Here is a 55,773-nt window from a genome sequence, read left to right as displayed (position 1 = left end):
GGAGAAGGAGGAAGAAGAGGAAGAAGAGGAAGAGGAGGAAGAGGAGGAAGAGGAGGAGGAAGAGGAGAAGATGAAGGAGAAGGAGAAGGATTGATCAGAGGCCCACTCACCATGGCTGTATTCCGGGTGCCTGATGATCGAGTCCAGGATCTGTCCAGCCTGGGGCCGAACTGATACCCGCAGAAGTGCTTTCTCATCGCTCTTCAACCTGCCGGATGCCGCCTCAACCCGGCCGGGCATTTCATCTTCAGGGCTGGCAGCCTGCAACCCCAGAAACACGCCCAGAGAGAATTAGGCACCGCCGTTCCCCTTCCCTTCCGAATCTGCGTCTTTCCGCTCCTGGAAAAGGTCCAGGGGGAAGAAGGAAGAAGATACTTACCCGGTTCCTCCTTCCAGACGCCGAGATTTCCAGGGAGACGGAAGGCTGCCCACATAAGCCAGCTTTCCAAGCTGATCCCTGGTTTGTAAGCGTGGCGGGGAACGGAGAGGTTCTCTTTATACCCCCGTGGTGCATTCAAAAGCATGGGTCCAGTGATGCTTGGCGGTTCCCACACTCTCGCCCAATCCGCGCCCTTCCCCGGACAATGGCAACTCATCTATTATGGGATGGTAAATTAACTGTGAATCGCCTTGAGAGAATAGCCCGATCCCCGAGGAGCAGGTGGTCTGGTCCGAACAACAGGCAGGCCTCCGACGATCGACCGAGGAACGTGGGAAACGGCCCGGGCTATTATTATGGGATTGTGGGAGCCTGGCGTTGGAGATGTCCGGGGGTCAACGCGCTGCCTTTTCCCCCCACCCCAAAACGAAGCATCAGAAGCCAGGGCGCTTCTCTAGTGCGGGGCCTCGAAGACGGAGAATTGGGGCTTTTCGTTCAAGGGGGGTCTCTTCCCTTTTTCAAAAGGAAAACATATGCTCTGGGCATGGGGAGGACGGGGGGCGGGATATGGGGAGAAGATTCGGCCGTAAAACTTGCGAGTTTGAGAGAGGATCGCGAATTGCCCCATGTGGGCTTTTGGGGGGAGGAAATCAACGGCAAAAGTGGGTTTTGGAAGCGTTGGGGGTCCCCTAAATTCAAGTGCTTTTTGCATTTAGGTAGCGCTGAAGAATAGGTTTGGAGAAAGAGCATTGGATGAAGGAGAAGAAAGTGAAGAGGGCAGGAGATCTTCCAGCCTGTCCGGAAATGCAACAGCGCAAGTCGTGTATTTTTGGAGCACCTCATTTTATATGCACCTAGGAGTAGATTTGAATGCCAGGAGGATTTTGCAGCAGGTGGGGAGGCAAACCTTAGTCTTCCGCATCTGTACAATGAGGACAATTGCAATTTGCTGGAGGACCTGCTGGCAAGGCTATTTTGAAAGGTGGCCTGCGGAGGCAAATGCGTTTGAAGAGACCACGGTTTGGCCCAGGTTGCAGAAAGTTAGGTGGTCAAACATATGAGCCGTTCCTCCTTGAGCGGGTGCCAACCGCTGGGGCAAATCTGTTAAGTGCCATCCCGGAAGATGGGTACGCGTTTAAGCCTTTGATCTTGCCAAGCCAGATGTGTTAATTTAATGTACGTGGTGCTGACTCTAAAGAGAACAGAGTTGCTATTTGGTCAGAAGTAAGTGGGCCTTTTAAAACTTGGGTCAAGTTTGCTCTGGCGTTCTGTGTAACTCAGAAGCTAGTCAGTTCCCTGGATGGAAATCATGCAGGGCTGTCTCCAGTCGGGCTGACAAAGCTAAGCAAAATCGAGTAAAAGGGCCCGGCAGGAAAATAAGTGTCACTGCTCCAGGGAGCGGCGTGTTCAGCCGCCAGGTCTCCTGACCAAGAGTTCTGTGTGGCTCCAAAGCTTGCTCCAAAATGGGGACTGCAGAAAGGCACACTGCGGTCACATCGCTGCTCCCGCCCTGACATCTGAGTCACCAGCGAATTTCCTGGGGGCTCTTCCCTCGCTTTTCAAATGGAAGAAAAATCTCTCCCGCCGCCCCCTCTTAAATCCGATCCCGGCAGGGCGCAGGCCAGATGCTCCGGCCTCGGGCCTTTTGTCGAGCCGCTTAATCCCATGAATGGGACGCGGTGTGGGAAATGGAGCTTCATCGGCTCACACCGTAGGCAGAGCGTCATGTCGCGGCGCCCCCCAAGTCACCCCTTTGAGATGGAGATACTGGTGCGTTCGCAACTCTTGGGAAAAAAGTGCCCCATTTTTTTCTTTTTCTTTTTTTTTCTGGAGTAGGAGGTTAAGGGGAAGCAAAAAAGGAGGAGGGAGGAGGAAGAAGAAGAGGAAGAGGAAGGAGGAGGAGGAGGGAGGAGGAAGAGGGGGAGGAGGAGGAGGAAGAAGAAGAGGAAGAGGAAGGAGGAAGAAGAAGAGGAAGAGGGAGGAGGAGAAGGGAGGAGGAGGAGGAAGAGGAAGAAGGAGGAGGAGGAGGAAGGAGGAAGAAGAAGAGGAAGAGGAAGGAGGGGAGGGGAGGAGGAAGAAGGAGGAGGAGGAGGAGGAGGATGAAGAAGAAGAGGAAGAAGGAGGAGGAGGGAGGAGGAAGAAGGAGGAAGAAGAAGAAGGAAGAGGAGGAAGGAGAAGGAGGAAGAAGAGGAAGGAGGAGGAGGAGGGGAGGAGGAGGGGAGGAGGGAGGAGGAAGAAGAAGAGGAAGGAGGAGAAGGGAGGAGGAGGAGGAAGAGGAAGGAGGAGGAGGGAGGAGGAAGAAGGAAGAAGGAGGAGGAGGAGGAAGAAGAGGAAGGAGGAGGGGGAGGAAGAGGAAGGAGGAGGAGGGAGGAGGAAGAAGGAGGAAGAAGGAGGAGGAGGAGGGAGGAGGAGGAAGAAGAAGAGGAAGGAGGAGGGGGAGGAAGAGGAAGGCAGGATCATGGAGAAGAGACTGAAGTGTCAGGATGTCAGATTTTGGATAAAGAGTGCAAAAAAAAAAAATCTAAGTGTAAGAGAACCAAAGTGCCAAAGAGGTTATGTCTTCCTCTTTACAGAAGGGCTCGAGCAGAGGCTGGATGGCCGTTGATCTGAGATGCTTCTCTGTGGATTCCTGCCTTGGCTGGGGGTTGGACTAGTTGCCCTCCAAGGCCCCTTCTTACTCTATCACAACATCAAGGTTTGTTGGGTTTAGACTGGGGGGAGGATTGGAACACAGCAGGTAAACTAAACCCATTTAGTTCATTTTATGGTTTCCTGTTCGAAACGGTTGAGAGAATGGCTGCGCTTTTCAGAAGGCAGCCTGAGCTTGCTTTACTTGTCCTCCCTCCTCCTCCCTTTTTCCTCGTGTGTCATGTGCTTTAGTTAATTGACAAGGTTAACTATCTAAGCATTGCTGGACCTCTGAGAATTTGCCCGAACTGTCTTTAAAGCCACAGAAGCTGATGACCACCATCATAATTTGAGGCAACACCACATTTTGGAGTTATGGTCAAAGTTAATCATAAGAAAGGGGGAAAAAATATATCAGCATCATTCAGAATAATCTGCTTTTGTGTTGGTCATTCCTTATTTTCCTCCACTCATAGACTTTAATTTATTTAGTTCATTTTAGGTGGTCTTCATCAGACTGAGGGGAGTTTTATCCCTCTTCCTTGCTTTCAGATTCCAACACTCAGATTTGAACTAATCTGAGCGTTGCAAGCAAAGAAAAGTGGGATACAATTATTTTAAATATTTTCCCATCACATAAAATCATCATCTTGCTGCCCCAAGTGGCTTGTGGAAAAAACTCTCTTGCATTTCCACTCTCATTCGCCTTGGTGAAAGAGCACTTCCTTTTGAAATATTTTTCAAGGCCGTGAAAAGCCATATTTTTGCACCTCCTTAGCAAAGAGCGCTCTTTTATTAATCGTGCAGTCCTCCAAAGAAAGACGCAAGGGGCAAGCCCATTTTTCCCAGTTGGGCCACTTGAGCAGGATGGAAAAACGGAACCCGGAAAGCGGAGACAACCGTGTCAGAAAGAGAAATCCGAAAGAAATTCTCAAGCCGCCTGGCCATGAGGTAGAAAAACAGAAGCCGCTTTTGTCGCAGAGAGACACTTTGAAGTCAGCGCTCGGCACGTTACGCTGGCCTGATCTGAGAGGGGCGAAACGGAGCCGGCAGGCTCGCTGGATTTCCGAGAGAGGCATGTTCCCAGATTTTTGAAAAGGGCCTTCGGAGAAAACAGATTGATTTTTGCAGGGTTTAATGGCCGCTTCTCACAATGGGAGACGGTGCAGCGGTGCGGCACGCTTCTTTTGTTCGGCCTGGGAGCGGTTTCAATGGATCAAAAGTGTGGGAAAGGCCAGAAGAACAACCAGGGGGTTAATAGGGGCTATTGTCCCCAGCGGCCTCCGAGGGCGGGGGGTCAACGTCATAAAGACCGCGTCCCTCGGGGGAGCCCCGGAAAGAGGGTGCGGGAAAAGGTGGCGGGGGGAAGCGGGTGAGGTCAAAGGGGCTTTCTCCAAAGGCTTAAAGCAAGCTAGCACCGCCTCCAGATGACTTGGACTACTGCTCCCATCAGCCTGGGTTGGCCGGGACAGGATGATGGGGTTTGCATTGCAAAAGCAAGCAAACCAACCCCCAAACCCTCTTTGTACCTATTTTTAAGGAATTCTCTATCTTATATATCTTATCATCCTATCCTATCCTATCCTATCCATTTTGTTATTTATTGTTTGATTTGATTTAATTTAATTTAATTTAATTTAATCTAATCTAATCTAATCTAATCTAATCTAATCTAATCTAATCTAATCTAATCTAATCTAATCTAATTTAACCTTCCCTTCCCTTCCCTCCCTTTCTCCTTCCCTTCCTTCCTTCCTTCCTTCCTTCCTTCCTTCCTTCCTTCCTTCCTTCCTTCCTTCCTTCCTTCCTTCCTCTCTCCCTCCCTCCCTCCCTCCCTCCCTCCCTTTTCTCCCTTCCTTCTCCCTCCTTCCCTTCCCTTCCCTTCCCTTTCTCCTTCCTTCCTCCCTCCCTCTCTCCCTCCCTTCTTTTCTCCCTTCCTTCTCCCTCCTTTCCTTTCCTTTCCTTTCCTTTCCTTTCCTTTCCTTTCCTTTCCTTTCCTTTCCTTTCCTTTCCTTTCCTTTCCTTTTGCTCCTCCACTTCAGCAGGACTATAACTGCATTATATATCAATTTTTAAGACTGCTTTATTGGTTTTAAGGGTGTCTGATTCATTTCGGCTACAGTTCTGCCACTTCATTGGCCAGCACCTAGCTGATCTTGGCAAGCTGAGGGAGCTGAGTTTGGTTAGACTTTGGATGGGAGACCACCAGGAAATCAACGGGGAGGTGGGCTAGGTTGGGAAGTTTTAAAAAAGGTAAAGTAATGATGCACGACTTCTGTATTACTGCCAAGAAAAGGGCGTGGATGTGTTTGTGAAGTTTCAAGCTCAGCTGAAAAGATATTTCAGAGAGTCACCCTTTGGGGGGGGGGTTTGTGGCATATAAATTTAATAATAAATAAATAATAAATAATAAATAAAATTTTCTGTACATTTTTTTTAACATTACATTGATGCTCCCTCTTTCCTCCAGCACAAGGCTGCCCCCATCAGGGGAGATCTCCCTTCATTTTAGATTCACAACCACCCTGTGAGGTAGGAGAGGCTGAGAAACCAATCCAAAGCCATCTGTTGAGTTCCAAGAGGTGGAATTTCGCACGTGGGGCTCCTGATTTCTTCTGTTGTGGTTTCGTTTTGATTTCACGGTTCCATCTTTAGGGTACGCTATGTTTCTCTTTCGACGGCCCTTTTCTTTTTCACCGGAAGATAAATAATATTAAATAAATAATAAATAATATTAAATAAATTTAATAAATGGACAGCTGTGGGATGTGGGATATGCCCTCCCCTGGCAACCCCCCCCCCAGTCCTAAAGGACTTGCAAATTTGGGGGGCTGGGAAGACACTGTAGGGGGGGTCCAAGGCCCTGAAAGGCTGCTGTTAAACTGGAAGAGTTTCAGCAGAGGCGGGTGGTCATCTGTCAGGGTTGCCCTAGTGGAGAATGCAGCGGGTTGGTCTAGATGACCTCAAAGATCCCTTCCGATCCCTCCATTCAGTGATTCCTTCCTTGAATTTGGATTCTGGCTCTGGGCAGGGGGCTGGGCTAGATGACTTCTGAAAACCCCTCCTCTTTTAGGATTTTATGATGGGGCAGTGGGATAGACCACGTCATTGAAGTCCAAAAATTATATAAAAGAGAGCAGTTCTCCGAAGCAGACAATTGTGCAAAAAAATCATGTTGAGATAACACTTAATTGAGGGGGGAGGAGGCATTTTAAGCACTAATGTACCCCAGTGCAAAACTGCATGTCCTTTGCACGCTTAACAATCAAGCAGTGTGTTCCCTTACATATTAAACTTGGAAAGGATTAATTGTTGTGTGTTAATGTGTATTTTAGCTGGAGGTGAACAGCAGGCTGTTTGATAAGTTGACGGATCACCATGTTGGTCAACTCAGAAAAAATGGGTTAATTCAGTAACCAGGTTTATTGACCTCTGTGCAGATCCTGGTTTGGAAAGGAATCATAGTCATGCCACAATCACCCAGCCAGGAAAGTTAGTTATTATTCCCAGACTGCAGCCAGAGGAATGCCCAGTGGGTTGGTCTAGATGACCTCCAAGGGATCCTCCCAACCTTTTCATTTTACGGGTCTACGGTTTTATGGTTTAACTCAGGAATTTATTACCCCAAGATCCAACGGGTCGAACTGATTCATGGCGTTTGATTGAATCAGCGACTCTTTATTCCTTCATTAGCTGGACCCCTTATCTGCCCTATAACCCAAACTTTGGGGGCAGGTGACAAGGAAGAAGACTCTTTTGACACCTCCCCAGAAGGAATAAGAAATAATTTAAAGTAAAACCAGCCTTAAACAGAGATCATAGCCTGAGAAATGTGTGTCTCCTTGGAATAGTGTTCAACAAGCAGCTGCCCTGAACAAAACTGGATTTCGATAGCTCGAAGTCCATTTGACAGGTCGAATTGCCCCCCCACCAAAAAAAAGAAAAGATTTTAAAGTTAAGGGTCTGGGAGAAGTCAGTCTGCAAAATCTGATGTGAATGGACTCTCTCTTGTAAGTCAACAGCTTAGAGATATCTGCCTGGACATTGCAAGAAACTGAAACTGAATTTGCTCCAGCCTTCTGGCAGGCAATAGCCAGCAACAGAACTTCCACATACAGGAGCAGTCTACCCCCAAACCGCAAACACTCTCATGATCCCATTCCAAAGACAGCGCATCTTCCACGCTCGTTTTTTTGGTTTTGTTTTTAAGATAGCGGTTTGATGAGCTGTTCTGGAATCTGAAAGGAAGGATTCACTCGCAGACATGTACACACATATATATGCATTTAATTGGCATCAGAGGTGTTCAAATCATAGCAGGCTTCTGAAAGCATCGTCCGATGATACAAAGCTCTCTTGCCGTTCGCTTCTGGCCAGCACATGCCGGACCCACGTTTCTTTTTCCTTATTAAAGATACATATACTAGCAGAGCCTTCACAAAAGGCGCCCAGATTTCTGACAAAAACGAAAGAAACATTGCAAAGTTCACCTCCCAAGAGATACAGGATTCTCTGCAAAGGGGCTCCTGACTTTTCCTAAAACGGTCCCTGCAAAATCAAAAGGGGTAAGGGAAGTTTTCTAGACCTTTCCTTGCTACGATCACGCCAAAGACCCTGGAAGGAGGGGGGGAAACCCTTGGACGTTTTCCCAGAGGTTTTTCTCAGGGGGGCTTGGTGCTGCCCTTGGAAAAGACATAATGCATGATCCCAGCAAATGGGGAAGGAAGGAAGGAAGGAAGGAAGGAAGGAAGGAAGGAAGGAAGGAAGGAAGGAAGGAAGGAAGGAAGGAAGGAAGGAAGGGAGGGAGGGAGGGAGGGAGAAAGGAAGGGAGGAAGGGAGGAAGGAAGGAAGGAAGGAAGGAAGGAAGGAAGGAAGGAAGGAAGGAAGGAAGGAAGGAAGGAAGGAAGGAAAAGGCAGAGAAGGAAGGAGGCAAACTTTTTGATACAAACTACACCTTTAAAACACAAAACCACCCTTCTTTCTGAAGGACAACGCATTCCCAGAGACTCCCACGGCCTTTCAGCAGCTCCTCTTTGCAAAGCAGCCTCTGATCTTCCAAGAAGCCCCCTTGCTCCCAAACCCACTGGGTTTGGTTTCGCTTGGGGCTCTGCAAAGAAAAAATAAAAATAAAAAGGCCATTTTTCCTCTCTGTTCCTGCAGAGCACATCCCTTCATTATGAAGGAGAACGCTGGGAAGAGAAGGGGCCTGTTTTCCCCCAGTGGAAAAAAACAACCGGCTTCTTCCCTCGGTGGAAATCAAACGTTTCCTACTTGGACGAGAGGGATTTTGAAATTAAAAATCCCTCTAGGCTTGTCTTCAAGTTGGCCATCGGTTGGGAAGATGCAGGAAATCTACCAAGGTCTCCAGATGAACGCCGAGGCAGACGGTGAGGGTCTTTTCTCCGCCGGCTGCTTCTTAGGTGCAGGAGACGTCGAGAGGAGCGAGAAGGTGGTGTCGGAAATCATGTGCACTTTGCAGAAATGTTTAATCAGCCGCGTTTGGGTCTCCCTCTTGGGCTGGCAGAAGGAGAGGAAGTAAAACGCTTCTCTTAAGCAACGCAGGTAGCCCGTGTTGAAATCAAGTTCTGGATTTTTCAGGCTGAAGGCTATTAAAACAACAACAGAAGACCGCTGTCAATGCCATTCTGGGATGCAAGGGGTATGCAAATATTCTCATTGGAGTATATTAGTCGGTTTGCTAAAAAAAAAAGAACCAGGGTATCCTTACAACAACCTTGGAAGGTAGGCAGGGAGAGGAAGCTTGCTTTTTAATAAGCCAAGTGGAAACCTGGCATCTGTGTCCATAAAACGTCTGAATTTTGGTTAGGATTAAGCCTTCATTTCGATCCGGGTCATGGTTTGGATGTGGTTAGTTCAGGGAGCAGGCTAAATGTGCCTTTTTCTGCAAAGGCTGCAAGCCATTAAATAAGATGGTTGCACCCCAGTTGAAATCCAACAGTTCCCATCTTAACTTATCGTGTTTCATGCCAGGCAAATGATGCCGTTCAGCCAGTCCTGCGCCCCTAAAAACGCGTCTCTCTTATTTTTGCAAACACGCTGCTTTTTTCACTGCAACTTTAAAACAAGGACCTCAAAATAAAAATAAAAAAGCCCAGCATCGCCAAGAGCTTGATCTGCAGCAAGGCAAAACACCCCCATTTCCTTGCCAGAAATTCTTACAATCCTGTAGTGTTCTCTAACCCTCGCTGCAAAAGAACAGGAATAAACTGGGGGTTTATATTCCCCTCAGCCGCATATTACTTTAAGATGCGTAAAATCACAAATCTGTTTCTCTTTTTCTCCCCCCTCTCATTCATATGCTTGGCCTCCAACTAGCAACTCTGGGCAGTTAAATACAAATCTCAGTTTTGCATTTACCTGATCCTGGGATCTGACGCTGCTTTTTCAAATAACTGACGGCCGTTTCTAAAATATCTGCTTTTTCCAGTTTGGAATTGGGTTGATGCTGTTGGAATTCCCTCTCCAGCAAAACTTTTAGCTGTTCGATGCTGTTATTAATTCGGTCACGGCGCATTTTCTCCACCACTGGTTTTCTGAGCTGCAAGGAAGGAAGGAAGGAAGGGAGGGAGGGAGGGAGGGAGGGAGGGAGGGAGGGAGGAAGGAAGGAAGGAAGGAAGGAAGGAAGGAAGGAAGGAAGGAAGGAAGGAAGGAAGGAAAAAAATGAGGGAGGGAGGGAGGGAGGGAGGGAGGGAGGGAGGGAGGGAAGGAAGGAAGGAAGGAAGGAAGGAAGGAAGGAAGGAAGGAAGGAAGGAAGGAAGGAAGGAAGGAAGGAAGGAAGGAAGGAAGGAAGGAAGGAGAAATGAGGGCGGGAGGGAAGGAAGGGAGGGAGGGAGGGAGGGAGGAAGGGAGGAAGGAAGGAAGGAGAAAGAGAGAGAGGAAGGGAGGGAGGGAGGGAGGGAGGGAGGGAGAGAGAAAGAAAGAAAGAAAGAAAGAAAGAAAGAAAGAAAGAAAGAAAGAAAGAAAGAAAGAAAGAAAGAAAGAAAGAAAGAAAGAAAGATTAAAACTTCAAGCCAAACATAAAATTTAGGAAGCACTGGTTGTGAGGCTTTGGGGGAGCCTGGAAAGAACCTTTCCACCCTTTAGAAAAACTGTCTTCCCGCAAGGGGATTGGCTTGGATGACCTTTCCAATGATCTGGGTCAAGTTCAGACCCGTCTTTTTTGGTGGAGGCCTTCCACAGAGGGCAGCTAGCCAGCAGTCTGAAATGTCATCTGAGCAGGGGTTGGACTGGATGACCTCTGAGGCGCCTCCCATTTCTATGGCTCTACTTGGCAAACCTCGCACTCAAGACAGCCCCAACTGGACCCAGCCCTCTGCGACATCCGCTCGCGGAAGCCTCGTTTCCTTCCTCCCTGGCATTTTCTGTCCTACCCTCTTCCTCCAATTCTCCCACATCCCCGGGTTCAAAAACTGCACGTGTGAATCAGGGCTCTTCCCCCCCTCCCCGCTGAGAGCCCACCAAGAGGCTTGCAAGGGAGCCAGATTTTTACCACCGCTTGGAGACCCCAAAATTGAGGACTGGCGCGTTGAGTTACCTTATTCTTTTCCTTCACCAGCAGTTTCTCATCCTCCACACGGAAGAAGCAACTGTTGCCTGGAGTCGGAGCCATTCGTTCGCCTGCAGCAGAAGAGCGGTTAGCCAGAACGGCGTGGATCAGCTCTCCTTGGCCTTACCCCAAGTCCCCTTCCAGCCCATTGCGGCTCTCTATTTATACCCGTCCTTGGCTCTGCGGTGATGTGAGTTTTCGACAAGTTGGTGTTTCCCACACTCGCTCGACCAATCCAGGCCCGTGGCCGGAACAGAGAGGAGGCACCGTTTAGCGCACGCTAGACTGGTTTTCAATGCCTCGGAGAGAATCGCCTTCTGCCTGCGCCAACTGGCCCGGGACGCTAAAGCCGCACATGGCCGAGGTGCAAGAATTGCTGGGAAAAATGCCCCCCTTGCCCCGACATCGATTGGGGTCGGGGGCATTCCAGAACTACAATGGACACCCATCCAGAGGTGTTAGTGGGAAGGGTGGAGGGAAAGAATTGGAGAAGGGATCAAAAAGCGCGGGAAAAACGGCCAGCAGGACTGACCGCTCGGCGCCACTGGTGATAATGCGGCCACGGAAAGTGGCAGATTTGGGGCGACGTTGGGGTCTCAGCGGCAGAAGGAAAGACCCTTCCCTTACAAGCTGAGGAGCAAAAATATTCCCAGTGGGAATGGTTCAGCAGCAAATGCTTCCCAAAGGGCGGAGAAAAGCTGGAGAGAAAACGAAAAATTCAGGTCCCAAATCGCTTCGTCCTTGCTTTCTCGCAGCAGGGGACATCGCTGTGCGATTTCTCTACAAGGGGTGTAAGATCAGATCCTGTTTTTTGAAAACGGAGGTCCTGCTTGGCCTTTGATGTGAAATGCGTGGCAACTTGTCAGCTGGGTTGGCTGGGCCTTATGGGAGTTGTAGTTGACCAAAGCCTACAGGGGAGCATCTCAGTGGGGAATCCTTCTTTGGTCCAGCCTGAGTTTGAATCTCTCTGCCTTGTGCCCCTTACATGCGCAGGGCTGCTGTGAAAAGTTGAAATTTGCAAGTTTCCTAAATTAAGAAGTGGTTTTCTGGACAATTTCAGAGCTGGGTTCAGCCTCCCGGCTCCCGACGGCATGGGGTATAATACCGTAATATTTCACATTGCCCTTGACAACAAGCTGTGAGGCTCTGGGGCATTCTGGGAAAATAACGGGGCCGCTCTGAAGGCACAGTGTGGAACGACAATTAAATCCTCATCCAAGTGGGGCCTCCTGAAAATTAGCAATTTAGGGCGAATGCAAAGATTTGAATTTCCTTAGAGTGGTGTTTGAATGATTGCTTTACTCAGTGGAAATACAAAAGGGGGTTGATCTTGTCCTCTTCCAAGGTGTTTTTCGACTTTGCAGTCTTGCCTTCAGCCCTGGCATTTCCTGGTGGTTCCCCGTCCAAGTCCTAACTGGGCTTGGTTTGCTTAGCTTTTGGAGATCAAGCCAAGCTGGCTCAGGGTTATCCCCGACAGAGATTCCAAATCCGGGGATGGGAAATGTTTGATGGCAAAATGTTTGAAACCATCCTTAGGGGCCTGGCAGCTGGACGGGAGATGCCTCAAAGGTCATCCAAACCAATCCCCTTGCGGGAAGACAGCCCTCGCTGCCTTAGCACCCCTAACAGGTAGGCACGCAAGCCATTTGCTTAAAAACCTTGTCAAGTTAAATCTACCACTTTCCGAAGCGTTGAACATTCGTTCCGGAGAAATATCCAACTTTCTGATTCGGACCCTTTTATCCCCCACCCCGATTTTACACGGCGTGTCTGAAACGCAGCCGAAATGATCTCCTCCACCAAAAATTTCCGGGGGCGTTGGCCACCCTCCTCCCCCTGCCCCTGAGAAGCCTTCATTGATGTGCGTTTGACCCATTCACCTCCCAAGCCTCTCGGAAAGCAGCGCTCCCAACCTTCCTGCGAGGTAGGCTGGGTTCCAAAAATGGGGGCTTGGATAAGGACAAGGGGCTAGGGACTGAGAAGGAATTGGATCAGACCCTATGCTTGGGGAGGGTCCAGCAGCAGCAACTAGACAAGTGACAGGTTATCCATCAGTGGGACGAGTTAAAGCAGCTGGCTGGGGAATTCTGGGAGTTGAAGTCCACGCATCTTAAAGTCGATAAGGTTGAGAAACCCTGCATTAAAGGGGCTCAGTGCCTTTAAGATGTGTGGACTTCAACTCCCAGAATTCCCCAGCCTACCTGGCTGGCTGGGGAATTCTGGGAGTTGAAGTCCACGCATCTTAAAGTCGATAAGGTTGAGAAACTCTGCATTAAAGGGGCTGCAGGCAGATCAAAGCAGCAGTCCCCGGCTTCAATTGGCCATGTGGGTTTGTAACTACTAACCAGATGGTCTTTTGGGAACGCAGCTCCCCCCACCCACCATTGAGGTTCAAGCACTGTCACTAATGCCTCTGATTGTGGCAAGGCACACTTCTATTGTTCCGACGCGGAGGGGGGAGTGTGGGAAACACGGACGAGTAGAAACCCACCCGCCCTTGATGGAGCATCAATGCCCGGCTGCCAACGCACGTGGTGCCTGCAAAAAATTGCGTGGACGCCAAGGAGGAACCCGGCCCTCCCCGAGTAACAATCATTTGGGGAGGGGGTGGCAGGAAGAATCGGAAGACCACCCAATTTACAGGATGCATTGAAGCGGAGCGGGGTCTTTTTCACGCTCACTTGGGGCCCAAAGTTGATGCAAAGTGCCAGAGAAGTAACTTAGGAGGAGAATGAGAGAAGATCTGGAAAGGAAGGGTTCGTGGAGGTCATCTAGTCTGACCCAGTTGCGGGGGGAGGGACAACCCCACAAGGGCCAACTTTAGTCTTGATGTCCAGGGTGGGGGAACTGGAGGTGCGGTCCCGATGAAGTTCTCAGGCTCCCTCCCTGTCTGTGCCTGCTGGGACTTGTAGTGACAAAGTCTGCAAGGCCACTGATCCACTCCGGGTGAGGCACGTCACCCGGTTTCTGCTGATGGGCGGGCACGCCCAGCCTGGTTGGGCAGCCTCAGCAGCCCTGTTGTGGGGAATCGCATTGCTTTGCTAATCCAATTGCACGGTGCCAGCTACACAATGCCAACCGCACAATTCCACCTGCACAGTGCCAGCTGCACAATGCCAACTGCACAGTGCCAGCTGCACAATGTCAAATGCACAGTGCCAACTACACAATGCCAATTGCACAATTCTGACTGCACAATGCCAACTGCACAATTCTAACTGCACAATTCCAACTGCACAGTGCCAACTACACAATGCCAACTGCACAATTCCAACTGCACAGTGCCAACTACACAATGCCAACTGCACAATTCCGACTGCACAATGCCAATTGCATAATGTCAACTGCACAATTCCAGTTGCAAAGGCCAGCTGCACAATGCCAATTGCACAACTCCAACCACACCATGGTGCCAACTGCACCATGCCAACTGCACAGTGCCAATTGCCCAATTCCAGCTGCACAATTCCAACAGCACATGGCCAACGGCACACTGCCAACCTGTTGCTGGTGCCACGGAGAAGGCCTTGCCAAGGCTCTGAGGCGGCTTTGGATGCTCCCCCCTCGTTTCCGCCGTCACCTTCACCCCCTCCCTGTGCGACCCAGCCGAAAAGGCCCCGTACAGATAAGTCTCTTGACCCAGTTCATCGCCCCCCCCACGCACACCCTGCCTTTTTTCTGCCTCGTGCAAATTCCCACAAGCCCCCTCCGCGGAGGGCCTAAGAGGGATTTATTATTTCCTGGTTTATTAACTCTGAAAAGCCGGGGGAATTTCAGCTCTTTTGCACGTAAATCGCCGGGAGTGGGTTAAACAAAGGCCAGGCTGTGGGGCAGGGTCTCTGGATGTGGGAAAGAGCTGACCTCTTTTCAGCGGTGCAGCCTGCCGCACAGACTGGTGCCCGGTGGGAAGAATCAATTAGAACAGGTTGCTTTGAGGATCCCTTTTCCTCTGGGAAGGCCCGAAGGGAAAAGGAAAGCCTTGGCGAGCCGCGCGCTTTTCGGTGCCAGTTGCTTTCCGAGCCCGCCCAGCCTAAGATCCTCCTCCTCCTCCTCATTGTTATTATTCATTTTTATATCCCTCTCCTCTTCTTCAAACTGGTCGTACTGCACGCGTGTGCCACACTGGCGGAGGGGAGCATCGGAATCCAGGACCCTGACTGCCCGATCAGAAGCCCAGCACTTCATTAAGGCAGCCCTCTTCTCCGATTTATTTATTCATGGATCACTAAGCCTGTGGAACTCCAGGCAGCATCGACAATGCTCCCTCCGCCTCTTTTTCCCACAACAACCCTGTAAGGTGGGCTGGGGGGGAGAGAGGGACTGGCCCCAAATCACAAAGCTGGCTTCCTGGTTCTTTATTTGCTAGAGCTCTCTCCCACCTTTCCTTCAGGAGCTCAAGGCAACGAGCACAGAGCCCTCTCCCGCCCTTCCCGTTTCCCTTCACAACAACAACCCTGTGAGGTAGGCTGAGCCGAGAGACAGTGCCTGGCTCGGCCTCACCCAGCAAGCTTCCATGGATGTGGATGGACTTGACCTGGGGTCTTGAACCCAATACCTTAACAATAATGGGCAACCCCCATTAACTTCAACCCCCACAGCATGGCCCTTAGCAGTTAAAAGTTGGGCTGTGAAGGGAGAGGAAAGCGAGAGTAAATTAAGTAAACATGATCATAAATGTGCTTATGGTAAAGTTAACATAAATGTGTTAACCTTTTGCAGGGAGGGAGGGAGGGAGGGAAGGAAGGAAGGAAGGAAAGGAGAGAAAGGAGAGAGAAAGAGAAGAAAGGGAGGAAAGAAAAGTGAGAGAAGGAAGGAAGGAAGGAAGGAAGGAAGGAAGGAAGGAAGGAAGGAAGGAAAGGAAGGAAGGAAGGAAGGAAGGAAGGAAGCACGGGGATGGATAGTAAGTAAAGATATGTAAACATTATCATAAATGTGCTTATGATAAAGTTAACATAAATGTGTCAACTTCTTATTGATGTGGGCCGTGTCCACATTCCCCTCTAAATGGTTCTCTAACAGTCATAATCCATCCGAGAGGCCGCAAAGGATGCTGGGGCTGCCTTGAGCGTTTGGCTCCGCATTGCGCTCCTGCCTCCCCTGCCTTCACCATTACCGTCCTATTTGGCCGGCCCAACCCTTTGGTGAAGTGGAGCAGGCCATGAATTTGGAGAGTCGGCCATCAAGTTCTGCAGAGCAGATGATGGGGGGTGGGATATCTTGTCACCCCCCAATCAGCATTCTGACTTCCAAGGATGTCTTCCCAACCAGGGGGGTCCACAGGGGAAGGTCAAAAAAGAGGGCAGCAGGGACAATCGAAGCCACCACCATGACCCCCAAAACCCAAGAAAAGGTTGAACACAAACTGAACTGGTAGCCCAGTGGGCTTCTGTAACTGGAATGGGACGGGGTGCCATTTTGTTCCATACCTTTGGCAAAAAAGAGGCTTGGTGTACACCAGTCCGAGAGAATTTAGGTGGGACAATTGAATGGGGAGATGTTCCTCCCTTTTTTCATAAAACAAGGAGAACTAGTGATGTTCAGACCTTCCAACACCATCCAGATGTTCTCCCCAAGCTTCAGCCAGTTGGATCAAGAGTTGGGCTGGGCGCACGTTCCCTTAGGTCCCCCCAAATCTTTCAAGCTCTCCATGGGTCACTCTCCCTTCTCCTTAGTTATCCATCCTCCTTTCCTTGGCCCCCAACCCAGGCCAGATGTTCAACCTTGGCGCGAGGAAGGAGAAAAGATTTCCCCAACCATTTTGAGCAACCTTGATCAATGGCTTCTGGCAACCCCAACTGCTCAATGCAATGCAGATGGTCCTTCCAAAGGACGCCCCTCCCTGTTTCTCACCCCGACACAAAAGAAAGTCAAACAGCATCGCTAATTCGGCTTGTAACTTGGCACACTTCCGTTCTCCAGGGCCTTCGGTGGCTTGAATGGGGCTGCGGTGTGGGAACCTCGGCCCAAGCTTTGCTCACAGCCCCAGACTCACAGCCCCACATCTGCCTGCCGGCGGGCAGACATAGGAGGGGGGAGAAGAAGATGAAATGGGTCGAGGGCAGAAGGAGGAGGAGAACAGAGAAGAACTCAAACGGGACTCATCGAAGTTCCTTCTGGTTGATGGGTGGCTCTATGATTAATTAATTAAATTAATTGATTAATATAAAAAGGAACAGCCCATCCAACAGGAATGAACACAAATCATAATAGCTGTGGTATTATTCTCATTCTCCTCCTCCTCCTCCTCCTCCTCCTCCTCCTCCTCCTCCTCCTCCTCCTCCTCCTCCTCCTCCTCCTCCTCCTCCTCCTCCTCCTCCTCCTCCTCTTCTTCTTCTTCTTCTTCTTCTTCTTCTTCTTCTTCTTCTTCTTCTTCTTCTTCTTCTTCTTCTTCTTCTTCTTCTTCTTCTTCTTCTTCTTCTTCTTCTTCTTCTTCTTCTTCTTCTTCCCCCCCTCCTCCTCTGCTTCTTCTTCCCATTCCCATTCCTATTCTTACTGATTTTCCCCTACAAAAAATCAAGACACTTTTCAACCACAACTTCTGCTCTTCCGCTTTTCCATTCTGCACATCCCCGCGTTCAAGCTGGAAGGAACAGAAAATGTTCTGGAGCATCGAAGTCAGGTCTCCTTCAAGCCATGCTTAAACCATAGTGACTTGGGAGTTGTGTCTCTGGGCGACAGTAGAGAAGGGGGGTTCAGCTAAGTTTGGCTAGGGGCTCTCCCCTGGTGCAGGTGAACCCTAAGATAGGCATTATTTTTAAAAGAAAATCACTCTAAAATTTGGGGTGGGGGGATGGAAAGCCCCCTTTCTGCTCAACAGCAACCCAGCCCTGTCTACTTCATTCCTTGTTTCCCCCCACTAAAATTTGGTGACTTCTCCACCCATCCCCAGTCAAAAAAAAAAAAAAATAGATGCCACTTTTAATGCAAGTTTGGTGGGGCCACCCCCAAATCCAGGAAGAACCGTTCCTGTCCTTCGCATCCACGGCAGAAGCGACGCTCTAAAGGGGTAGCTGGTAATCCCCCCCCCCCGCCCATCCCGCTTCCTTGCCACATGGTTAAGGCGCTCAGGCCTGGGGATGTTTGAAATCCTCAGTGTTTCCCACACATTTTTCTGAATGGCACCCACCCTCAACACAACGGCGTGTGCCGTTCACAAAAAACCACATTAGTTACAGTCCTTGACTTGGCTTTGTATTCAGTGGGAAAGAAGGAGGCCCATCTGGGGGAGGCAGAAAACTTTTTTTCTTTTGAATTCTTGCATGTGCCTTTTTTTAAAAAAAAAAAATCAACATCTGGCAATCATGCAGGAGGAATGTCTTTCAAAGCCACGCTGGGCACTAAAAATCACACGCTCGGGCAAAATTCGGAAGAGCCTGTGACTCGGATGAGCTCTGAAACGAGCAAATTGCACCAGAGTGTTTATGTTTTTATTGCCCTTATATTCCCCCTTTCTTCTAAAGCCGGGGGGGGGGGAGGAAAACCTCCCCATTTTTCCCCATCATAAAAGCCTCCAACCCTCTCCTGAAAAAAAAAGAAAAAATATCCCGTTTCAGTACAATCAGCCTTTTCTAGGCTACATCGGTCTGCAAAACTTCAAATGTCGTTGCTTTAATTTCTCCATTCGAAAGTGTGCAAGGCTTTTGAATGCGAAATACTTAGCGTCACAACAACTTTGCAAGGTAGGCTAGGCTGAAAGGGGCCCAGGTTTTGCTCTCTGCAAGGACAAGCTCTTTTCCTATACTGTATGAATTCATGAGATGCTCCTACGTGATAAACATATCTCAGTTGGAGGCTGGGTGGGCGGTTTCTCCTGAATTTGTAGACTCTATTAAGATCTAGCACAAACTTGGGGAAGTTTGAGTGATCTCTGAAACAACACTATGCCAGCAGTGCATATTGTTAAAAAAAAGTCTATATTAAAAAGAAATGGCCCCAAAGAGAAATTTTGCATGTTATAGCAAGAAATTTGCCTGTACTTACCTCCCCATTGAAAGTTGGAACGTTCAGGGTCTAAAAACCTTGACAGATGTGGGGAAAGGGAAGGCAAAGGAGAAAAGGAGATCTTATTTGTGAAGGGGGGGGATATTTTATTTGATCCAGAGGGAGAAAGAAAAAAGAGGGGATTGAGCTTAGCAAAACAATAAAAGCCAGTTGGAGAGGTTTACCAAAATTGAGGCAGTGCAGTGCAGTGGATGGAAGCTTAGCCTGAGTTCAAACCCTCCGACTCACATAGCAAAGTGCACTAGATGAGTTGGGACCAGTTTCTCCCCCTTGTCCTACCTTGCAAGGTTATCGTGAAGCCGGCAGGAGGGAAACCTCCCCATCTTCTTCCTGTCTAGTTCAGGACGTCTGGATGGGGTGCAATCGTTTCCTTTTGAAAGACAGAGACAAATATGAGATTTTCTTTGGCCGACCAAGAATGGAGAAATGATCGAAAGACAATTTCAGCATCTGGAAATTTTCTCTTCCAATGACTTGGAGTTCCCTCGTATGCCACCCAGAGCTGCTGAGAGTTGGGTGGCAAACAAGTTTAATCTATTATGGCTGGTCGCACCGTCAGCCAGATGTTGAGACTGGATTTGGCATTTTTCTCCACCTATCGAGTCCTTCCCAAGGACCTGGGATAGGCAGATGTTGTTTGATGGCGTTAAAGGCATTCATTATAAATATTATTATTATTCCTCCCTTCCTGGCCAACTCAGGTGGAGGAATTGAGAGAATGTTGCCGTCCCCTCCTTGAACGGCCTCTTCCCAACATGGAGGGAACAGCTACTGTATGAAATAAAAATCAGGTCTCTTTTCTGAGCAGCTAGCTTTCTCCCTGCAGTGATTTTTGCTTAGTCAACCCAGTTTTGTCTGCTGGAGCCAAAGGGGAAAAAAGAAAGAATACATTGGCAACGGGCTCGCTTAGCGGGAACTACGGCCCTGTTTCCAAATACGGGCATTTATCTTGGGACTTCATCAAAGAAAGCCTCTTTCGGGTCATCTGTATCGCTTCTTTATGGCGGCGAAGTGTGCCCGATGATGACTTGGAACGTGAACCCTCTCTTGTGGGGCCTTGGGGAGTGGGACCCGGGCAGTTCCCAGCTCCCCGACTGCGCTGGGGGGACATAATCCCCAATTTTGGGCGTATCTCGGATTCTCCACCTGCTCTTTCTTTTTTTAAAAGAGAGTCATTATACTTTATTGAGCATGGTGGAGCATGGAAAACAAGCCGGCTGTTTTTTTTTTCCCCCTTCCTTTCTTCCTTTCTTTCTTTTTTTTTTTAGCGTGTCCGCTTGCTCCTGATTGGCCCGGGAGTGTGGGAAACTCTGGGAATGAACAGACTCACCGCATCTCAGGCAGCATGGCGGGTATAAATATGAGACCGGAGAGACCCCGGGCTGCAGACGGGAGCTTTCCTCCGAGCTGAAAGCCGGCTGGGCCAGAATGACGCCTTCCAGCATCATGTTGGTGGACCAGAACAGGCTGCTCACCCCTAAGGAGAAAAATAAAGTAAGTACCTGCAAACCAAAGCGGGGATCTGTGGAAAGAAAACCGGGGTTGACCCCAGCCGAACGTGTCCGGGGTTAGAAGAATAGAAAACTTGGGCTGGAAGAGATTGCTTTGAGGCATAACTGGGTTGCAGCCCTCCTCGTGACCCCCTTCTCTTTCCCCCCTCCTTCTTCGGCAGCTGAGAAAGCCGATGATCGAGAAGATGCGCCGCGACCGCATGAACAGCAGCATCGAGCAGCTGAAGCAGCTGTTGGAAACGGGGCCCTGGGGACACCCGCCCAATTCCAGGCTGGAGAAAGCCGACGTCCTGGAAATGGCTGTGAGCTACCTGAAGCATCAGAACCGGCTGCAGGTCACAGGTGAGTAGATCACGGATGCTAAAGGCCTTGGGACGCGCAGGGGTGATTTCTCACCTGGCCTGTTGGAACCGGGAGGGCTGGGTTCCAGCGTGCCGGCCATGCCCTGGCTGGGGGGTGCCGTTCCCGAGACTCCTTCCCGCTGGCTGCGTTTTTCCATTTTGATCAAGGCTCTGCTGAGCCCACGTGGCCTTCCCTGGGGTGTTTTGGTGGGCAAGGGGGCTGGGTTGCCTTTACGGGGCTCAGACTCTAGCGCTGAGGCCGAGGGCTGAAAAAGGGGGACACGCTTTTTCCCCTTCAGATCAGCTGCGCCAAACGTGGCTCACAAGGGGCTTCAAAGGGACCACAAGCTTGGCACGGAGGCTCGCGGCCACACGCTTCCCACACTTGGGGGAGAAAAAGTGACTGTTGAATTTTGGCTTCCCCAGCAGGATTTGCTCCCCAGGAGCGGGAGGTGGATTTCCAAGAAGGATACGCCCGATGCCTCCAAGAAGTGTCTCAGTTCCTGCTCCTTCACAAAGTCCACCCCCAGACCCAGAAGAAGCTGATGGGCCATTTTCAGCACATCCCCTTGAACGCCTCGGATGGTTTCGGCTCGCCGGCTCACCGGAAGCAATCCACGTCCAAGGGCATCCGTTCTCTTTGGAGACCGTGGACGGACTCAGCCCGGTGATGAAGGACTGATGAAGAGCTGGTCTTCTTCAACGTGTTGGCCTCCTCTGCTTTCTTCCTTTGGGGGGGCAGTTTTGAAAGGGAATTCTCTTCCCCCTTTGGAAAAAAATAGTATTTATTCTCAGGAGGGGACTGAACGGGATGGGGCGCGGGTGGAAGGCGCGGGTGGAAATGCACCACGCGAGTTGGCTCATGCGGGGATGAACCAGAGCGATGGTCCCATTTCGGGGCGCGTAAGAATCTTAGTTTCCCTCCTGCTCCTGCTAACTCAGTTTAGCCGGGGGAAAGGTTGCTTTGCAACTGACGAATCCGCGTGGGCTTCCTTGGAACAGGGCGTGCAGGTTCAAAAGCGGTGAGTCTTCACCGGTTTCCCCTTCGGAAGGAAACCCCACGGCCTTGCTTTATATTAAAGAAGAAGGATGCTTAATGGTTTGATGTCATACATTTGGAAAGTAAGAACGAACGGCGTTTGCGGGGGGAGGTGGGTGTTGCATTGCAGAGGAGCGACGTTTTGCCTTGGGTGGGGAGGAGAAAGGGGGGGTGCAGCTGGCATACTGTGTATGCGGTTTGTTTGAGAAAATAAAGACGGGAGTCAAAAAATGCCGCGTCGTTTTCCGGGCTCGCCTTGCTGGGGGCTGCGGGAGGGGGGAGAAGTTATGAATAAACCCTTCCTGGTTCTTCGAACCTCAGCAAAACCGTGGTCAAAAAACCGGGTCGAACCCAGCATGCTTCATTCTTCCATTTTTTTTCACGCTTTCCCGCAACCGATACTCGGATTTTTGTAGCTATGGGGCACACGCAGGCTTTCACATTTCTCCCTTTGGTGCTTTTTCAGGAGGGAATAATTGTCCACTAGGGCAGCCCCCATGCCCAGCCTTGAAAAAGCTCCTCAGGGCAGTTAGGGCTGGGAAAGGAGACCACAAGGAAATCCCACTGGGGAAGAAGGCTACGGGAATCCTCATGGCTTTGTCTTCAGGAGACCAGGCGATGGGCTACTTTTTGGTAGCCAAGGGGGCCCCTGAGCATTTCTGAAAGGCTGGAGGTTGTGAGGAGGGGTGTCTATGAGTAAGCACCCATTTATTATTACACGATACTGTATTTAGTATTATTATTCTATTAATAATAATGGGATAATGTTATTGTTTTAGTTCTAGTCCTCTGTTAGCCACAGAAGCCGGCTGGGTGACTCTGGGCCAGCCCCTCTCGCTCAGCCCAACCCACCTCGCAAGGTTGGTGTTGCAGGGAAAACAGGAGGAGGGAGCATTCTCCTGCTGCCTTGAGTTCTACAGAATACATACACATATATATATACACCCACACACACACACACAGAGATACACACACACAAACACATACATATATACAGAATATACATATATATATATACACACACACACAAACACACACACACAGATACACACACACAAACACACACATATATACAGAATATATATATATATATATAAACACACACACAGATACACACACAAACACACATATATACACACACACAAAGAGATACACACACATATATACAGAATATACATATATATATATATACACACACAAACACACACACACAGAGATACAAACACACACATATATACAGAATATATATATATATATATATAAACACACACACAGATACACACACAAACACACATATATACAGAATATATATATATATATATACACACACAAACACACACACAAAGAGATACACACACATATATACAGAATATACATATATATATATATACACACACAAACACACACACACAGAGATACAAACACACACATATATACAGAATATATATATATATATATATAAACACACACACAGATACACACACAAACACACATATATACAGAATATATATATATATATATACACACACACACACACACGCAGAGATACAAACACACACATATATACAGAATATATATATATATATATATAAACACACACACAGATACACACACAAACACACATATATACACACACACAAAGAGATACACACACATATATACAGAATATACATATATATATATATACACACACAAACACACACACACAGAGATACAAACACACACATATATACAGAATATATATATATATATATAAACACACACACAGATACACACACAAACACACATATATACAGAATATATATATATATATATACACACACAAACACACACACAAAGAGATACACACACATATATACAGAATATACATATATATATATATACACACACAAACACACACACACAGAGATACAAACACACACATATATACAGAATATATATATATATATATATAAACACACACACAGATACACACACAAACACACATATATACAGAATATATATATATATATATACACACACACACACACACGCAGAGATACAAACACACACATATATACAGAATATATATATATATATACACACACACACAGAGATACACACACATGCACACATATATTTACACACATACATATACACAGTATATATATATATATATACACACAAACACACACACAGATACAGAATATATATATGTATATACACACACACATACTCTGTAAAATAATCTGTATAAATCTGATGAAAGAAGCAAATAATAAAAGGGTAGAAAGTCCAGCCCACTCAATCAGGGCTCCCACCAATGCTACGTGGGGCGGCTCTATCAATGGAATAAATCATGTTCTGCTATGACCCAGTCACGGCGATGACGACGATGTTGGCGTCGACTCTTAGGTCGATTTCCTCCGGAAATGGCCCTCCCCTAATAACAGCAGCAATAACAGTAGCTACCTGATTGCAGAGGAAGCGGTGCCAAAGGCTCCGGACACGCGTTGCAGACAATTATCCATCAGCCTCAGCCAGGGAAGACCTTAAGGCAGGGTTTCTCAACCTCAGCCACTTGCAGATGCGTGGACTGCAGCTCCCAGAATTCCCCAGCCAGCATGGCTGGCTGGGGAATTCTGGGAGCTGCAGTCCACGCATCTGCAAGTGGCTGAGGTTGAGAAACCCTACCATAAGGACCCATTTCCAACAAGAACCCGTAATCCTGGTGCAAGAGAGCTGGCGGTTCAACCCTGAGGTCGAAAGAAGGGGCCCGTCTCTTGGGGAGGGGCTGAAAATCTCTCCTGATCCGTCATTCCTCGAATACACGAAAAGTTTATACGCTGGAATAAAGTATATCTTGAATGTTTCTTTCTAGCGATTCCAAAAGACTGAAATCACAGCGTTTCACTGCTGCCCTCTGGCGACCTGAAGAACGGAAGCCCTGAAAATAGGGATTTGCTGTCTTTCTACACAACCCCTCCAAGGCTCAGCGCGGCACGTTCTTTTCCACCTTTTGCAATAACCCCGCGAGGTGGGCCATGTTGGGAGAAAACGCTCTGAATATTTGGATGGCTATGAATTCAAAACTCCCCCAAGCAGGAAGCTTGAAAGTTTGGGCAACTGGTAAAAACAAACTCCAAAGAGGAAAGGAAAGGAAAGGAAAGGAAAGGAAAGGAAAGGAAGGAAGGAAGGAAGGAAGGAAGGAAGGAAGGAAGGAAGGAAGGAAGGAAGGAAGGAAGGAAGGAAGGAAGGAAGGAGAGAAAAAAGAAAAAAGGGAGGGAGGGAGGGAGGGAAAAAGGAAGGAGAAGGGGAGAGAAAAAAGGAAGGAAGGAAGGAAGGGAAGGGAAGGGAAGGGAAGGAATAAAATAAAATAAAATAAAATAAAATAAAATAAAATAAAATAAAATGCAAAGAAGAAAAACAGCTGCTAAAACCTCAGAGAATTGCTGCCTGTTTTTCTTCTTCTTCACACACCTGCAGAGAATAATCTGAAGCAAGATCTTTGGCATCCAAAATTGAGGGGAAAAATGGAGAACACCTTGTTGGTGGAAGGGAAAGGAGACCAACAGTCGCTTTTTCGTAGCTGGGTGTTAAATCGCCTTTGGGTGTGAAAAGTTGAGAGGAGCAACTGCAGGGGAAACCCAAGTCTATCTGTTTTCCATTGAAGAAGCTGAGGTCTCCATTTTTTGCATTCAAAAAAAAAAAAATACTCCGGGCTGTGTCAGCAACATTTTTTCACCCGCCAAGCCAAAACGCTGAGAAAGGAAATGTTATCTCAGCCAGCCGTAGATATCAGCAAGATTTTAGACAAAGGCCTAGGCAGGCAGTAACTGCATTCCCCGTCTCCAGTTAATTTAAACAGTTGAATTTTAATTTAAAATTGGAATCAAGCTGCAGATGTGAGAGAGGCGGCGATACCAGATGAACAGATAAATGAAGAAAATAAATTGGATTTAGCTTCCGTCCCGGTGCTGGGGTTGGCTCAGTGCAGTCCCGGGGCCAAATGTAATCTACAGCTTGAAAAAAGGTAGCAGGTTTCATGATTATTCAAATGGCAATGAAAAAAATTATGATGGTTAAAGAAAGGGAAAAGTGCTGAAATTTTTTCCCTGTAGAGCCGAATCTGGTTGCGAAGTGTCTGAAAAAAATAATAGAAGCTCCGCTGAAATTAAAAATCACAGCAACAAGCAGGTATGTTGGAAGGCTTCAGAAACAGATTGGCAAGCAGAAACAACAATTTGGCTATTTTTATACCCATTCTTTCCTCCAAGGGATGAATCCATGCTGGGAAAGAATACAAAATTCGACACATTGCACACACCGCTTCCTTCTCGCCAGCACTTCAGGGTTGAATGCCTGTCTGTGCTTGCTTTCAAGGGAAAACAAGGAAAGAAAAGAAGTTTTCTTTCTTATCGGCTGCCCAATGGTGCTGGGTGCGAGGAGACGGTTGTCCTGCCTGTGGAGCGGGCTGCCCCAAGAAGAGACCAGCTTTCCTTCTTCGGAAGTGGAGGGGGTCCTCTGTCGGAGCTGCTCCAGTGCAGAGTTTTCCAACCTTGGCAAGGTCGAGATGGGTGGACTTCAACTCCCAGAATTCCCCAGCTGGCACTGGGGGGGGGGGAACTTCAGCTTAACCCGCATCTGCTTCCTCCAGTACAGATTTGAGAAGGAAGCTGAAAGATCAAAGTGTAGCATAAAGAGGCCGGTACAGTAAGACATCGGCAAGGGCAATGCTTGCATTTCATGGAGTTGAGTGGGAAGGGACTCCAGAGGTCATCTAGCTCACCCGCTGCTCAGCGCAGTGTATCTGAGTACCAGTTATCACCTCCAGGGGAGGAGATCCTGTTGCACCCTAAACAACTAACCCGAAAGCAGTCCATTCAAGGATTCAGCTGTGTTATAATTCCCCATCTCACCCCATCTTGGGTGCAAACGTTCTGTCCAGTTAAGCGGTCACCTGTTCCTCCAGCAGAAAAGCACTCTTGACATGCTCAGCTTCCTCTTATCTACCTTGTCTTACGCTGTTATGTAATATATCAGAGCTAGAAGACTCCTTTCCCCAGGGGCAAAGGGCAGAGCATTTGTCCACGCCCAGAAGCACTCCGGCTGTTGTGTTTGCAAAGAAAAACCACCTTGTGTTTGCAGAGAAAACCGCCTTGAAAAGGGACGGGGAAAGAGAAACGGGGCTTGCGACTACGGACGCAATTTTCTTACCTACAGGTAAGATCTGGCTTGTGGAAATTTGCCTTCTCTCCAGGAAAATCATCTGCTCCTTTTAGGATCAGAGCTCAGAGGAAGACGAGAGAGTTGAAAACATTTTTTCAAACTCGTCTCACGATAGCTGATAGCCGAGAGGAGGCCCTCCTATGGGGTTTATTTTCTTCCCCACATCGAGAAGTGTGGGGGGGGACCTCTGATGGGACAGAATCTTCCCCAGTTTGGGGGATTTTCACTCCGGAAGAAAATACTCCTGCTGAAAGCTGAGCTCGGAGGAAGGAAAAAACCAGTGAAAAAAGAGATGAGATATTCGGAGTTGGCTGCAACCTGTCTTTGGGGTTTACAGACGCTGAGCTTTGGCTTCCCTGTTGCTGAATCAACAATATTCAGCTTTTTGTTCCCCTCCTCTTAAAAGGAGGGGACTGGCAAGAGGAAGCCAGTCTAAGTCAGCCAAGGGAATGGGACAGAAGGCGATACTTTCATTTTTGATTGACTCTCCGCGCTCTCGAGATCTCCGGCTGGAACGGTGAACTTTGCAGGCTGGCAACAGCCTTCTCCGGGGGAGAAGCCAGAAGGGCCGTTTCAGAGGAATTCAGACGTGAAGATCCGAGGACCGCGGGGATGCAGCGCACGGCACCCGAGCGTTGGAAAGAGACGCGCCCCGGAACCAAAGGCACTTAAGGGAGACAGAAGCCTTGGCCGGGGAGATCCCTTGGCTCTGGAATCGCCCTAGCTGGGAAAATGATCCTGGTAAGCCCTGTTTGGGATATAAGCGGATCCCTAGGAAAGCTTTCCGAGGCCCTTCAGGCCGGGGCCAGAGCTGGCACTGCAAGGAAGCAGACTCGGGTCAGGGAGGAAGGAGGGTCAGCTCTTCCCACGACGTGGGGAGACCTGCAAAGGGGTGGCTCTTTCTCGGAGGTGGCTTCGCCCATCCGGGGGGAACGCGACGATTCTCGCAATTCTGCGCACGGCAGCCCTCGCCAGGGACTGGCCGCTTGCCCCCTGTCGTTAGGAGGGGAACCCAGAGGGCATCCGTACAGGTAGCTGGAGCCTCTGAAGGTGTCAGCGTCAGGGGAGGGATCCTGCTTTGCCTGTCTGAACGGCTCGGCGACAGCCTGCCGCGGATGTCTGCCGTGCTTCCTTTCTTCCTCCTTCCAGTAACTCGCAAGCAAAAGCGAAAATGCTTTGAATAGAAGCTGGAGGCTGCAAAGCGCGCAATGCCTGAAAGCGACGCCCTTGGAGAGCTGACAATAAAAATAGAGAGGATCAGTTGGCTTCCCAAACAGGGTTTACAGAGGTGACCTTCGCGGAGGCAGGCAAAGGATTGACACCCCCCCACGAAAAAAGCACCATCGTAGATCTCGGTCCGAGGGGCTTAAAGGTGTCGTGGGAACGCAGCTCCAAGACGCAGGGCGCTGGAGGGAGAACGTGCGCGATGTGCGTCTGGCTGTTTTTATAGGTCATTTTTTCCCCAGTTAGGGGTCAGTCTCTCGGATCGGTGATGTGTGCGTGGGGACTCAGCCCAAGAATGGTTGGGGGTGCCAAAGCCAGTGGTGGGTGGGGCCAAACAAGGTGGGCCGGGCTACGTGTTATCCCTTCGTCCTGTTTAAAGATCCCTCTTTAAAACACCTTTCGAAAGAGAAGCTCCCTCTTTTTTACGGCTCTGCACGGTAAAGGAATCGCTATCTTCCTCCGCTCAGCCGGCCTGGATGCCACCGCGAGAACCATTTTCACAACGTCCCTGCGGAGTAGGCTTGTGGCTCGCCAGAAAGCTGTTGGATTAATTGGAGGCACCAAGTGGACCCGTTTTTTTTCTTTTCCCAGAACAGCTGACCACTGTGTATATCCCCCCCCCCTTCTGCTTTCCGTTAGTTAAGGAGAAGAGAAAGAAGAAACAAAGAAATTAAAATCCCAAGATGTCATTTTAACTTCCTTGTGGGTAACAGCAGAACTAAAAGAGAAAGAAATCTGGCTGATGAGAAGAAAAGGCAGCAAGAACAGGAAATGTTCCTTGTTAGGATGGGGGATTTTTTCTTCTTTCTTAGGAAATATTGCCAGCCTTCACCGGAAAAAGAAATTTTTGGCCCCAAATGCTGAGTAAAAGCAGAGTGAGTAAGAACTGGAAACACCGCGGAACTGCTTTTTATTTTTTTCACGCCCCATTTTTTCTTGTATGTGGGTGTGCGTGTGGCCGTGCACTCCCTTCGTGCAAAAGGCAGGAGGAGAAGTGAGGGAGGTAGAAAAATACCGGTGGTGTCACGAATACAGAACAGCTTTAATCTTTCTCCTACGCCAGTGGAGAAGAAAAGAACTTTTTTTTCTTTCCCGCATGAATTATCATGGGGCATCCTAGGATGGAATTATTTCAACTGTTGAGCCTTGCTGAAGGATGGGGGATGATGGGACTTATGGTCCGGCCAGAGCTGGAATGGAATTCTTTTTTCCTGCTGGGAAATACTATATTTATGTTTAAAAAAAATCAGAAAGGTCAAAAGATTTCCCCTTTCACCAGCCTGGATGCTCCTTGTTATATTCAGGTTTAAAGGGGAAGAGAGGAATATTTTTTTCAGGCAAAGTTGATGCCTAAGATTACAATTTCCCCATCTTCAAACACGTACCTCCAGATGTTCTGCAGCTGGCTTTCAAGTAAAGACAGCAACGATCTCCATTAGATTTTTGCAGAATTAGACTTTTGCCGGAAGATTGGAGCGTTGGCATTTACTTTCTAAATTAATAGTCTCCCCGTTTCCTTGAAAGGGAACCTAAGTCAGCGAAAGGATCAAAGCAGTGTTTTAAAAAAAGAAACCACACGTTTGCTAATTGAAGTTTTTTTTTTTTTCTGGGGATTTCAACCTGACTCAAGACAGATGTGGCCTGAAGATGAGTTGTGAAGCCATTTGTTAAAATCCACCCAGCTAATTCTGGTTTTGTATCCAGGATGTCCTGTGCAGCAGAAATGGGGAAAAAATTAATATCCTGGGCAAATGTTTTTGCCAGAATAAATATGTTAAGTGTTAAGTAAATATGTTCCTTTTCTTCTTCTTCTTTTTTTTTCACAGTGGTGGCTTGATCCTGATTTGGTTTTATTTACTGTACTTTCCATGTTAAGGCTGAGCATATACCTTTTTCCTTGCTCTTTTTCAATACACATGCTCCTATTTAACTATCAGTTAAAATGAGACTTGCCTGTATCTGAAAAAAGTGGAATTGGAGGCCACACAGGATCATGTAATCCTGTTAGTTAATATTTATGCAACTGTTACAAGGCAGTGATTGTACAACAGCTGATTGCACTTACCAGGAATTGCCCAGTTCCTTTTTTCTTTTAAAAATAGAGAAGAGACAACGTTCCCTCTCGTGAAAACATGGAAAATGAAGGTTCTTGCCAACTCTCACATCCAAATCTTCTTGCAAAATTTAGAAGTCTCTTCCAGCTAGTTAGTGCTGTGCATGGGTAATTAGAAGTAAAGCCTATCTTACTTTCAACTGTTGGTCAACGGGATGACCAACAGATTGGGGCACGTTTTTATCCGAGGCAAGAGAGGCCTCCCCAAACACAAACAGCCCGTCAGGCCGACACTACAACAGAGCAACATTCAAACCATTGGTGCCTTTTGTCAAAGTTCCCAACTTTTCTGCACAGAAATGGACGTTTCTTATGAGAAAGTTGGTATCGGGCTTGCACGTCAGGTTTTTGGATATCTCTTTTCTCCAACGTGGTCCTTTTGGATATGCAGTGTTCTCCCATCTGTGCATTTTTGGATGTTGCTGGGGAAAAATATTTCAAGATTTCTAAATATTTGCTCCCGGAAGCCACCAGTTACGGACTTTGGCAGAAAGGCCCTTGAAAAGAAAGCTGTGGCAAATATTGCCAGAAACCTGATCCTAGATTTTTTTTTGTAGGGAAAATAAACAAGGTTCTCTAAGTCCAAGTTCCAGATGGCCTGTCTCCTAAAGCTGTAGGCTGCCTTGCTTTTTCACAACCAAATTTGGAACAGGAACAACAGGAAGCTGGAAGAGATGATTATTTTAACACCTTACAGGTCAAATATTGCAACCCGGAGAAGCAAACCTCCTTCTCAAATTTGAGATGGGCTGTTTGGAATTTTATCCGTGCGTTTCCATTGCTCTGACCTCCTTCTGAACTGAGGGTTGTACGGGCCTCTGTCGCCTTGGAGAGATGTGGAAAAGAGGCTTTGGGTCATTTCCAAGATGAGAAACCCAGTGGGTTGTTTTGCAAGCTCTGTAGATCAGCCAGCTGGAGCAGAAGATTAAATAAATGTAAATAAAAGTTCTCATTGCTGGGAAAAGTCGGAGATCAGGAGCCAGGTTAGGAGTTGCCTCCGCCAGCCACCCAATCTCATCATATCCAGGAAGATGATTGCATGTCAGTCAGGAACAGAATTCCAAACAGGAACATTTCATCCATTGTGGCTAATGGCCATTTCCTTCCACAATGTTGGCTCGCGCCATGTCCTGAACACGTCTTTATCCCTGGAAAGACATCATTCAAACCTTTTCATTTGAGTGGCTATAGGTCAGAGGGTGGTTTCCTTTTACAGACTGAAATACAAGTTTGTTTGGGAATGGCAGATTGGGATTTTAATGGGAAAACAGCTGGCTTATTTACTAAACCTGGCAAACATTGGGGGAAAAAAAATCTGGCAAAATAGGATAGAAGGAGACACAGGCATAAACAGGAACAGAGAGCCAGGAACAAGAGGTAAAAGTTAAAAAGGATGGAGATAATATCAACCAGATTATCTACAGTATATCTTTGGGTGTATTTATCCCCGTCCAAAAGTCCAGAACTTTCTAAAGTCATTGAAAACAAGAGTAATGGTCCCAGCCAGTCCCAAAGGGAGCCGCCCTTGATTTATTCCAGCTCTAACTTTTTCTGAGGCAGAATTGAGATGGAATCTAGGCCATCAGGTGATCCTTCCTCCAGCCTGCTTCTTGAAAGCATCCGTTTGGTGGACGAGTGTGAGGCCTTCAACCTTGTGGCCATCCAGGCGCACTCGAATTACCCCTTCTAGCTTTCAGGAAGAAAAACAAAAATATACCAAATGTCAAAAGTTAAGTTTGAATATATATTTTTTCATACTAGTGTTTGCTCAGTGGATTCACATGCACACCTGGATCACAAACATGCCATCAAAGGTAAGAGTTCTTGATTCAATTCTGTAAATTGCATTGGGGGGGGGCTTTAATTTTTATTCTTTCTACCTTACTGTTCAGATGTGGTGGGAATGTAGTGAGTAGGAAATGAACTACAGACACCAGAAGTTACACCCTGGTGCAAAGTCCAGAAATAATTCTTTTCTTCTGAGTAAGCTGGGCTTGGAAAACAAGGTCCAGGCAGGAATTGAACTGCATAAAGGAGTTTTGAGACCAGATTCTTTGATTGCACTCTGTTTTCCTACCCTTTATCTTTGCTACATGCCTTAATCCTGAATCAACAGGTGAATATCAATCACTTTTTTTTTTAGAAATGAAAAAAAGGAGTGGAATTGTCACCTGCCCATACAAATTTCTACCTGGCTGGTCAACAGCGATTAATCAAGATGAAAAAGAAGGTGTTCGATGCCTTCTAGATCTTTGAATTATAGGACCCAAAATTTTCCACATATCCTGTTGGCTGGGGTTTATGGGAACTATGGTCCAAAACATCTGGAGGGTGCAAAGTGATTTATCCTTGCTGTAGGCTGGAAGTGCACAGCCTTTCTCAGCTGGCAGACAGTGCACACATTGCTGGTAATTGTCAGTTTTACCCCAGAAGGTGTCCATCAAATGCATGGAGATAAGGAATGAAGAAGTTAGTTTTAATGTCCATTTAAATCAAATCAGATGAAATCTTGTCCTATTCCTACCCGCCTGGGGAAACACCTCTCAGTTAATTGAAAGGCAAAAGAAAGAGGAACGCTTTGGTGTAGATGAAGCATGAAAATGTCCTATGCCTTGCAAAACATTCCCAGAACTGTTAAGACTTGGGGGGGGGGGGCTCAAGGAATCTGTTCTCCCCTTAAAATGACTTCAATTGATGCAGGTGAGGTCGAAGCGTTGCAGAATTAAGCCAATGAGATTCAGTATGTCAGTTATCTTTGGAAGCAAGAAATCAATTCTTTGCAGGCAAGGTCAAACAAAAATCTGCGTGTTACGTCCGAACGGAGGTTGGCGAGACGGTAGGTTCGTTGCTGAGCGAGGCAAAGGACCGACGGGTTTCTTCTCTTCTTCTTTTCTATGAAAGGTGCTTCATGTTGTCTTCACTATTCACTTGCTGCTCCTTCAAGATGCCCATCCCTGTGAAACATGGGAATACTCAATAGGAGGGGAATGCTGCCCCAAGTGTGATGCAGGTCGGTAAAGGATCTACGTGTCGCACGGCTAGGGGGAGGGGTGGAGAGTGAAAGAAACGGGTTCACATAGCAGGTTGAGATGAAAAAGAATCCAGGGTGAGATCGGAAGGCCCTTAAAACCAGGTTTCATATCGGGCCATGGAAGTGTGGAGCCCGTTAAATGGTTGCATTGTGCTAATGTTTAGAATACACTCTCCCATGTTTTTATTCTAGTTTTTAACGGTTTTCATTGTATTTTTAATGATTTTGGTTTTGATTCTTTGGAATAGTTGGTTTTTGGCTTTTCGACAACATACACCATCCAGAGTTAACACATGATAGGGGCGGCTATATAAATTTAATCAATCAGTCAATGAATCAAAAATCTCATTGGCAAGGCTAGCCCAAGAGGTTGAACAAAGGACTGTCTTCACAATACACGCGACCTGGTAATAAGTTAACCCATTTTCTGAGTTTTATTGATTCATTGATTTATTAAACGCACAGGCTGAGTGTGCATATTTATTATGCAAATGAAACTAACCCTACAGGCTGCGTTTGTGCAACACGCTAAGCTACATGCATGCAAATTAACCACGGTTAGCAGGTTTTGCACCTGCATCAGCTAGGTCTTTAATTGACCTTGATTAAGGTGGTTGTGTAAACACAACTGAGAGGCTACCTGGATCAATTGTAACTGAACCCGCCTTCACCGCTGATAACAGGCCATTCTTCTCCACTGAACCTAAAAGGAATCAAGCTAAACTGGAAAGTTAGTTTTCTCCAATCCAACATCCTTTCTGCGATGTTGCTTAGAAGAAATTGATTACTTTCTGATTTTACTCACTGGCAATTAGATTGCAAGTATTCACAGTGTTCAAATGATTTACAGGGAAGCGGGGGGAGAACTGTAGGAAAACCCTCAACGAAATATGTACCCACACCCATCCTTTAAATCTAATTATGCTCTTTTTGATAGCCTTCTAAAGGAGATATGGGTTCATTGTAAAAAAAAAAAAAAAAAAAAAGGCTGGTGTTCCCCCAGGAAGTGGAAATAGCCAAACGTTATCTTCCAGAGAGCTTAAATTTTGGCAAAAGCAGGTTGAATCCTGATATTGCTGCTTTAGGTCAGTGTCAGGACCACAGATAACTCCAACCTGGTGGATCTGCCTCGGCGTCTGAGAGATGTTGTCTCACCCAAAGGGCGGATGTCTAACCAAGTTGGTCAAGCAGCTTAGAGAGATGTTGGTAGTTCCTAATTTGGTTTTCTAGGCACCGCCTTGTAAAAGGTGGAGGAGCAGGAAGTGAAACCAGAGATGTGTCTTCTGAATGAGGGGTGAAGGCACCTCCTCGTGCTTCTAGGGGACATTAGGGGCAGTATCCGTTCCTCCCTGAAAGGAGCATCCTGCATTTTTCCAATGGTAGCTCTTCCATGGAACAGCGTGAAAGGCAGGACTTGAAGCTCATGCTCTCCCATTTTGGCACGGTGTCTCCTGAAGGCTGGAACACCGCCACCTTCTCCGAGCTCTGAATGAGATACTCAGTGGGTATCACCCCTAACGACCCCTAACCAGAAAGTTTTTGACAATGCATTTTCCCCTTGGATCTATCTACCCTAGGATTCCGAGTTTTAAGACACTGCACCCTCAGTTCCAGTACGAACTGTGTTCACTGTAACCCCGGGTGGTACACCGAACACCCAAATGGATTGACAGCGTGCTTTAAGTGCCAGGAATGTGATCCAGGTAAAAAAGCCAACTAACAGGTTGAACGAACAGATTAACAAAAGGATCTTTGGGTGGGGTTTCTCAAGTTTAGCCTTTCTTTGGGTGGTCTTATTCTGATTGCAAGGTAGCTGGAGAATGTTGGGTTTGTTTCCTGTTACTCCCCAACTTTTTTTTTCCTCCCATTTTTATCATAGCCCCTGGATAATACACCTTGGGGATCTTTGAAGTAGAACTAGGCTGCTCTCAGGGTTGAATGGGTGAGATGCCTCTGAGTCTTTAGGACTTCATCTTTAGGACTTCAAGATGACCCAACATTTGAGAACATTTGTAACTCTTGTCTTGCAGTGGCTCATCTGAGAATTAAGAACCCGTGTCACTATCGGAAGAACACAGAATGCATCTGCAAACCAGGTTTTTTCTGTTTTCACAAACTGGACGAAGGTTCCTGCGACGTGTGTGTCAAACATACTATCGCTCCTCCTGGTTTCAGGGTGACACACGTTGGTAAGATGATGATGATGCAATATTTGTGCTTTTGATCCTCTTTCTCTGAGGTGGTCTCTGAAAATTTGCATTTCTGGACGAGGAGAGGTTGTTTCACCAAGCCTCTGCAATTATCCAACAGTTTTGCTGTGGGTCCGTCTTGCCTTTCCCAGGCAAAGTTCTTCCTATCTCCTTCCATGGAATCAGACTTGGAAAGGACCATAGTCCAACCCTAAGTTCTCCTCTCTTGCAGTTTGAAACAGGATAGAGTAATTGTTGCTCTGCAAGTAAGTGAAGAATATTCAGAGGAAAATTGGTCCCCTAGCATTACCTTAGCATTACCCCTATCAGAAAGATCTCAGGACTTTTCTCAAGAAACGTCTCCTCTTGCTCTGTTTCACAAAACTGATTCCAAAGAGATACTTTTGCCATAGTTCTGTTGGAAAACTAGAAAAACGGTCATTTCCAACAGAATTAGGGCAAATTCTTCAAGGAACACCAAACATCCTACCTCGTTCTTCCCTCTTCAGCCATTTTATCTCCACAACAACCCTGGGTGGTAAGTTAAACTGAGAAATCTCCATTGGGCCAAGTAAATTTACTAACTGATAAAGGGAATTAACAAACAGATCGAGCAGATGTCTTAAAAGAAAGCTTTGTTTAAAGTCCCCAGCACTGGGCTGATGAAAATACGGTATTTTGAAAAGAGAGAGATGGTTTTGGAATCAGCAAAACTGCTTTTCTAATGATGAAAACAACTCGTAGGCTTCACCCTTGCTCTGCAGTGCTCTGAGACTATTCAAAACCCATCAATGTGTTCTTTTTACAGGCACCGAAACTCATGACACCATATTTGAGCCCTGTCCTGCTGGGACGTTTTCAGCAAGAGAAATGTCATTTTCTTGTACAAAGTGGACAAAGTAAGTATCCTTCAGCTACTCCACAAATGTGGTCTGTTTGATGCTACGTTCTCTAAAATCTTCCTCCTTCTTGCCTTTTCTAATAATTCCCACTTCCTGCAGATGGATGGATGGATGGATGGATGGATGGATGGATGGATGGATGGATGGATTACGTGCCATCAAGCTCTTTTTGACTCGTGGTTGTCACATACATAGATTTTCTCCATGATGATCAAGGGCCAGAAGAGAGGAATATTTTCCTCCTGGGGGCATTTTCTTTTAAAGAACAGGAATGGGGATGCTGAAAAAGGAAAGAAAGTTCTTGAATTGGTGGATCGTCAACAGTTGCAAACTTGGCCAGCAGATTTTTGTAAATGTTTGCAAACAAAAAGAATGGTTTGTCTGTGTGCCTGGGCCGTCTTGTAGAAAAAGAAAGGACAGGAGAATATGAAGGACTTTGAATTTGCTCAACTGGGAAAAATGAGTTAAGTAATTCATTCTTCCTGAGCTGGAAGGCACATATGTCACAGCAGTCAGTTGGAAATGCATTTATGAGGAAGTCATATGAGAAAGTGTCTGGCCCAAAGTCACCCAGCTGGGTTCTGTGCCTAAGTCAGGACTAGAACGTGGGCTTTCCTGGCTTTTAATCCAGGACCTATAAACACTACAACAGACTGTCTCTCTCTGGTGAATGAACACCTATCAGTATTTCCAATTCTTTTTTTATTTCTCTCATTGTGCCTGCCTGCCTGCCTGCCTGCCTGCCTGCCTGCCTGCCTGCCTGCCTGCCTGCCTTCCTTCCTTCCTTCCTTCCTTCCTTCCTTCCTTCCTTCCTTCCTTCCTTCCTTCCTTCCTTCCTTCCTTCCTTCCTTCCTTCCTTCTCTTTCACTGTTTCTTTTTTTCTTTCCTCAGTTGCAGTAAGGAAGGCTTGATCAAAAAACAGGCTGGCAGTGCAATTGCTGATGTCGTGTGTGAGGTCCATAATGCACCTCCAACAAACACTTCGATAATTTTAGCTGCCACTCTGAGCAGTTTGCTGCTCCTGGTTCTGGTTTTAATCTTTGTGATATGGAAACACAGAAAGCGCATAATGAAAGGTAGGTGGGTGGGAACAGCAATCAGCATGGTAGTGATAATAATATCAACACCAATTGTAGTAACTCTAAACAGTTGACCATTTTTGATTCCAATTCTGAAGCAGGCCGCGGGTGGGGAAATAAAGTGGCTGGGTGGTGAATTCATGTTGCTTCCAGAGTAAAATGATAAAGATGAACACATCATCATCACCATCGGTTGAAAATAAAGAGGCTACCATGTAAGATTTCCAAATGCAGACTGATAAACATTTAGCCCATAATAAGCCAGACATGATGCTAGTTACCAAGGAACATTCAAGTGTGGATACTTGACATTGTAGTAGCCGCAGACAGAAGGGTCAATCAGAACTAGCCAAATACAAAGGCCTTTGAGTAGAAATTCAGCAAAAGTGGAAAAAGAAAGTTGTTAGTGGTGCCAAAAGGGGTTGGAGGGCTTGGAGTCACATCGAAAGAGCTGGCGAAGGGCTTGGACATGATAGGAATAGAGGGAATCTCATCTCCTCAGTTGCAAAAAGTTGCATTACTTGGAAGAGTGAAGATATTACGACAGTGACTTTAAGCTATCTTAGATCCTTGGGAAGGATCCGATAATCAGAGCTATCTGATCAACTGTGTAATAATAATAATAATAATAATAATAATAATAATAATAATACCACCACCACACCACCACCACCACCTTATAAGGCTGCCAAATTAGAGAGACTCAAGAAAATGATAGCCATAATTGTCCATTCGCCATAAATTCCGTGTCTCCCAATTGGCATAAAAAGTTTCATTGTCGGGGGAGAAAAAAGAGGGCAGGATTGGGGGGTGAGATTTTGCTAGGCTGTAGTTTTAAGATTTTGTAAACTACAAGAAATGTTTCTAAGAAAATGTCTTTCTTTTCGGTTTGCAGCAATTGGCAGAAGAAAGGTAAGTGGGCCTTCTTTTAAAGTCTTGTAATGTCCTTTGGAATCTCACCTTCCCCCCCCCCAAATTGGTAATTTAGGGGTCCTACTTTAATTTCCTATTGCTCCCATGCTTCGAAAATCGGCCACCCTCCCCCACAAAATCCGATTCCCCTTCCCTGCGAAATCTTCCGCCCCCAAGACTGCAATGCTGTGGGTGCTCTCACAAAATGGCAGCTGGGGAGGGGCGCAGCACCATAACTTCAGCGGAGGTTGAGAATGGGGGGCAGACTTTCAGTCCCGTTCTCTTGGGCGGCTTCTTTCCAACCCATAAAATCTGGGGGTCTTTTGGTCCCCAAAAGTGAGACTCCCAGCTGCAAAACCTTTGCCCAGTCTGATGGCACGATCTGTGTAACAGTGGAACAATCTATCTAAAGAATCCAAAATCTGTGGGTTTTTCATTTCTGGAGGTTTTTAAGAAGCTGGACGGCTGCCGCTTGGGGTTAGTTTAATTAGTTTTCCTGCACAATGCAGGGCCTTTGACTAGATGATCTTTGGGGTCCCGTCAGCTCCAGAATTCTATGATTCCTTGGGTCTATTGACCCAAAGACCTTGAATCAAATGAGGAAAGTTCTGCATCTCTGATTCTCATTGAGAGTGAGTATGAATTCAGGGTCCTATTAACCTTAAAACATTCTCCTGGTTTTAGGGGGAAGAACCACGTCTCAGAAATCCAGAGAATGAATGCATGGTAAAGCCCATTCAGGAGACAACCCAAAATCCTGGGCAGCCAAGTTATGCAAGATCTTGAGACATGACGGTGCTCAGCCCCTCTACTAAGGCTATTCACTACTCCTGCGTTTATGGGGGAAAGGACTAAGAGGAGTGACCTGTAACGGATTACTTGGGCATTCTCTGTTTTGATCTTGAAGCTCCAAAGCAAGGGACGCCTTCCAAATTCATGCAGAGAAGGTGGCCTGAGCTGAAACACATGCGGACTATAAAGATAAAGCAGAGCGGGAGAACTTCCCGTCCCAAGGAAGAGCAAGAAGGGGAACACTACAAAAAGTGAAACATTCCACAACTTTTATGCTTTGGGGTGAGCATCCATTCTCACACAGTCAGTGAGAAATAAAGCAACACCTCATCTAACCGTTGGAAAAATGGGACAGCGAGAAACCATTGTTTCAGTGCAAAAGAAGGGGTTGATCAGCCCGTTTCGCAGGGTGGGAAGGCAAACGTGGCACAGAAGAGTTTGCACCCAGATCATAGAAACGGAACTTACTGTATTTTTGGGTATAATGTCATTAAAGATGTTTTTTTGGAAAAAGATTAAAATCGGATAGAAACTAATATAAAGTGAGAAAAAGAAGAAGAAGAAAGGAATCAAGGAAAAAGCTAGACGTGCAAGAAAGGGGGGGAAATGGAAAAGAAAAATAGAGTGGAAAGAAAAAAGATACACGGAAGGAGCTTCCGATCTTCTTTACAGCAGTTATAAGTGGAATTATAAATTTACCTCTTACTCTACGGATACAACTAACTTTTTTCTTTCCATAATCTATTCTGTCTAATCATCAAAACCATAAATCCATCAGTTCATTTTTTTCTGTTTCACACAAAAAGTCTATAAGGGGTCTCCAGCCAGCAATAAACATAGAGATTGTCTTTTCTCTGCTCAAAGAACTCAATTTAACCATCTTAGCAAGTTCCTTCATTTTTACCAACCGTTCTTTCATTGTGAGTAGTGCTGAATCTTTCCATCTTTGTGCATACAATAATCTCACGGCAGTTATCGTATACAAAAACAGACTTCCATGGCTTTTTTCCAACTGTTTGTCCATCAATCCCCAAAGAAAAACCTCTGGTTTCAATTGTATATTAATCTTTAAAACCCTCTGAATCAGTGTGTGTATTTGAATCCAAAATGTTCTAGCTTTTTTACATGTCCACCAAGCATGATAAAATATCCCTTCCTATTGTTCACATTTTCAACATAAATTTGAAGTGCCTTTATATATTCTTGACAATTTTTCTGGTGACCTGTACCAACGGTACATCATTTTATAAAGAAATCTCTATCAGATTATAACATAATGTGAAACAGAACTTACTCTTGGAAAACAGCCGTTCCTGGAATGCTTTGTAGGTTGTCTTCAATACGTACTACTTAGCAGAAGGTCCTGGGTTCTCGTGAGCTTGTTGGGTGAGTTTCAGCCCTGCTTGCTGGTTGAAGGTGGACCTTCTGGAGTGAAAAGCTGGTCAAGCCTTTGATTACTCTGGAAAGTTACCACCAGATTGTGAATCTCTCAAGCAGTGTGAGGTCTAGGAATTCAGCAGGCCACATTGTTTGGCACTGCAGCTTTCCAAGTCCTCTCGGTGCAGGGGGAGACAGCTACATAGATGGTCTTCTGGATGGTCCTCCAAGCTGAGGAGACGCTTTGGGTGTTGTTTCAGCATCAAGGGAGAGCAGGGGAGCAGACTTTCTCCAGCCAGAGATCCTCAGGGATAACAGGTTAGGAACTGGAATCTGGAAAGAAATAGAGATGAAGTTATTGTGAGTGGGGCCAACAGCAGTTTTGGGCAGGGCTAATCTCCTTTCTCTCACCTGTTGCTCTTCCAGCTCTTCTGTCTTTCTCTCTGCTCCTCTCCTTCCAGCCTCCTCTTCTTCTTCCTCACTGTGAAGTTGCTGGATTCCTTGCTAGAGTTGCAAACAGAAAGCTTGCTGAAGGCTTTGGAGAATAATCGGAGGACTGATAGTTGCTTCCAAGTCCTTCCAAACCTTGCCTTGTTCAAAGAAAGGGACAAAAGAGCCATCCGCCATACTTGGGGGTTACTCGTTGGCAAGGACTCGGTTCTTCTGAATCAGGTGGTAGAGCGTGAAGCTGTGCACTGTTGTTTGCCAATTGAAGTGTTTGAGATTACGAGAAGGATAGGGAAGAATCCCATTCAGGAATCAACGTCTTTTCTGTTGCGTTGTGTTCTGTTCTGTTGCATTTCTGTTGTGTTGCATGAGGCCAGCCAGTGTTGGCTGGCCCCATTCACCCTTTGGTCCTGGTTACATGGATGTGTCTTTCAATGTGTATGAAAAAAAATGGCCCATTCTTGTTTTTAAGGATGTGGTAGATCCATCTAGACTGCAAAAGAATACGCTGGCTGGGGAATTCTGGGAGGTGAAGTCCACGCATCTTAAAGCTGCCAAGGTTGAGAAACACTGGAATACAGTCTGGTGCAGCTTCTGATGAATGGCTTCAGAAGTATTATCCCCAAGAAGTGGGGTGTTCTCCTCCATCGGAGGTCTTCAGACAGAGCCTTGGATAGTCATCTGCCAGAAATTCTCTGGTGGCTCTGCACTGGGCAGGAGGTTGGGCAAGATGACCTCCGAGGTGACCTTGAACTCTAAGGTGACCTTGAGAGGGGATGGGGAGGTTGAACGAACACATCCATTTTGCACAAAGAAAGGGGTTCGAGGACATCCTTCCCAAGCTGTGTTTCCTACCCTACGTATTGCTTTGATTTTTTAAAGAAAGTGTGTGTGTGTTGTGTTGTGGTGTGTGCTAACCCAGCTAGCACCTACACTTTTTTGTTTGTTAGGATGTGAATGCACAGCACGATCCTGCAACAGCCTCAAGATGTTAAAAAAAAAAGGACCAGCTATCAAATTTGCCACATTTCTCCAGAATTGTATATGACTCAATCTTAATATCTCTGTGTACCGAGGATCCAATCCAGTGTATGAAAATGTCTTCTTCTGGGACACTATTCCAAGCTATGAGATAATTGATGATTTAAAAGTGGCCACCTTCTCGCACATTTTTTGTACTACCCAATCATTTTCTGTTAGGAATTTTTTTCCTAATATTTAATTTAAAAGAGATGAATCCCCCCTGTCCTTGAAACTCTCAAAACTCTCAAGCCTTGGCAGGGAAAATGTATTCAAGAAACAGGAATAAAATATCCAGGTTTTCCCATTCCTGCAATCTGAGGCTTTCCTTTGTTTAACTAGTAACGTATCACGGATTATTATTTTTAAAAAGATACGGACTGAGAAAGAGAGACGTGCAGCCTCAGATTTGTACATGGTGCCCCCCAAACTTCTTGTGATTGGCAAAGCTTTTCACTGGACTGTAATTTTGAGCGTGAACATAATGGGCCTACCGTATCTTTTTATCTCCACGAAGTAATAATATGAATTGCACTGGATTAAAGGTAGCTAAAGTTAAGTTAAAATAAATCACATCTAGGGTTGTTTGGCCCCTGGTGCACACAATTGGGGTTCTAGGCCAAAAAGTGGTTGCATTTGAGAAAAGGGCATGGAAAGATGAGGTCAAAGCTAGAAAAGCTAACAGGCCAAGTCTTACAGACCGCAGAAAGAACATTTTGCACTCATTTAATGCTTGTGAGCATTCAGAATCGTTTACTTGGACACAAGAGGCAACTGTCCTGGGCTGTTGAAAAGGAGATCTTTTTGTAGAAACCTTTCCAAGCTTCAATCACCCTCTTCTGCTGGAAAACTCTGTTTTCTCTTTGAAATCCTGGGGTATTTAATAACCGTTGGCGTCTTTAGAAACAAGTCTCTTCCTGTCCCTCCTGCTCACTCTTCCCAGTCGTAAGTCCATAAGAAGAATTTCTCACCAGAGGTCTTCTCTTGGGAGAAGAAGCCCAAGGGCTGGTGTGCAAGTACACCTCGCTAGCACCCCTGTGTTCTTGTCCCCTTTGAAAGAAACTTCAAAAGCCACTTTCCCCCCTCCAAATAAATGTCAGCCAGTGGGAAAATGTCAGCCTGTATCCAGGTTTGGCCTTCTGAAAGAGAGTAATATGAGACTTGATCCAAGGGTGGTTGAACCTCCTTTTCTAGAGTCTTAGCTAGCAAGAAGCGGAGCTGAAGCTGCAAAAAAAGACTAAGGCAAGAAAAACAAGTTAATCGATGAACCAACCTCCTTGTTTTGCATGGCTTGCTCTTTTCCATAAATATGTGGTTTTGCGTTTCTCCAGGAAAAAAGCTTTCAAGCTTCTGGAAGCTTTCGATTCCACCCAGAACTGCCTTACAGGGGTCACTAAATAAGAGTTCGGGGTTAAATCTGGTTCATTCTATGTACATTCATAAGCTTACAAACCTCTGCCCGTAATAAAAGATACAAAGCTCCAAATAGAGCTTGTGTATATAAATCAAGATCAGGGCAATTTCTAATGTAATTCTAACCCCTTTCTCTCTTACACACACACTCACAAACATTTCTACCTTTTGGGGAAGGGTCCCACCACCCAAGCAAAGCTCAGGGAGCTGTCCAGCGGCACAACTGCCCTACAAATAAGGCGGAAGGGAGCTGTCCAGGAGGTAAGTAGGCCATAGAATTGTGTGGTTGGAAAGGACCCCAAGGATCATCCAGTCTAACCCTATGCAATGTGCAGGAAATTCAGCCTTCCATGAGGGGTCGATGTCCAACTGCTTCTTAAAAGCTTCCAGAAATGGAGAACGCACAACCTTAGTAGGTAGACTGTTCCACCATCAGATAGATCTTACCACCAGGATGTTTTTCCTTATATATAAGTGAAATATAGGGTTAGTGTTAGGTCTTCAGAAGCTTTCCAGAAGAACTGGGAACTCTGGATGTCTTCACCCTTCCTAAGCAGATTCCCATTCTGACAGTCTTTGTGCTCACATCTCCTTCAACCTGGTAGGGCATTGTCTTCACTTGTTCTTCAGCCTGAGGACAAGATGGGGTCTTTTCTGATTCCATGCCAGCTCATGCTGGCTGAGGGCTGATGGGAAATGAAGTCCAAAACATCTGAAGACAAAAGGTCTAGATATTTATAGACTGGCAATCAAGGGTGGAAAGACCACTAGTCTATTTTAAGGAAGTTAAAATCAGGTTGAGCATTAACAGTCCAAGCAGGAGGAGAGATAAATGAACCAGGAGCAAAGTTAGTTGAAGTCAGAGCCTGGAGCAAAGTTGGAAAATGGCCCAAGGATCATTGATAGCAAAGTCATCAAGGACACACATGTGCAAAATGTTCTCTAAGTGCCAGCTTGCTTCAAATTCAGAACTTTTCTAGCCTTCAGCATTAACTAAGTTAGGATGATTTGCGAACAAGGCATTCCTGCCCTCTACTGTATTCTAGATAGTTTCTTCTTTCTACCTATTATTTCTTTCTCCACCAATCTATGCTCCGTAGATCCTACAAAGGGGAGGGTGCTTACCCCAGCAAGTCTCAGCGTTCACCAGGATCCTGATCCTTCACCAATAGCACCCTTCTGGTTGCAGCTTTTGGGGAAGTTTGGGTTGAATTTGACAAGGATACCTGATCAACAGACTCCGGTTGCAGAATGCAGCCTCCCCAGGACCTTTTAGGTTATGCAATTGGCATTTTCTTTCCCATTTTGCACTCCTCCTTCTACACACTTCCATTATAAAGTTATTTTATATTGCTGTTCCTGAAAATTTATTAAAGGAAACTTAATTGGCTGGCATCAGCAAGTATTTATGTCAGTCCTGGGCACAGAAGAAAACAGTCAATTATGATCATACTAACTGTTGTCCAGGAACAGGTTGTGTGCAATGTTTACATTACTTTACCCATTTGCTGTTTTTTTTAACCCATTCAATTGTGTCCGATTCTCGGAGACTGCCTAGACAAGTCCCTGCAGTTTTCTTGGCAAGGTTTTTCAGAAGTGGTTTGCCATTGCCTCCTTCCTAGGGCTGAGAGAAAGTGACTGGCCCTCAAAAAAAAAAAGGAAAACTGATTTCCAATAACCATATTTCAGTGCAAGCTTGTGATTCCTGGCCAAAGTTACAGAAGAGAGAATTACAGTAATAGGTCTGGTGTATTAGTTGTTAAGACTCAGCAACTTTAACAACCAGCATCTTGAGTGGAACAGAGAAATGGTAGGCCTTTATGATATTGTACATGCATTAAAAAGGGGTGGAACGTATGTTGACGTTCTCATTCATGACTGGGCCCTCTGCATGTCTCTGATCCCCAAGCATGAAATAGATACCCCAGCTTTCCTTGATTTTGGAGTGGAAACCAGAACTGCCTACATGTTGGAGAAAAGCTGAAGAAGGCTTTAAGCCATTCTGACCCACCCTACCGATTAATAAACCAAATTCTTATTCCAACAGTGTAGCAGCCTCACTTGGTTACACCATAAAATGATCCCCCTTCAGTTTCACAGACAGCCTTGCCCAGAATTATCAGAAGGTTTTTACAAGCATAAAGGAGGGGAAGAAAGGAGAACAGGCAAAGGGTGATGCGATTGTGCAAAACCAGCAACCAATACATTACTGAACTTTGCAACCAGACGCCTGCCGTTTAATTCTCGCTTTTAGTTTTTTAAGTTCAGGATTGTTCTGATCGACAAGGAGGCCAAATTTTGCTGTTGTCCACGCTTCTTCGTAACGGTCTGCTGCAAAATAAGATTGGGCGGTTCGGAGGAACGCTTTGGACAGCTCATCCCTCCTGAGATCAGTCAGGATGTGGCTCAGGGCCAAGGACTTTTCAAGCTGTAGGGCATTAATATATTGCTTTACAGCCAGCTCCTCGTCCGAAATGGACAACAGCATGTACGCCCAGGAACAGAAGTCCCCAACTTGAGTTTTCATGCTATTTGTGCCATGTTGTTGGACTACCTTCTGGATATCTTCCAGAGCGTTCCTGTAGTCTTCTAGCTGGGCCCAGCAGGCAGCACGCTGGCGAAGATACTGAGGGTTACTTTTGCTTGCCACAACAGCCAAGGTGAGATATTTCAGAGCTCCTACATGGCACTGCTCTTTCACCATTGCCTTTGCTTCTCTGGCTGCGACCTAGGGATGAAGAAGATGGTGGTTACCCCAGTTCTGCATTGACCCAACACTCAACCGTACGTCTAGGTGATTTAGCATGACGTCACATCCAAGCGAATGAGAAGGTACACGAAGCGGAGATGGTCGGACTCTGCTTTGCGTCGGAATTAAAAGTGCCGTGTCTTCCAAGCTGTTCCAAAATTTCATCCCACTTGAAGGCCATCTCACTGGTCCAGAAGTGAAGTTATTAGAAATTAAGAGGGTTCAAAACACCCTAGGTCCATTCTGAATGGTGGATTGGATTCCATGGATTAATTCAGCTCTGTTTTTTAAAGCATACTACTCTTTTCCATTGTGAACAGCTTAAAGTGGTCTGATGGCCTTCAGATTTATCCCCGACCTATGTTCCCCATGATGCCTAACTGGTGTGACTTCCCATCAGCCCCAGGTGGGCATTATGGGAGTTGTAATCAGGTCCATCTGAAAGACATCAGGGCTCTGAGTGAGAATTTGATTTAAATATGGATACTCCTAAGAATCACTAAGAATATCTGGTGGTTTCAGTAGTGAATTCTTACTTAGATTTTTAAAATGCATGTATTACATCCTCCCCTTCTTTTCCATTTGTATCCACAACCATGGTTCATAGTTTAGATAGTTGAGCTTCACATCAAACATTAGCAATTGTTGTTAGTTCATATTTAAGTCTTAAAAACTGTATTCCAGATATCTAAATCGCCCTTGCTCGGTGATACATTGTATGCAAGGGAGCCATTCTTGCCTGAAATTAAACTTCTTTTATGGATATGTACGATCAATTTTGCCATGGCAACATTTTCTCTGATTTTAGTCTCCTAGTCTGATATCACAGGTAAGACATCTCTTTTCCAATTTATTTTACAGTCTGAAATCCAATTACAGTGAGCAATAATGTAGATCTTAGCCCAGAGTATGTGATGACATGAAATATTGCCCTTAAAAAGGTAGGGCTTAGCTATAAAGCGAAGTGCACCAGACAGAATCAAAAGCAGGTTTTGCTACATTGTCTTTGCATGTTGGACAAACTGAGAAATCAAGCGTAAATAGGTTTTATGGGTTTGGATGTCCTACAAGATGGGAACTCAGCATCTGTGTTCCCTAAATCCAGGTTTAGTGTGTTATGTGAACCCAGCTTATTAAGTGAAAAAAAAGGGGCAAGTGGGTGGTGGACATACCTGAGCAAGGTTTAGCCGCTGGTTGGCATCTAAAAACCCCATCAGGTGCTCTAATTCTTTGTAGTCCTTTGCTGCTAAAGTGGCCAAAACATGGACTGCATTTAAGTTGCCCAAGATAGCTTGCAGAATTCCCAGCCGAGAGTTGACAGCATCATTTGGTTCAGTTTGTCCAAATGTCCTCTGGAGATATGACAGGGCATCCTTGGGTCTTCCTGTCAGCCAAAATCAAGACAGGAATTACACAAAATTGAGAGTTGGACTAATCCTCTTTTAATTTAGAGCATTAGTGCTGAACCAAATATTTATTTTCCCTTTTCCCCCCACCATTCTTCTTCAATTTAACGGAAAACAAAAGGGTTCTCCCCATATGCCTGGCCACCAGTGTTAAAAATTGCTGTAGAAATGTCATTTCAAAGCTGGAGGCAACTCAGTTATCTTTGAGACCTCTTTAGAAAAAAAAATTTTCTTAAATCTTAGGGCTAGAAATAGCCATACCAATGTGGAGGAATAGGTGGGCCACAGGTAGGACACCCACCCTCAATCTTCCAGCAGAAGCTACATAGAGGAGAAATATCTGAATAAGGTTGGTGTCCAAGCTAGAACCACCCATCCTCTCTGCTCACTGATTTGGTGGGGAATTTCCAAATGTCATTTGTGACCTACTTGAAGTTATTCCAGATCTCTCCTACCCCTTGCAATTAGAAAGTCAACACAGAGGATGTGAGCTTCACTGTCCTTGTTGTCCATCTCCACCAGTGATTCCCCCACTTTGGAGAGCTCCTCCAGCGTCTCTACAACAAGTGGGTCTTGGCTCCTGCCAAAGTCCATCAACGCAGTCCTGCAGTGTTCCAGCAGCCAAGAGCGAATCTGGACTTGAGCATCTGGCTTTAGAGAGCAGATTTCTGCTATGGCTGAGGCTGGATCCCCTTGGAGAGCTGCGATCAGATCTTGCGTTGACTCCTGGGTGAGTGGAGAAAACGGTGACTAAAAATGGGCTGAGCATTTGCCTTCCTTTTTGGAGTGTCTAAGAAAGTAAAGGGCATAGAATAAGACCAAGTTTCTCAAACTTCAAATAAAATATGAAGCCATAACTGATCAAATTGCACACAGGCAACATTTGGGCTTCAATGAACATTATTGCAGCTGGCTGAGAATCTGCAACCCCCCTGAATTAATTCGAGGGAACCTAGGGAATGTTTGAACTTCACTTTTTTTTCTGAGTGTCCCATGACCAACCACTTTTGAAACAGGAACAAGAGTTCCAGACTTTCTGACATCAGTATGCAATACAAGGAAAAACCCTTGAAAAGACGAAGAGAAAAAAACAGCTGTCATGGGGGCTTGTGCTTATAGGCCGGTCTTATATGATTTTTGATTGATGTTGATCAATTTGATTTTTATTGATGTATGCCACTCATAAATTATGAGCTGGGCATGCTTCGAAAACCCTTAAATCAAATAAAAATAGAATAGATAAAGAGAAGAGTTCTAGTGCAATTCTTGAGGCTGAAAGAAGCAGGGGAAACATACATCTGAAAGTCGGCTGTTGGGATGGCTTTATTTTCTCAGAAAGCGGATAACCCAGTTCGGGCACCCTTTCTCTGAAGGCGACACTTTGGACTTTGGTTTGTATGCAAGGGGTGGAAGGGAGGAGCAAAGAAAAAGAGAGGAAGGGAAAGAGAAAGGAATTCAAAAGTTAAACCCTGCTGAGCCTTGATCAAAGGTGGCTCACCTACCAAGCCAAACAGATGTGAATACAGATGTGTGACTGCAACTTAACGATGGCTGAAGTCTTCTTGGTGTGGGAAGAGGTCCCATGTACTGTATATGCTTATTCTAAATTCCCATCCAGAAGCCCATGTAGGTGAGCACATTCTTCACTCTGTTCTGTCCTGAGGACTTTGTTTTACATTTCTCAACTAGACGTGGACTACTAACTAGGTCTCCCCATCCCAAATGACCAAGTCAACCCTGCTGAAGAGGACTGGTGCAACTACCCTCCCTTTCCAGCTTCCTGAAATCTAGAAAGAGATCTTTTCGGTTACGCTTGATCAAGGACTTCTCTCTAGTTAAGCCTTCCTTGGATTCTACACCAACTTTCTCCAATCTAGATGTCCTCCAGATGCATGGACTTCAACTCCCAGAATGCCTCAGCCAGTGGGATCTTTGCTAAGAATTCTGGGAGCTGAGGGACAGTCTTTCCATACAGACGATGCCCCAGCTGGCACAGTTATTGTTGGGAATTTGGGAGATGAAGACCCCATATCTATTCATCAGAGATAAAACTGAATGCGTCTTATCTCCAAGCAATAAGAATTCATCATCCGTTTATCAGCTGGGTTTCACCACTATCCTTTCTTGCTACAATCATGGTTTAGCTCAGTTCTCTACCATTATTATGGATATTTCCCACCCCTCGACTACCCTGTGTGTGTTTGATTTTTTAATGAAATCAATATTTTGCAACTCCTTTTGCAAAAGCTTTAAAACTCCCAAGTCATAAATTAAATATGATTAAATAAAGTTCCCACCTTCTTCTGGCCCAGGGCCAGGTGAACGAACCCTTTTCCACAAAGAGCCTGGGTGTTTCTCGGATCTTCTTTTAAGATGGCCTTGAAATCAAATATCGCTGTTTTTTTCTGTCCCTGGAGCCCGTAACAACGAGCGCGCACCAGAAGGGAATCCACAGCATTATCCCCTAGGTGAGAAAAAACAGTGCCTCCTGAATGCAATGCTTTCCATTTGGGTATGATGACCTTGAAATGGACAATAGGCTTATTACAATTTTTTAAAACATTTTTGCCCTGACCTCCTATCTCAGAGCTGGCAGCCTTTCCTTAAGCAAGTCCTTAAATAAGAATAGCCATAATCGTTAATGGCTGCTATCAGTTTATTCCATTAATCAGACTCTGGTCTCTCTTATCTAAAGGAAACTGCTAAGTTTTCCCCGAAATCTCTGACTTTATTAAAAAGTTTTGGAAGTCTAACCACACAGGGCTTGCCGAAAGATGTAAAGGACTCTATGGTTTGTGAGAAAGGCTAACTGTCAAAGGCATCATAAATTCTGCTGTACAAATGCTTTCCACCCAAAAGACGATAAACAATGTTTCTAGCTTTCTTCAGCATTCTTTGGATATCATTCCAGCCACCTTCCTGACTGGTTTTGCGAGTCTATTTGAAGATTAATGTTCAGCTTTTTGAAGTGAAACATGAGCTGCTCAAAAGGCCAAGGCTATCTTGGGGTGCATTTAGAGGAGCAGAGAGTCCAGATCATGGGGAAGAATTATCCCCATCTTCTCTGCCCTGCTTGGATCCTATTTGGCACCCTGGGTCCAGTTCTGGGCATCCCAGGACAGGGACAAATTGGAGGAGGTTTAGAGGAACGCCATCCAGGTGGTCAAGAGTCTGGAAACCAACACTAGGAGGAACGGTTGAAGGATCTGGGTAGGCTTAGCCAACAGGAGAGAAAATTGGAGGGTGTGATGGAATGCAGCAGAGCGCCACGTTCTCAGGGAGGAGGGGGCACATTCCAGGAAGGGGAGTGGGACAAGAGACAACACAGCCTGGAGCAGGAGCGTGGGAAGAGGAATAGGTTCAGAATTGCCACTCCCTAAAATCTCCCAGGGTATATCCACTAGTTGCAGTAGTATAGATTTTGTCTGGCAAGATTGTGTCTATAGGGCTTAAGCAATAACTTGGCTGGACTGTTTCCTTGTGGTTCTTGGGTGGGACCTGACAAAGGGAGAGAACATGCTGGCTGGGGCATTCTGGGAGTTGAAGTCCACCTAGCTTAACGTTGCCAAGTTGAGAAACCCTGCTCTAGTGGATCCTGCACTTAGAGGGGGTATGACTAGATGAGCTGCAAAGCTCCTTCCAACTCTACGCTTGTATCTCCTCCTCCTCCTCCTCCAGCAATTCTTGCCCAACTCTTGACACGGAGTAGGGAATCACCATCCTCACCAAGTTGTACGAGAACAGGGGAAAAAATGGCAGAAGAAACTTTCTCCTTGGCCGTGACACCCCAGCCCAAGTCCCTGACGAACCCTGAGGGACTTCTAACCCATCCAGCCTACCTCAGAGGGTTGTTGTTGTAAGCTCAAGGGAGGGAAGAAGCTTTTCCCTTGAACTTCAGAGGGAGAGATGGGAGAGAAGTGCAACATCTAAACAAAAGAAACATAATTTGGGACATCTCACCTGCCGTGGTGATGGCCAAGGAGAGGTAGGCAATGGCTTCCTTCAGATAAGCCTCCCCTTGCTTGTTTTTCAGGACTGTCACAGCCCTGGTGTGACAGTGGTTTTTCAGCAGGACTCGATCCTCTTCTTTTAAAACCTTCACGAACCCCTGGAGGCAGGACAACTCGCCGGCCTGAATCATTTTCTTCAGGTACTCCATTTGGGCAGGTGGAAAGAAAAGGAGAATTACAGAAGAGGGTTAGCATCCTCAAATGTTAAGCCATGTGGGATGTTTTTTGGAGCCAAGAAATATGAGTGACAAAGTCTGTCCTAGCCTGGGTGTTTTTGCACTGCTTTTGATTTTGTCTTGTGAGGAAAGAAGGTTTCGGACACATGGGATGGTTTAAATCCACCCGAAACCTAAGGAATTTGCAATAGCCTCAGCCATCTGGTTAATAGTTCATGGATTTTTATTTTGTTGCAAACTGCCCAGAGTCATTTCACAAGATGGGCGGTGACAAATTTGATGAATAAAATAAAATAAAATAAAATAAAAAAGTAAAATAAAATAAAATAATAGGCTTACTGTCTAGTTCACACCAGCCTGTTGTAAACCTTATCAGTGGAAGCCCATGAATTTGTCCTCAAGATGCCAGTAAAGGGTGTCTGGCATTTGGGACCCTAAATTGCCCCCTGTTTTTGACCTGTTTCTTCTCACGAAGACCATGGTTTTCTTTGAAGATCGTACATAGCGCGAGGGCAGGAAGTAACCCGAGATCTATGGCTTATGAATATGTATGCGTGCATCCTTTTTCCCTTTTCTGAAATGCATAAATATCAGGACGTCTCTTGTTTGAAGGGGGGGTTCCCACCATCCTGTTGGTGGGGTCCCTTCTGGCACATACGGTCGATATCATAAACCCTGCAGCGAGCCTTGATCATTTGCTTTGGCTCCTGGATTTTGGTTCTGCAGTCACTTTGCAGATGGGGAAAAAATTTGGAGAGGGGTCCTGTTTGCTGAATCACCTTCCCCAATATGGATCTGGCCCAGGCTGGTATAAAGCAATGTTTCTCAACCTTGGCCACTTTAAGAGGTGCGGACTTCAACTCCCAGAATTCCCCAGCAAGCATGGCTGGCTGGGGAATTCTGGGAGTTGAAGTCCGCACCTCTTAAAGTGGCCAAGGTTGAGCAACATGGGATAAAGTCTCAGCTTTGTCCCTGGGGATTGTTGGTAAACTCCTCTTTTTCTCTGTTTTAACACGAGCTGCTTAAGTGTGGGACCTCAACAAGCCAACCCCAGTCGAGGTCCCCATTTGGGGTGTTGCAATGTGTTTTCTAGGGGGCTGTCCTTGGAGACGGGGCCAACGTTTCAGTAAGAAGCAAGCCAACCCTCCCACCCACCCACCCCCGGTCAGTCCAGCAAGCAAGGACACTCTTCAAGCAGAGGCTTGTTCAATGGTCATCGGTCAGAGAGCCTGTAGGATCCTCCCCTAAGCAGGGAGTTGGATCAATGACCTCTAACCTCCCTTCCAACCTCTATCATAGGAAGCTCATAAATACCCTTCAAAATTGCTCAGAGTTGCTAGGAGTTGGGCGGCATAGAAATTTAATCCATTATTATTATTATTATTATTAAAACTAATAACTGTCGATAGTCCATCTCCTCCACGAAGTTCTTCTGCCTCTAAACTGGTGATGCGGATAATTCAACCTGAGAAACACATCTGCATTTTTTTTAATCCTTTCACCCCCCATTTCAGTGTTTCCACTGCTGTCATTTGATATTGCCATTCCTTCAACGAGAATGATTTCCTTTTAATGGAACCCTTCGCATTCTTATTCCACGCTTTGCACAGCCCTGCTGACCCAGAAGGAAAGTGAATACAGTATATGTATTTATACACTACCTTCCTTCAGATGTCTTGGACATAAGGAGCAGCCTATAAATGGACAATATAATAATAAATTTCAACAACAAAAAAAAATCAGTTGGAAAAAGGATCCTGTTGTTAAAATGGCCAATATCACAATCCCTTTAGGGGCTTTTAGGGTGCGGCTTAGCAAGGAGTGTGCAGGAGCTGAAAAGGTATGGTTGAGAGAGAAAAACTGCACCTGTTCATTTGCAAACACAAATGAACCAGCCGATTACAGAATCTCTATTAAAAAAAAAATCCCTGGATGAGAGTTAAAATGATGCAGGTTTGTTCCCTTTACACTCTGGAACAAATCAGTTTTAAGATTAAAAAAAAAAAAATCAAGTGATTCCCCTTGTGCAATTCCAAAGACAAGACTGCCCTCTGCTGGTCACCAGTCAGTAATTCTGGACTCACTTTTCAGAAACATTTTCATACCTTCTCCTTTGCAGGAATAAATGTCCTGTGTTCAGATGCTTCGCTTAGAAGCACAGAGGTGGGACTGATCAACCTAAAGCCGTGCACGGTGATACGACTTTTATTATAAGGTTATAGTAACAGAATCTTGCAAATCTGATTGTGCTTCCCTCCCCCCTCCCTTTATCTTTGTGAGAACTAGGGAGGGTCAAGTCTGAGACGTCTCCTCAATTTACAGTTCTGGGCTGGGCTCAGGTTTCTCTTATCTGGCTGTTATCTTGGTTGAGGCGCTTCCTCCTGTTGCTCAAGGTTATTCCTTCTTCCCGTTACAAATACCTTGGAACAGAAACTCTGTACTAGATGTGATCTATCAACAGTTTGTCTGGGAACTGGGCCAGTATAATGCTAGTTCATAAAGTAATTTAAAATCCGGGGAATTAGGGCTACAGTGAGTGGGACTTTCATCTCACCTGATTGCAATCGTACACACAGCCTTTCTTCAGCTGCAGGAGAGCCAGCCTGGCCCAAACAGGGGACTTCTCAGAGCTCTTTGAAAGAGCCACCCAGAGGCTCTCATGGGCTTCTTCAAGGCGATCCATTTGGTACAAAGCGTCGGCGCACAGCAACCGAGACACCCTATCCGAACTGTCCAGTTCCAAGAGCAGAGAAGCCAGCTGGTGGATCCCAAAGTTATCCCTGAGTAAAGCAAGGAGGAGAAGGTCACTGCAAAGGGAGGCGGGAAGCGGAAACGTCAGGACAGCATGTGGGCAGATTCAGAGGTTTTGATGTGAGGCTTATATGTGCTTGGAATAAGGCTGTGTTAAAAACTTTGCCATGTGGGAGGGAGGGAGGGAGGGAGGAAGGAAGGAGATAGAGAAAGAAAAAAGAAAGAAAGGGAGGATGAAAGAAGAAGAAGGAAAGAAGGAAAGAAAGGGAGGGAGGAGGAAGGAAGGAAGGAAGGAAGGAGATAGAGAAAGAAGAAAGAAAGAAAGAAAGAAAGAAAGAAAGGGAGGATGAAAGAAGAAGAAGGAAAGAAGGAAATAAAGGGAGGGAGGAGGAAGGAAGGAAGGAAGGAAGGAAGGAAGGAAGGAAGGAAGGAAGGAAGGAAGGAAGGAAGGAAGGAAGGAAGGAAAAGAAAGAGGAGGGGAGGGGAGATGGAGAAGGAAGAAAGAAAAGAAAGTTTTGTGTCTCAAATAATGCAAGGAAAATTGGCTTACATTTTTCTACTAGTTCTCATTCATTCATGTCAATGAAAGAATTTGCTTTTGAATTTTTTTCCAAAGCAGAAGAGACTTCTGATGAAACTCCCCTGAGTGGAATGTGGTGCTCCTGCCTTTATCCTCAGATGAGATGGAAAAAAGTTGTCTTCTATTTCACACTACAGACCTCCCTGGCTTCCCCTACCTTCCTTCAACCACAAAGGACGGGGTGACCAACGCACCTCCCGTTCAGCCTTGTTGGTGTGCAAACTTGGGGGAGACGAGAGAGGAATGGAAAGACGGGCGACTGCAAGACCGTAAAATGCAAGGGAAGGAACCCTCGGAGGATCGCCTGGTGCTTTTGCGTTAGTTTTCCAAGCTAGATGACTCACCCTTCCTTCTGGAGGCCATCTGGCCATCCTGGTTTCTCCAGTTGGGCACCTGAACCACAACCGGGTTTCTCCTTTCTCTCCAACATCTTCTGGACTTGCTCTTGCAGGATGACCAAGAGCAACCCTCTTTGATTCCAAGGGAGGTAGGCCTTGATCACGAAGCCGGTTTCTTCGAACCTGAGTCTGCAGGCAGTCAGGTAATCCAAGGCCGCTAGGTACGGATCTCCCCCCAAGGCTCGGATCAGGCCACGCCCGCACAGGGCCTTCACGCAACTGCTAGGATGTGGAGTGCCGTCTTCGATGATCGCTTGGAAATCTCGGAGGGCCTCTGGGCAGCAGTTGGCATGGAGGTGGCAAAATCCTCGCTGGGCAAGAAGGGTGTTACGATACGTGGTTTCGGCAGAAGCCAGAAGGCAGTTGCAAACTTCTAAGGAGGCTGTGATGTTGCCTTCTAAGAGGTAGCAATCTGCCAGGCGGACATTTAGTTCCCGTAGAGCTCCCGGGGAGACCTGGACGAGGAAACGAAGCGTGCGGAGCACCGGAGGAAGCAACTCCTGTCCACCATTGCTCCGGACTTCGGCCCT

General features: G+C 46.3%; 4 protein-coding genes across 4 annotated transcripts in view; 2 read left to right on the top strand and 2 right to left on the bottom strand.

The window, feature by feature from the left end:
* Window positions 1-7,354: 7,354 nt before the first annotated feature.
* Window positions 7,355-12,646, bottom strand: LOC103058848 (transcription factor HES-5). Its single transcript, XM_007427115.2, has 3 exons — window positions 10,563-12,646; window positions 9,386-9,566; window positions 7,355-8,613 (listed from the first exon to the last, which is right to left on the bottom strand). Exons 1-3 carry the CDS (start codon window positions 10,635-10,637, stop codon window positions 8,360-8,362), a joined length of 510 nt encoding a protein of 169 aa, XP_007427177.1. The 5' UTR covers window positions 10,638-12,646; the 3' UTR covers window positions 7,355-8,359.
* Window positions 12,647-19,924: 7,278 nt separating this feature from the next.
* Window positions 19,925-21,680, top strand: LOC103057339 (transcription factor HES-5-like). The gene is made up of 3 exons (XM_007427108.3): window positions 19,925-20,069; window positions 20,248-20,428; window positions 20,854-21,680. The coding sequence occupies exons 1-3, from the start codon at window positions 20,004-20,006 to the stop codon at window positions 21,096-21,098; spliced, it is 492 nt and encodes a 163-aa protein (XP_007427170.1). The 5' UTR covers window positions 19,925-20,003; the 3' UTR covers window positions 21,099-21,680.
* A 4,864-nt stretch (window positions 21,681-26,544) lies between these two features.
* On the top strand, window positions 26,545-40,112 carry TNFRSF14 (TNF receptor superfamily member 14). Its single transcript, XM_025165977.2, has 9 exons — window positions 26,545-26,668; window positions 31,773-31,825; window positions 32,913-33,021; window positions 34,620-34,745; window positions 35,073-35,231; window positions 36,040-36,130; window positions 37,025-37,209; window positions 38,108-38,124; window positions 38,809-40,112. The coding sequence occupies exons 2-9, from the start codon at window positions 31,793-31,795 to the stop codon at window positions 38,908-38,910; spliced, it is 822 nt and encodes a 273-aa protein (XP_025021745.2). The 5' UTR covers window positions 26,545-26,668; window positions 31,773-31,792; the 3' UTR covers window positions 38,911-40,112.
* A 5,267-nt stretch (window positions 40,113-45,379) lies between these two features.
* Window positions 45,380-55,773, bottom strand: part of TTC34 (tetratricopeptide repeat domain 34) — a 69,769-nt gene continuing 59,375 nt past the window's right edge. Inside the window, exons 2-8 of the mRNA XM_088136656.1 lie at window positions 55,190-55,773; window positions 54,069-54,294; window positions 51,289-51,481; window positions 49,626-49,792; window positions 47,784-48,054; window positions 47,095-47,306; window positions 45,380-45,901 (exon numbers count right to left, since the gene is read on the bottom strand). The exon at window positions 55,190-55,773 is cut by the window's right edge and continues 1,060 nt beyond it. Coding sequence (XP_087992782.1) covers window positions 45,380-45,901; window positions 47,095-47,306; window positions 47,784-48,054; window positions 49,626-49,792; window positions 51,289-51,481; window positions 54,069-54,294; window positions 55,190-55,773 — 2,175 coding nt within the window. The remainder of the gene's footprint in view (window positions 45,902-47,094; window positions 47,307-47,783; window positions 48,055-49,625; window positions 49,793-51,288; window positions 51,482-54,068; window positions 54,295-55,189) is intronic.

This window comes from Python bivittatus, unplaced genomic scaffold (genome assembly GCF_059951505.1).
Source record: "Python bivittatus isolate LINGU-HERP-01145 unplaced genomic scaffold, Pbiv_v1 ctg000090_np1212, whole genome shotgun sequence".
Lineage (NCBI taxonomy): Eukaryota > Metazoa > Chordata > Lepidosauria > Squamata > Pythonidae > Python > Python bivittatus.
Note: the sequence above shows the minus strand (reverse complement) of the source record. Positions and strands in the feature narration are given on the sequence as shown.

Coding starts and splice junctions, on each gene's coding strand:
- TNFRSF14 (XM_025165977.2), top strand. CDS start 31,793: ATGCACACCTGGATCACAAACATGCCATCAAAG. Junction 31,826..32,912: donor TCACAAACATGCCATCAAAG/GTAAGAGTTCTT, acceptor TTTCTATGAAAG/GTGCTTCATGTTGTCTTCAC. Junction 33,022..34,619: donor CTGCCCCAAGTGTGATGCAG/GTCGGTAAAGGA, acceptor TATCTACCCTAG/GATTCCGAGTTTTAAGACAC.
- LOC103058848 (XM_007427115.2), bottom strand. CDS start 10,637: ATGGCTCCGACTCCAGGCAACAGTTGCTTCTTCCGTGTGGAGGATGAG. Junction 9,567..10,562: donor TGGTGAAGGAAAAGAATAAG/GTAACTCAACGC, acceptor CCTTCCTTGCAG/CTCAGAAAACCAGTGGTGGA. Junction 8,614..9,385: donor GCGTCAGATCCCAGGATCAG/GTAAATGCAAAA, acceptor TTGTTTTAATAG/CCTTCAGCCTGAAAAATCCA.
- LOC103057339 (XM_007427108.3), top strand. CDS start 20,004: ATGACGCCTTCCAGCATCATGTTGGTGGACCAGAACAGGCTGCTCACC. Junction 20,070..20,247: donor CCCCTAAGGAGAAAAATAAA/GTAAGTACCTGC, acceptor CTTCTTCGGCAG/CTGAGAAAGCCGATGATCGA. Junction 20,429..20,853: donor GAACCGGCTGCAGGTCACAG/GTGAGTAGATCA, acceptor TGGCTTCCCCAG/CAGGATTTGCTCCCCAGGAG.